We start from the raw sequence: 72,089 nt of genomic DNA, 5'->3' as shown, positions 1-72,089 counted from the left end.
AGAGACCCAGGGATCTTTCCCCTGACAGTCCTACAAGTGAAACACATCCTACTAACACTCTTTATAGTAAATGCAATATTTCTCTCATGAATGATAATATTGTTTGTGATGAATCACAAATTATTGTTGAGAATGAGGTGTTAGTAAGAAAGGTCAATGCTCTAACTCGAGATTTGGAGAAGGCAATAGGTGGCAAGGCTACATTGGATTTCATTTTGGGAAGCCAATGATGCTCATTTAACAGTGAGGGCCTTGGATATGTCCCTAAGAATGGTAAGAATGCTTTTGCAACGCAAAAGACCACATTTGTGAAGGAATGTGACATGGTGTGTCACAAGTGACGCAAGGGACATATCAAGAAGGATTGTCCTAAATACAAGAATGTATCCTCCACTAGTTTTGATAATTGCTATGTTCTTACTCATAATGCTAAGGGTGTCATTGGGTATTGGATAGTGGATGCACGCAACACATGACCGGGGATATGATGCTATTCACCCAAATGAGTGAGGAAGACTGCTCAAGCTATGATAGCATCACATTTGGAGACAATATCAAGGGAAAGGTTAAAGGTTTGGGTAGAATTTCTATTTCTAATGATCATTCTATCTCAAATGTGCTTTTGGTTGATTCTCTAAATTTCAATTTGCTATTTGTCGCTCAATTATGTGATTTAGGTTTTAGTTGCAATTTTACCTTTGATGATGTTCTTATTACTAGTATTGATGGTAGTAATCTCATGTTTAACGAATTTAGGCATGAGAACCTTTATTTAGTTAATTTTTCATCAAGTGAGGCAAAGCTTACAACTTTTCTATTCTCTAATGCTTCATTAGGTTGGCTATGACATAAAAGACTTGGTCATGTTGGAATGAAGCAACTTAATCAATTAACCAAGCATGACTTAATACGTGGCTTGAAATATGTGAAGTTTGAGAAGAACAAATTATGTAGCTCTTATTAATTCGGAAAGCAAGTGAGAAATACTCATCCAAATAAAAGTCAAATGTCAACTCTCATCGGTCCTTGGAATTACTTCATATGGATCTCTTTGGACCAACATCATTTATGAGTAATGGTGGTAATTCCTATTGCCTTACGATTGTGGATGATTATTCTAGTTTCACTTGGGTTTACTTTCTTCATGATAAATCAAATGTCTTTGAGACATTCAAGTCTTTTGCTATATTGGCTCGAAATCAATTCAAATTTGATATCAAGAAAGTTAGAAGTGGTAATGGGTCAGAATTTAAAAATGTTAGAATTGATGATTATTGCGATGACAAGGGTATCAAACATGAGTTTTCTTCCAAATATACACCGGAACAAAATGATATTGTTGAGAAGAAGAATAGGACCTTAATTGATATGGCTAGATCAATGCTTGCGGAATATAACGTGTCGGATTCATATTGGGCCCAAGGCATAAATATTGCTTCTCATGCTTCAAATAGATTATATTATCATAAGCTCATGAAGAAAACTCCATATGAATTGCTCATTGGTAGAAAGCCAAAAATTTCTTATTTTATAGTATTTGGTTGCAAATGCTATATATTGATAAAAGGAAGCCGACTCTCTAAGTTTGAAAAGAAATTTGATGAGGGTTTTCTACTTGGGTATTCCTCAAATAGCAAGGCTTATAGGGTTTTCAACAAGACTCATGGTATTATTGAGGAACCTATGATGTTGCGTTTGATGAAACAAATGTGTCTCAAGATAAAAATGATATTTTAATGATGACTATTGGTGAAATAAAGCCAAGAGAATAAGATGATGTTAGCATGGTTGTCATTCCATCCTATTCAACTCTGAATGAGGAAATTCACCAAAGTCAACAAAATAATGAAGTTGAGGACGCTCATGATCATGGTACATCAAGTCGCCCGGTCCCTCCTCAAGCTTCATCAAGTGTCTCTCATATTGTATCAAGGATCCATCATTCTATTGCAAAAGATCAGCCGGTCGATCAAATTGTGGGTGACATTAGTAAGGGTGTTCAAACTTGCTCTTGTATTGCTTCATTTTGTGAACATTTCCCTTTTGTATCTTGTATTGAACCTAACTGTGTAGATGAAGCCCCGCTTGATGTTGATTGGGTAAATGCAATTCATGAGGAATTGAATAACTTCACCCAGAATGAAGTTCGGGAGCTCATTGAAAGACCCAATAACCATAATGTTATTGGTATCAAATGGGTGTTTTGCAACAAGCATAATGAAGATGGATTGGTAGTGAGGAACAATTCAAGATTAGTGGGACAAAGATATACACAAATAGAAGGATTGGATTTTGGTGAGACATTTGCCCCCATGGCAAGATTGGAGGCAATCCGAATTCTTCTAGCTTATGCTTGTGCTCGCAACATTAAACTATTTCAAGTGGATGTAAAGAGCGCTTTCCTAAATGGTAAGATTAGTGAACTAGTGTATATGCATCAACCTCCCGGATTCGAGGACCCCAAGAAGCCTAACCACGTGTACAAGCTTTATAAAGCTCTCCATGGGCCTAAGCAAGCTCCATGCGCTTGGTATGAAAGGCTTAGAGATTTATTTGTTTCAAACTTATGTTGATGATATCATTTTTGGATCTACTAATGAGTTGTTTTGCGATGAATTTGGCAAAATGATGTCAAAAGAGTTTGAAATGTCAATGATAGGAGAATTGAGTTTCTTTCTTGACCTTCAAATCAAATAATTGAAAGATGGAATTTTTGTAAGCCAATCCAAGTATTTGAAGAATATGCTAAAGAAATTTGGACTAGAAGATGCAAAACCAATCAAGACTCCCATGGCTACAAATGGTCATCTTGACTTAGATGAGGGATGTACAATTGTTATTCAAAAGCTTTTTCGTTAAACTATTGGTAGTTTGCTTTATATTATCATAGCCCGATGTAATGTTTAGCGTTTGCATGTGTGCTCGGTTTCAAGCTTCACCTAGAGAAGCTCATTTAAAAGCCACAAAGAGAATTCTAAGATATTTGAAACATACCCCCAATGTTGGTTTATGGTATCCTAAGGGTGCTCAATTTGAATTAATTGGATATTCGGATTCCGACTATGCGGAATCCAAAGTTGATATGAAGAGCACCTCTGGTTGTTGTCAATTTATTGGGAGGTCTCTAGTCGCATGGTCATCTAAGAAGCAAAACTCAGTCACTCTCTCTACTACCGGGGCAGAATTTATATCGATCGGTAATCGTTGTGCTCAATTATTATGGATGAAGCAAATACTATTAGACGATGGGATTTCTTTCAAGAATGTATCTCTTATGTGCGACAATGAGAGTGCCATGAAATTGGCTACAAATATGGTTCAACGAGAAAAAACAAAGCATATTGATATAAGGCATTATTTCTTGAGCGACCATGTTTGTAAAGGGGACATCTCCATTTGTTCTATAGACATCGCTGATCAACCAGCGGACATATTCACAAAATCTATGCATGAATCAAGGTTTTGCAAATTGAGATGTGAAATTAATGCGATTGATTTCTCAAATGTGGCTTGAAGTCGAGAGTACATGTATAGTCACGTGCATTTGGGCTCTAGTGTGTTCTTTTGGTCATTTATTGCCTATTTTTCATGAATTTTTTTATTCTTGCATGATCTTAGTGATTTTATGTAAAAATCTTACATATTATAGTACAATATGTGTTTATGCATGCATACTAACCTTGGATCTTTCAATTGTTCCATATTTGAGCAAAGCACTCCATTTGAATTTCGCACTCAGAAAATGGCTAGAGATTGGAAAATTGAGTATCAGGTCTCGAGCTGTCCGGTCCCTAACCACGGACTGTCTCGACTACCAGGACAAAGACAACTTGGGTTAGTTTTGTAGACTGTCTGGGATATCAAGCCATGGACCGTTCAAGAGTCCCCCACGGACCGTCCACGACTGACAGTTATAGTCGACCACAGTCAGAACAGAGGTCACTTTTAGTTCATAGCCTATCTCTCTCACACCAAAAGCTCCAACAGTTCTCTTTTGGCAATTGAGCGTGGACGAAGACTTGGATTTTTGCGCAGACTGTTTGGGAACAAGTTTTGCACAAGTTTGGGAACACAACATGTCTTCTTCTCGGTATTTCAAGTCTCATTGAATTTTCTTCAATTTACACAAGTTTGGGAATGCTAGTTTTTTTTGTCTTTGATCTAAAATTGGGCCATGGATTCATCAAATCAGTTAGTGAAATTGGTTAAGATCCTCTTTATGAATATATGTTAACATTTGAGTCTTTTTTGTTGGGTAATTTGGTCAAATCAATGAATGAAAGGTTAGGGTGATTTGGAATTCAAAAATCTCCTCTTCAGGCGCGCAGACCGTCCGCTAGGGTGCACAAACCATCTGGCTGTAGTCGCGCGGACAGTCCACCCATGTCAGTACAAAACTTCTTCATACCATTCTTTTGTGGCTTGTTCACTATGATGATTATTGGATACATTCTCTATAAATTACAGTGGTATGGGAAAACTCAAGAAGCTGGCAGGGCGTTTCAAAGGTAGTTCCTCAAAGTGACGTGGAGTAGATGATGTAGATTATGATCTAGCTGCAAACACTGAGTCCCAATCATCAGTTGGGGGGAATGTCTTTGGATATGGAAGATGCACCACAGAGGCACCCAGACTTTCATGTTGATGTTACATGGTGAACCTTTCCAAAGAGAAAAGTTTTCTATGGCAGATTATTCTTCCAAAAGAATAGTAAATCGGTTTTCTCTGCCTAATGACACACATGTTTAGTACTTTCATACTCGGCTATAGTTTGATGTTTTCTGGTGTACTCTCATGTATGCAAACTTCCACAAGCACCAGGTGATTGCCTGAGAGTACATTCAGAATGAGACTATGATTAGGGACGAAAATAGGTACCTATTCAAATACCAGTTTTTTTGTTTTTTCTTTGATAGTGAATAAATATGATACATAATCTGCTATGCAAAATGATATTCTTGTTTTTAACATTGAGCTTTTAAAAAATTATGTAAAAATTATCAAATTTATCATATATCTTCTCAAATGATAGATATAAAATTCGGGTACCATTCAAATACAGATACATATACTTTTTCATCTTTTTTATTGTAGGGAGCAAATAATGTATAAAACATTTTATGCAAAATTTTATTCTTATATGTAATAATGTGCTTGATAAAACAAGAAAAGATTAGCATCAAATTTCTAACATATCAATTTTAAAATATTAGATTTGTCCTAAGAGTTTGGGTACCCATTTTCATCCCTAAATGTGGTGGAGGGGTTAATTCCCAAATTCAAGGCATGTGGGCTATATGAGTTTATGGGACAGAAGACTGAATATAATGAGATGGTAGTCAGATAGTTCCTGGCCATTGTAGAAATAGACATTGAGGAGCAACAAATTATTTGGATGACAAGGTTCTAGAGGTATGATGCAACCTTTGCTGCTGCAAATAGCTTGGATTATGACTTGATCTCAGCTGGGATTGATTTCTACAGTGAGGACATCTTTGAGGACTACGTGCAATACTATGAGCCTGTAAGGTTGGGAATTGTTAGGCTATTTGGATAAACACTAGGGCCCATGCATCATCTTGCAGTCATCAATAAAATTGCCAGGGTGACTATTCTCCCTAAGAGTGGACACAAGGGCAGAATCAGGGATAAGTTCTGGAATATTATCCACCATGTCATGAATGGTGAGGTAATGAATGTGGTCATGTTCATGATGAGGCAGCTCAATGACCTGAAGATGGACAAGAATCAGAACTTGGCCTATGCCCCTTAAATCATGGCATTAATAAAGGCCAAAACCAGGTTCGAGGGCATATGTGAAGTGGCCCACTCTCCCTTTAGGCTTTTCAAGAATGAGACAACATTTCTTCATAGGCCTCTGATTCCTTTACCAGATAATGAAGAAGCAGCAGGCGATGATCAACTAGATGCTCCCATCCCAAATGCAGCATAATAGATGCCTCCTACTCCTCCTGTCACACCCGGATTTAAGGGGCAAACTCGAGCGCGAATCAAATGTGTGCTAGGATCAAGTCTCACACATATGATGACTCATGGTACAGAAACAAATGTCACATCTTTAATATATAATGGAAAACTGTACAAAATAGATAAATAAATACATCATACGAAGACAACGATCCAGCAACCATAGTTGACTGGGAGACAACGACCTAGACCTCTCACGAACTCATCGCAACATCCTTCATGTTCCTCATCTTGTAGTACCTGTCCTTGACCTAGGGGGATGTGAGTACAACAAGAGTGAGCTCACATATGTTCATCGCTCAATAAGTTGTGGGGAATAATGTGCATGAGCTCACTTATAGTGGGACTCATGTGAAGTGTAAGGCTTACCAAAGGAGATGGTTAAAGCTGAGCATTGCTTTTAAAGTTGGTCAAAATTTTATTAGCAGTTGCTAAGTATAAGTAGATACCATCCTAAATAAAATAAGAGATCACAATTAATAATAACACCCACAATGCAATGCATATGACAAATTAAGTTTAGTTCCATAGATTACTCATGTGAGGGTCCAAGCCACCCATGACCGTGAGCACGACTGATATACTAGTTTTACACTATGCAGAGGTTGCGCCCTTTACCCACAAGTCGTGTTACCCATCTGCCAAGAGATCGCGACATCCCATTCATCTCTGTCGAGGAGACGAGGCAGGGTAGCACTATGAGGCCTTTACAAAGTTCCACTAGCTTTAGAAAACCCGCTACGGTTTATGAGAAGGGTAATATAGAAATCCCTCGTCCGAAAAGCCATCGCAACATGATCGACCCGAGAACCTCCCTATACGCAGCTCCTCTACGTCCCATTGCACCCTTGTGGTAGCATGATTTTCCCGGGTGGTCACTGATAGTCGCCTAGAGGGGGGGTGAATAGGGCGAAACTGAAATTTACAAAAATAATCACAACTACAAGCCGGGTTAGCGTTAGAAATATCAATGAGTCCGCGAGAGAGGGCGCAAAACAAATCGCAAGCAAATAAGGAGAGTGACACGCGGATTTGTTTTACCGAGGTTCGGTTCTCGCAAACCTACTCCCCGTTGAGGAGGCCACAAAGGCCGGGTCTCTTTCAACCCTTCCCTCTCTCAAACGGTCCCTCGGACCGAGTGAGCTTTCCTTCTTCTCAATTAACCGGGAACAAAACTTCCCCGCAAGGGCCACCACACAATTGGTGCCTCTTGCCTTGGTTACAATTGAGTGTTGATCACACGAGCAAAAGAGAAAGAAAGAATGCGATCCAAGCGCAAGAGCTCAAACGAACACGGCAAATCACTCTCTCTAGTCACTAGGGTTTTGTGTGGAATTGGAGAGGATTTGATCTCTTTGAATGTGTCTAGAATTGAATGCCTAGCTCTTGTAAGAGGTTGAGAAGTGGAAAACTTGGATAGCAATGAATGTGGGGTGGTTGGGGTATTTATAGCCCCAACCACCAAATGTGGCCGTTGGGGAGCCAGTCTGCTCGATGGCGCACCGGACAGTCCGGTGCACACCGGACATGTCCGGTGCCCCTGCCACGTCATCAGTGCCGTTGGAATCTGACCGTTGGAGTTCTGACTTGTGGGCCACCCTTGATGTCCGGTGGCGCACCGGACAGCTCCTGTTCATTGTCCGGTGCGCCCGTATGGGCAAACCTGACGTCTGCGCGCGCTGCGGCGCATTTAATGCCTCTGCAGGTAGCCGTTGGCGCGGGATAGCCGTTGCGCTGGAGTCACACCGGACAGTCCGGTGCACACCGGACATGTCCGGTGAATTATAGCGGACGAGCCGTTGGCTTTTCCCGAAGCTGAAGAGTTCTTGAGGCCGCTTCTCCATGGCGCACCGGACACTGTCCGGCGTACACCGGACAGTCCGGTGAATTATAGCGCGAGAGCCCCTGGAAATTCCCGAAGGTGGCGAGTTCGAGCTGGAGTCCCCTGGTGCACCGGACACTGTCCGGTGGTGCACCGGACACTGTCCGGTGGCACACCGGACAGTCCGGTGTGCCCAGACCAGAGGGCCTACGGTTGGCCCTTTGCCCTTTTGTTGAACCCAACACTTGGTCATTTTATTGGCTATGTTGTGAACCTTTGACACCTGTATAACTTATACACTAGAACAAACTAGTTAGTCCAAAGATTTGTGTTGGGCAATTCAACCACCAAAATTATTTAGGAACTAGGTGTAAGCCTAATTCCCTTTCAATCTCCCCCTTTTTGGTGATTGATGCCAACACAAACCAAAGCAAATATAGAAGTGCATAATTGAACTAGTTTACATAATGTAAGTGCAAAGGTTACTTGGAGTTGAGCCAATATAACTACTTACAAGATATGCAAGGAATGTTTCTTTCTTATATAACATTTTGGACCACGTTTGCACCACTTGTTTTGTTTTTGCAAAACCTTTTTGTAAATCCATTTCATAGATCTTTTGCAAATAGTCAAAGGTAAATAAATAAGAGTTTGCAAAAGCATTTTCAAGATTTGAAATTTCCTCCCCCTGTTTCAAATGCTTTTCCTTTGACTAAACAAAACTCCCCCTAAGAGAGATCCACCTCTTAGTGTTCAAGAGGGTTTTGATATACCATTTTTGAAATACTACTTTCTCCCCCTTTTGAACACAATAGGATACCAGATGATAAAGACTTTTGGAAAGCACTAAGTTTTTGAATTTGGTGGTGGTGGTGCGGTCCTTTTGCTTTGGGCTCATTTCTCCCCCTTTTTGGCATGAATCGCCAAAAACGGAATCATTAGAGCCCTTGAAGTGCAATCTTCCCTTTGGTCATAAATAAGTGAGTTAAGATTATACCAAAGACGAAGTCCTTTTGCGTTTGAGCTTTTACTTTCTCCCCCAAGGATGAAGTCCTTTTCCTTGATGCTCATTTCTCCCCCAAGGACGAGAGAGTTGCTCGGAGTGATGGCGAAGCATGAGTTACGGAGTGGAAGCCTTTGTCTTCGCCGACGACTCCAATTTCCTTTCAATATACCTATGACTTGGTTTGAAATCGACTTGAAAACACATTAGTCATAGCATATAAAGGAGATATGATCAAAGGTATTCAAAAGAGCTATGTGTGCAAGCTTTAGCAAAAGAAATTTCTAGAGTCAAGAATATTGAGCTCATGCCTAAGTCTGGTAAAAGATTGTTCATCAAGTGGCTTGGTAAAGATATCGGCTAATTGATCTTTAGTATTAATGTAAGAAATCTCGATATCCCCCTTTTGTTGGTGATCCCTAAGAAAATGATACCGAATGGCTATGTGCTTAGTGCGGCTATGCTCGACGGGATTGTCGGCCATTTTAATTGCACTCTCATTATCACATAGCAAAGGGACTTTGGTTAATTTGTAACCGTAGTCCCGCAGGGTTTGCCTCATCCTAAAGCAATTGCGCGCAACAATGTCCTGCGGCAATGTACTCGGCTTCGGCGGTGGAAAGAGCGACCGAATTTTGCTTCTTTGAAGCCCAAGACACCAAGGATCTTCCCAAGAACTGGCAAGTCCCCGATGTGCTCTTCCTATTGATTTTGCACCCTGCCCAATCGGCATCCGAATAACCAATCAAATCAAACGTGGATCCCCGAGGGTACCAAAGCCCAAACTTAGGTGTATAAGCCAAATATCTCAAGATTCGTTTTACGGCCGTAAGGTGGGATTCCTTAGGGTCGGATTGGAATCTTGCACACATGCAAACGGAAAGCATAATGTCCGGTCGAGATGCACATAAATAAAGCAATGAACCAATCATCGACCGGTATACCTTTTGATCCACGGACTTACCTCCCGTGTCGAGGTCGAGATGCCCATTAGTTCCCATGGGTGTCTTGATGGGTTTGGCATCCTTCATCCCAAATTTAGCAAGAATGTCTTGAGTGTACTTCGTTTGGCTAATGAAGGTGCCCTCTTGGAGTTGCTTGACTTGGAATCCTAGAAAATACTTCAACTCCCCCATCATTGACATCTCGAATTTCTGTGTCATGATCCTACTAAACTCTTCACATGTAGACTTGTTAGTAGACCCAAATATAATATCATCAACATAAATTTGGCATACAAACAAGTCATTTTCAAGAGTTTTAGTAAAGAGTGTAGGATCGGCCTTGCCGACTTTGAAGCCATTAGCAATAAGGAAATCTCTAAGGCATTCATACCATGCTCTTGGGGCTTGCTTGAGCCCATAAAGCGCCTTAGAGAGCCTATAGACATGATTAGGATACTCACTGTCTTCAAAGCCGGGAGGTTGCTCAACATAGACCTCTTCCTTGATTGGTCCGTTGAGGAAGGCACTTTTCACGTCCATTTGATAGAGCTTAAAGCCATGGTAAGTAGCATAGGCTAATAATATGCGAATTGACTCAAGCCTAGCTACGGGTGCATAGGTTTCACCGAAATCCAAACCTTCGACTTGTGAATACCCTTTGGCTACGAGTCGAGCTTTGTTCCTTGTCACCACACCATGCTCATCTTGCTTGTTGCGGAAGACCCATTTGGTTCCTACAACATTTTGGTTAGGACGTGGAACTAAATGCCAGACCTCATTCCTCGTGAAATTGTTGAGCTCCTCTTGCATCGCCACCACCCAATCCGAATCTTGGAGAGCTTCCTCTACCCTGTGTGGCTCAATAGAGGAAACAAACGAGTAATGTTCACAAAAATGTGCAACCCGAGATCGAGTAGTTACCCCCTTATGAATGTCGCCGAGGATGGTGTCGACGGGGTGATCTCGTTGGATTGCTTGGTGGACTCTTGGGTGTGGCGGTCTTGGTTCTTCCTCATCCTCCTTTTCTTGATCATTTGCATCTCCCCCTTGATCATTGCCGTCATCTTGAGGTGGCTCATCTTCTTGATTTTGCCCTTCATCAACTTGAGCCTCATCCTCATTTTGAGTTGGTGGAGATGCTTGCGTGGAGGAGGATGGTTGATCTTGTGTACTTGGAGGCTCTTCGGATTCCTTAGGACACACATCCCCGATGGACATGTTCCTTAGCGCGATGCATGGAGCCTGTTCTTCACCTATCTCATCAAGATCAACTTGCTCTACTTGAGAGCCGTTAGTTTCATCAAACACAACGTCACATGAGACTTCAACTAGTCCAGTGGACTTGTTAAAGACCCTATATGCCCTTGTGTTTGAGTCATAACCAAGTAAAAAGCCTTCTACAGTTTTAGGAGCAAATTTAGATTTTCTACCTCTTTTAACAAGAATGAAGCATTTGCTACCAAAAACTCTAAAATATGAAATGTTGGGCTTTTTACCGGTTAGGAGTTCATATGATGTCTTCTTGAGGATTCGGTGAAGATATAACCGGTTGATGGCGTAGCAGGCGGTGTTGACCGCTTCGGCCCAAAACCGGTCCGGTGTCTTGTACTCATCAAGCATGGTTCTTGCCATGTCCAGTAGAGTTCGATTCTTCCTCTCTACTACACCGTTTTGTTGTGGCGTGTAGGGAGAAGAGAACTCATGCTTGATGCCCTCCTCCTCAAGGAAGCTTTCAATTTGAGAGTTCTTGAACTCCGTCCCATTGTCGCTTCTTATTTTCTTGATCCTTAAGCCAAACTCATTTTGAGCCCGTCTCAAGAATCCTTTTAAAGTTTCTTGGGTTTGAGATTTTTCCTGTAAAAAGAATACCCAAGTGAAGTGAGAATAATCATCCACAATAACTAGGCAGTACTTACTCCCGCCGATGCTTATGTAAGCGATCGGGCCGAATAGATCCATGTGTAGGAGCTCCAGTGGCCTGTCAGTCGTCATTATGTTCTTGTGTGGATGATGAGTGCCAACTTGCTTCCCTGCTTGGCATGCGCTACAAATCCTGTCTTTCTCAAAATGAACATTGGTTAGTCCTAAAATGTGCTCTCCCTTTAGAAGCTTATGAAGATTCTTCATCCCAACATGGGCTAGTCGGCGGTGCCAGAGCCAACCCATGTTAGTCTTAGCAATTAAACATGTGTCGAGCTCAGCTCTATCAAAATCTACTAAGTATAGCTGACCCTCTAACACACCCTTAAATGCTATTGAATCATCACTTCTTCTAAAGACAGTGACACCTATATCAGTAAAAAGACAGTTGTAGCCCATTTGACATAATTGGGAAACAGAAAGCAAGTTGTAATCTAATGAATCAACAAGAAAAACATTGGAAATGGAATGGTCAGGTGAAATAGCAATTTTACCCAAACCTTTGACCAACCCTTGATTTCCATCCCCAAATGTGATAGCTCGTTGGGGGTCTTTGTTTTTCTCATATGAGGAGAACATCCTTTTCTCCCCGGTCATGTGGTTTGTGCACCCGCTGTCGAGTATCCAACTTGAGCCCCCGGATGCATAAACCTACAAAACAAATTTAGTTCTTGACTTTAGGTACCCAAACTGTTTTGGGTCCTTTGGCATTAGATACAAGAACTTTGGGTACCCAAACACAAGTTTTGGAGCCCTTGTGTTTGCCCCCAACAAATTTGGCAACTACTTTGCCGGATTTGCTAGTAAGCACATAAGATGCATCAAAAGTTTTAAATGAAATGGCATGATCATTTGATGCATTAGGAGTTTTCTTTCTAGGCAACTTGGCACGGGTTGGTTGCCTAGAGCTAGATGTCTCACCCTTATACATAAAAGCATGGTTAGGGCCAGAGTGAGACTTCCTAGAGTGAATTCTCCTAACTTTGCTCTCGGGATAACCGGCAGGGTACAAAATGTAACCCTCGTTATCCTGAGGCATGGGAGCCTTGCCCTTAACAAAGTTAGACAAATTTTTAGGTGGGGCATTAAGTTTGACATTGTCTCCCCTTTGGAAACCAATGCCATCCTTGATGCCAGGGTGTCTCCCATTATAGAGCATGCTCCTAGCCAATTTAAATTTTTCATCTTCTAAGTCATGCTCTCTAATCTTAGCATTTAGTTGAGCTATGTGATCATTTTGTTTTTTAATTAAGGCTAGGTGATCATGGATAGCATCAACATTAATATCTCTACATCTAGTGCAAATAGATACATGCTCAACATTAGATGTAGAAGGTTTGCAAGATTTTAATTCAATGACCTTAGCATGCAACAAATCATTTTTAGTTCTAAGGTCGGAAATGGTAGCATTGCAAACATCAAAATCCTTAGCCTTAGCAATTAATTTTTCATTCTCATTTCTAAGGCTAGCAAGAGAAATGTTCAATTTTTCAATCCTAGCAAGCAAATCATCATCATTATTTCTAGGAGTTGAAACATTGCAAATATGAGAATCAACCTTAGCTAACAAATTTGCATTCTCATTCCTAAGGTTGTCTATAGTCTCATGGCAAGTACTTAGCTCACTAGATAATTTTTCACATTTTTCCATTGCTAGAGCATAAGCATTTTTAACCTTAACATGCTTCTTATTTTCTTTAATAAGGAAGTCCTCTTGAGAGTCCAAGAGTTCATCCTTCTCATGTATAGCACTAACTAATTCATTCAACTTTTCTTTTTGTTGCATGTTGAGGTTAGCAAAAAGAATCCTTAAGTTATCCTCCTCATTTTTATCATCCTCATCACTAGATGTTTCATATTTAGTGGAGGACCTTGATTTTACCTTCTTTTTGCCGTCCTTGGCCATGAGACACTTGTGGCCGACGTTGGGGAAGAGAAGGCCTTTGGTGACGGCGATGTTGGCGGCGTCCTCGTCGTCGGAGGAGTCGCTTGAGCTTTCGTCGGAGTCCCACTCCCGACAAACATGGGCATCGCCGCCCTTCTTCTTGTAATACCTCTTCTTCTCCTTTCTTCTTCCCTTCTTGTCGTCGCCCCTGTCACTGTCACTAGACATAGGACATTTTGCAATGAAGTGACCGGGCTTACCACACTTGTAGCAAACCTTCTTGGAACGGGGTTTGTAGTCCTTCCCCTTCCGTTGCTTGAGAATTTGCCTAAAGCTTTTGATGATTAGGGCCATCTCCTCATTGTCGAGCTTGGAGGCGTCAATTGGTTGTCTACTTGGTGTAGACTCCTCCTTCTTCTCCTCCGTTGCCTTAAAGGCCACCGGTTGCGCCTCGGATGTGGAAGGCTCGTCAAGCTCGTTGATCTTCTTGGAGCCCTTAATCATGCATTCAAAACTAACAAAATTCCCGATGACTTCCTCGGGGGTCATTAGTGGATATCTTGGATTACCACGAATTAATTGAACTTGTGTGGGGTTAAGGAAAATAAGAGCTCTTAGAATAACCTTAACCACTTCGTGGTCATCCCATTTTGTGCTCCCGAGGTTGCGCACTTGGTTCACCAAGGTCTTGAGCCGGTTGTACATGTCTTGTGGCTCCTCCCCTTGGCGAAGACGGAAGCGACCGAGCTCCCCCTCGATCGTTTCCCGCTTGGTGATCTTGGTGAGTTCATCACCCTCGTGCGCCGTCTTGAGTAGGTCCCAAATCTCCTTGGCGTTCTTCAATCCTTGTACTTTGTTGTATTCCTCCTTGCTTAGGGAGGCAAGGAGGATGGTTGCGGCTTGGGAGTTGAAGTGCTCGATTTGGGCCACTTCGTCCGTGTCATAGTCCTCATCCCCTATTGATGGTACCTGTACACCATACTCAACAACATCCCATATTCTTTTGTGGAGAGAGGTTAGATGAAATCGCATCAAATTACTCCACATAGCATAATCTTCACCATTAAAAGTTGGTGGTTTGCCTAATGGGACGGAAAGTAAAGGTGTATGTTTAGGAATGCGAGGGTAGCGTAGGGGGATCTTACTATACTTCTTGCGCTCTTGGCGCTTAGAAGTGACGGAGGGCGCATCGGAGTCGGAGGTAGAAGTTGATGAAGTGTCGGTCTCGTAGTAGACCACCTTCCTCATCCTCTTATGCTTATCGCCTTTCCGATGCGGCTTGTGGGAAGAAGATTTTTCCTTCTTCTCTTTGTGGTGAGAAGAAGATTTCTTCTCCTTCCCTTTGTTGGAGGAGCTCTTCTTCTTCTCCCTCCTTTTGGTGCGGGACTCTTCCGATGAAGTGCTCCCGTAGCTTGTAGTGGGCTTTTCGCCGGTCTCCATCTCCTTCTTGGCGTGATCTCCCGACATCACTTCGAGCGGTTAGGCTCTAATGAAGCACCGGGCTCTGATACCAATTGATAGTCGCCTAGAGGGGGGGTGAATAGGGCGAAACTGAAATTTACAAAAATAATCACAACTACAAGCCAGGTTAGCGTTAGAAATATCAATGAGTCCGCGAGAGAGGGCGCAAAACAAATCGCAAGCAAATAAGGAGAGTGACACGCGGATTTGTTTTACCGAGGTTCGGTTCTCGCAAACCTACTCCCCGTTGAGGAGGCCACAAAGGCCGGGTCTCTTTCAACCCTTCCCTCTCTCAAACGGTCCCTCGGACCGAGTGAGCTTTCCTTCTTCTCAATTAACCGGGAACAAAACTTCCCCGCAAGGGCCACCACACAATTGGTGCCTCTTGCCTTGGTTACAATTGAGTGTTGATCACACGAGCAAAAGAGAAAGAAAGAATGCGATCCAAGCGCAAGAGCTCAAACGAACACGGCAAATCACTCTCTCTAGTCACTAGGGTTTTGTGTGGAATTGGAGAGGATTTGATCTCTTTGAATGTGTCTAGAATTGAATGCCTAGCTCTTGTAAGAGGTTGAGAAGTGGAAAACTTGGATAGCAATGAATGTGGGGTGGTTGGGGTATTTATAGCCCCAACCACCAAATGTGGCCGTTGGGGAGCCAGTCTGCTCGATGGCGCACCGGACAGTCCAGTGCACACCGGACATGTCCGGTGCCCCTGCCACGTCATCAGTGCCGTTGGAATCTGACCGTTGGAGTTCTGACTTGTGGGCCACCCTTGATGTCCGGTGGCGCACCGGACAGCTCCTGTTCATTGTCCGGTGCGCCCGTATGGGCAAACCTGACGTCTGCGCGCGCTGCGGCGCATTTAATGCCTCTGCAGGTAGCCGTTGGCGCGGGATAGCCGTTGCGCTGGAGTCACACCGGACAGTCCGGTGCACACCGGACATGTCCGGTGAATTATAGCGGACGAGCCGTTGGCTTTTCCCGAAGCTGAAGAGTTCCTGAGGCCGCTTCTCCATGGCGCACCGGACACTGTCCGGCGTACACCGGACAGTCCGGTGAATTATAGCGCGAGAGCCCCTGGAAATTCCCGAAGGTGGCGAGTTCGAGCTGGAGTCCCCTGGTGCACCGGACACTGTCCGGTGGTGCACCGGACACTGTCCGGTGGCACACCGGACAGTCCGGTGTGCCCAGACCAGAGGGCCTACGGTTGGCCCTTTGCCCTTTTGTTGAACCCAACACTTGGTCATTTTATTGGCTATGTTGTGAACCTTTGACACCTGTATAACTTATACACTAGAACAAACTAGTTAGTCCAAAGATTTGTGTTGGGCAATTCAACCACCAAAATTATTTAGGAACTAGGTGTAAGCCTAATTCCCTTTCAGTCACTCCATGTTCCAATTAATATAATGATCTCATCATGAACAATAATTAAAACAACAACAAAATTGGAACATGATCATAATATAACATTAATTTCCCAATTGGGTCCCATCAAATTAACCTGAGCATGTCACAATGATTAACAAGAACATTATTAGGTAGAAAAAAGTGATCAAGGGCACAACTTGCCTTAGACTTGAGATCTCAGGTACCAAGTCGGTCTTCAGACTCTCGTGACCTCACCGCTATTCGTAGCAATACATACAAATATACAAGGATCACATAAAAATAACAGTATACCAAACACGAGAACAAACAGAGTAATATATTCTATGCGATTGTCACACCCGGGTTTTAGGGGCCCGAGCGCGAACATAATCACCAGGTGTGCTGGGACCAAGTCTCACACATATAATGAATCATGGTACAAAAACGAATGTTACAACTTTACTATATAATAGGAGTTCTGTACAAAATAAATAAATAATTACATTGTAAGGAGACAACGATCCAGCAACCCAAAGTTAACTGGGAGACGACGACCTAGACCTCTCACGAACACATCGCAACATCCTCTAGGCGCCTCATCCTGTGGTACCTGTTCTTGACCTGTGGGGGGTGTGAGACAGCAAGGGTGAGCTCACATATGTTCATCGTTCAACAAGTTGTGGGGAATAATGTGCATGAACTCGCCAAAGGTGGGAGCTCATGTGAAGTGTAAGGCTTACCAAAGAGAATGGTTAAAGCTGAGCATTGCTTTTAAAGTTGGTCAAAATTTTATTAGCAGTTACTAAGTGTAAGTAGATACCAAACCATAATAATAATAGAACAAAATTAATAATAAATCTCATGCAATGCAAATGACAAATTGAATTTAGTTCCATAATTTAATCATGCGAGAGTCCTGAGCTGCTCATGACCGTGAGCACGGCTAGTATACCAGTTTTACACTCTGCAGAGGTTGTACCCTATACCCACAAGTCGTGTATCCCATGTCGCTAGGGTTTGCAAGGCCCTAAGACACTTTCAAGGTGAATGGCTAGGGATCCACTACGAGGCCTTTACAAAGTTCCACTAGCTTCCAAAAACCCGCTACAGTTTCTAGGAAGAGCAATGTAGGAATCCCTCGTCCGACCACCATCGCAGCAAAATCAACCCGAGAACCTCCCTACACGCCTACTCCCCTACCGCCCTTGTCCCTTTCGGGTAAGGTAGTCTTCCACTACTTTCCTAATTAGTCAGCCAATGGCATCCCATTCCACCCTTGTGGTGGCACGTGTTTCTCAAGTTAAGCTCCATGTTCCAATTAAAAATATTGATCCTGACATGAACATAAATAAAATAACAGTATAATTGGAACATGGACATAATGTAATATTAATCCCAAAACCATATAGAGCAATAGCAAAACTACCCAATGATTCAGGGGTGAACAAGGTAAAAGATAAGCAGACTAGGGTGACCTATTGGGTCCCATAAAAATTGAACCTATGCATGAATAAATGATTATAAAGAATATTATTGGGTAAGAAAACTAGTCAAGGGCACAACTTGACTAGGACTTGAGATTCCAGGTACCAGGATGATCTTCAGATTCTCATGACCTCACTGCTAGTCATAGCAATACGAACAAATATGGCATAAAAAAATTAACATCACATCAAACATAAGTACAAACTGAATAATAATGATGTACGCGAAGCTACGAGATCGTGAGCTCGAGAATCACTAAAATCAGAGTTACGGTTACCGAGTTACGATTTACGGAAGATCTATGTGGTTGAATATTAAATTATATTATAGATTGATTAGTATACATCATATGAGAGAATATTCTATGAATAATTAACTCAACTTTAATCTAAGTCATTACTTGATTAAAGATCATCTTTTAGTCAACCATAACCATAAGATCATAATACTATATTAATATTAGAAAAGCTAATCCAATAAATATAGATTAATCCAACTAGTTACTTAATTAAAGAAGTATGTGATATCATATAATTAATGTTGCTACTGTGTAGTAAATATTTCTACGAGGCTAGCGCTATTCGAATTGATCAAATCGGGGTTAAGGTGTAAAAGTTATGAATTTTTGAATAATTTAGGTGTTAAACATAAAACAAAATGAATGTTATTTTTATAACTAAGTTACATAGTGAAATAAGGTTACTAACCGATAGACAATATTATCATGAGTCTAATGCAATTGGAATGGATCAATTCCGAGCTAGAATGAGGTAGATATGAATTTTGCAAGTTCTTGAGTTTATTTTCCTATACATTAACCCATTTTGGATTTAATTCCTAATTTTATCGGACTGCTGGACTGCTGTCACAAAATTGTGAAAGCCTAGGGTTTATCTTATAAATATCAGGGCTCGACTGTAATTTGTTTTTACAGGAATAGGACTGCGGGTTTATTTTATAAAAACGCAGGGACTCTTTTGAAAAGTTGCTGCCGTGAAGGGGTATCTTCAGATGACAGCCGCCCGATCTGCATCCCACGGACCAGGTTAGATCCACACATCCAGAACCGGTATCCATTTATGACCGCATGATACGAGATCTACGACCCATATTTTCTTAAGCCCGATCCAATATCACCCATCCGATCACCATCCAATGGTCCCAAATACTCCAAGTCAAGATCTAATCTTATCCGTCCCTTTGAGATCCCGCGGCCACAACATCGTCTACTTCCCTACGCTGTGCACGCGGCAACAAAGGACTCTACCACGGCGGCTCCATTGCTGGCAAGCAGGTCAGTCGGCCTCCGTCGCCCCAACCCAAGTGCCAATCGGTGCAAACAGAGAATAAGAATATGCAGAACCTAATGGAGATAGTCTTACAAGAATTAGTGGTGATGGTGAGGCCGGCCCACGGCGCGGCGCGGTACGACGGTAGCAGAGAATTTCTGGTGAGCACATCCCGACGCTCCAATCGATCCCCGGGGTCGCAATCTGGGCACACGATCCAGGGGACGGTTCAGGTGAGTCACAGCGGCCACCCCACGATGACACCGCGCGGCCAGGGACGCGGATCGACGGTGGTGCCGTACAACGGTACTTCCCTGGCGATGGACATGCCAAAGCTCTGCCCGCTCCCCCTCTCGATCACGCCGTCGGTACGACAGAGATGCACGAGGGGAGGTCACGACCCCGGTTTTATAGGCACAAAGGGGAGAGATTTAGTTTGATTTGGTGAAGCTTATCCAACGCGAGGATTCCGGATGGCTCCGTCTTGTTGCAGCATGCGGACCGGAGGAAGCGGAAGACCCAACGGCAGGTGAAAGGGGCTCGCTGATCAATGGGACCCACGCAAGAGGGTGCATGTGAGAGTCTGGCAGGGTGGCCCCATGAAGCAGCAATTTGATCGTGGAGATGGGCGCATCGGTCAGACGGACCCGCAAGCACGAACTGGGAGACTGCCAAGGCGGGCCCACATGCCGATGCTAATAGATAGTTGGGCTGTCGCGCGCGGGGGAGATGGGCCGTGCTAGGCAGTGCAGGGTTGGGCCAGGAACCGGTTTCGGCCCAACACAGGCACGAGTTTTATATTTATTATTTTTTATACTTCTACACCCTTATTTCAAATTCCAAATTTGAATCCATGGTTCAAATTTAAATCTGAGTCACAAGTAAAGTACTAGCACGAAGAACTACAATTATATATATATATTTTTCTTTGTAATGTATTTTCCAATTTTTTTGTTCATTCTCTCTTCTTATTTCTCCTTCCCATTTATTTTCTATTTCCCTTTTTATTTTCAACTTCTGATTTTTAAACTCAAACTGGTTTCACAAATTTGAATCCAAATACAAGAATTTCATTATGAGGTGCACTTTTCTGTATTTATTTATTTGTTATTTTGACTACTTTAATATCATCATCTGATTATGAAAGGAGAGGGAACTAATAATTTCCAAAGGCTTTCAGAAATTCCTAAAACACTATCTTAAATATAATTATTTATTTATTTATTGTTTTTTCTACTAATTTTGGGCTTCACAGCGATGCTACGAGATCGTAGGTTCGAGAACCACTAAAATCTATCACACCCGGGTTTAAGGGACAAAACCGGGTGCATCTCATATGTGCGCCAAAGAAGACAACACATATAATAACAGAGTGTATATAGATAAATGTCACAATATAATCAGAGTATTTATTACATAGCGGAAGTCTTTACAAAATAAAAGATAAATATAGATCAAACTAAAGTCCATCCTTGGCGCCACAAAGTCAACTGGGAGACGCCACCTAGATCGAATCGAACTCCTTGTTGCGTGGCTCCTCTTGAACCACCTGTTCTTCTTCTGTGGGGGTGTGAGACTGCAAGGGTGAGATCACACATGTTCATCGCTCAACAAGTTGTGGGGAATAATGTGGCAAGAACTCACCAAATGTGGGAGTTCATGTGATGTGTAAAGCCGATCAACAATAGGGGTTAAAGCTGAGCATTGCTTTTAATAAGTTGGACAAAGTTTTATTAGCAGTTACTAAATGTAAGTAAATACCAAACCATTATAAATAATAATAGAATAAAATTAATAAATAATCCCATGCAGTGCAAATGACAAATTGAATTTAAGTTCCATAAATTAATCATGCGAGAGTCCTGGGCTGCTCATGACCGTGAGCTCGGCTAGTATACCAGTTTTACACTCTGCAGAGGTTGTACCCTGTACCCACAAGTCGTGTATCCCATGTCGCCAAGGTTAGCTAGACCCTTAGACACTACCAAGGTGAATGGCTAGGGATCCACTACGAGGCCTATACAAAGTTCCACTAGCTTCTGAAAACCCGCTATAGTTTATGGGAAGAGCACTTGCAAGAATCCCTTGTCTGACCGCCATCGCAGCAAAATAAACCCGAGAACCTCCCTTCATGCAACTCCCCTACTGCCCTTGCCCTTTTCGGGTAAGGTAGTCTTCCACTAGCTTTCCTAATTTGTTAGCCAAGGGCGTCCCATTCCACCCTTGTGGTGGCACGTGTTTCTCAAGTTATGCTTCATGTTCCAATTAAAAATAATGATCTTGACATGAACATAAATAACATAATAAAATAATTGGAACATGGATATAATGAAATATTAACCCAAAACCATGGATTTTCTATCTCCTGGACTGGGCGCATAATATATATAGAGTGCAGGGGCTCTGGTGTAAAAATTCCCAAGACACAGAGCGCCCCAGTCAAGGACGGCGAGTTGATTCAAGTGTTTGTCAGGGTCTCTTTATCAAATAAGGAAAACAAAGGGGTATCGGTGAATCCAGGCCGTCCGATCTCTGCCCATCGGCCCGGATTAGGTCTGCGCAGCAAATAACGTATAACTCTTTTCGACCGCGAGATCTAACATCCACGGATGAGGGGCGATCTCACCCCGATCAATCCACCACCGTCCGATACCGCGTCAACGTTTCAGATTCCCCCCAGTGAACCGGTACGTTGACCAGATCCTGACAGTTAACTCCTAATCTGACATCTATCCAATCATCGTCTCCGCCCGACACCTGAGCTGCCGCGGCCGCGGCGGATGGTAGCGGACTTCCCCCCTCCAGTGAGAAATTGCCCAACGACACTGACCCCAAATTTCATCCCGGCAAGACCTACACGACGATTACGGTCTAGTGAATTGGGGAAGTCAAAAATTACCTGCTAATATTCGATGTTGAACCCTGGTCACAATAAGGAGCGGACATGCGGTCGGACGCAACACCGACGATGAATTCCTGGGCCCCCAGCGACCAATCCTTGGTGGCGGGTCTTTGGAAACCTTTATCCCGGCACTGTGAAGCTTGCGGGCGAGTGATTGGCACCCAAGCGGAGGCGGTGATGGGAATCCCATGACGGCGGCGTGATTTTCCCCCTCTCGACTCACGACAATGGCAGGACGTCAATGGAAATACTGCAGTGATGAGGGCAGTAGTAGAGGGCGGAGGTACCCAGAGGGAGGAGTCTTATCCCGGACGAGGTGGGGTCCGAGCTGGATCCCGCCATGCGCGGTTCTGTTGTAACCGCCCGCCGCGAGGAAGGGGGAGCCCGACGTGTGGGTCCCACACACCCAGGATCGTGCTTGCACGGTTTAAGGTGCCGCCACCTGGGCCCCTTCAGTCAACAGCAACCGAAGTGAGACGCGCAGCGCGCGACAGCGGCTCGCTGGGAAGTGGGACCACCTGATCAGTGAAAGGAAGGTTTAGGCCACAGGGGGGGGGGTAGGTAAATGGGCCGCGCGGTGAAGGGATAGGGGACTGGGTCGAAAAACGCAGATCTGTGCCCAATGCGCAGGTGGTGCATTTTTCTTTTTATTTACTTTTCTACTTCTAATTTGAAGTATTCAACCCAAATTTAAATTCCTGGTTTTAAATTTTAAATTCCCCAACTCAAATAGAACTTGCTGTGAATATAGATTTTACTGTTTATAATATTATTTTCCTTATTATTTATGCAAGGACTTAAATGACTTTATTAAAATTTCCTTTATGGAAGAAATAAATGGTTGCATTTGAACCCCTTTTCTAATTTTCTAATTTAATGTCTTCATTTAAAATTAGAGGTATAATTTATGTTGTCAATAATATGCATTACTACAAAGTCATTGGCAAGAGGTCTACTTCTCATTACCTATTTATTGGTCACTTAATTTAACTTAATATTATTGTTTAAACATGAGGAGGGAGATTTCTAATAGATTTTCAAGGGTCTTCGAAAATTCTCACAAAACTAGTATATATTCTTATTTCTTTATATATTTATTTTATTATTTTTTTTATACCAATTTTGGGTCTTACAAATCCTACCCCCTTAACAGAAATCTCGTCCTCGAGATTTGTAAGGAAAGGGTATATAACTAAGTTATCTCAAAACATATGCACAAACAAAATCTCAGCATGATGCATACTTTATTAGCAACACATGGGGTCAAACAGACCTTATTATTCCTCTTAAAATAGTATCATATCAACTACTAACTAAACTAACATTTATGTCTTATAAATAGTAATAATATATATATATATATATATATATATATATATATATATATATATATATATATATGTAGCTTGGTGGAGTTGGTGGTGGTGGTGGAGGTAGTGGGCGTTGCTGTTGTTGTCTCTCCAACCGTGTTTGCCTTATTTCTTGACGTATTTCCAGCCGGTCTTGTCTTATCTGATTTTGTATTTCGGTAACTATGTTCACCATTTGTTGTATTACCATCATTTGGGCAGCAACCACTTGATCAATTCCAACGGGTGGAGGATCTGAAGGATTCATTCTGTTTGTTGTTGCCTGATAATCTTCCCTTCCCGGTATAGACCATGAGAGTTATAAGCATATGGTAGGATATTTTTGCAATGAAAAGTATTTGGTTAGCAGAATGAATAGGCTAGTATCTGGTTATGAACTGAAGATTCTTCGGCAGGGCTTAATCTGTTGTTTTATACCAAGCTTGGGATAACTAGTCGTATAAGGTGAATGTCCAAAGGTATGATAGAATCTGCCAAGATGAGATATACCTGGGTGAGGTAGACTACATGATGTAGGTCAAAAGTTTGTTTGATGATAGGTGGGGATAAACAATTGTGCAATCCATCATGACTCTAAGGTTGGGTTAGCTCATGGTTGAGTTGATCTAATGTGCTAAGTTAAGTTAACACCTGGCTAGTAGGGTTCAAGTACCACTAATCTGTTTAAGCAGACCGCATTGGATTAGATCACACTAGATTCCATAATCCTATTTAAGAATACCATTGAGCATATCCAGCTGACCTTATTTTTATGAAATTCTAGTATTTTTTATACACCTGAAATTCTTTTTATGTCATTAACAGGTGTGGTATAGAAACAAGGGTACATCATGTTTTAGCTATTTGGCGAGTGTTGACATAGAATGAGTGTACTATGGCATAATTGAGCTTCCTTTGGGGGTCTGAATTAGGGACCATCGGTCGTGGTGTTAGATGCCAGTATCCGAGTTGGGATAATAATTGCGGGTATATGGGGTAGGTAGATTGAACAGAGTTTTACTTCGCTTGTAAGATAAATGGGTTGGGCAACCTATAACATAGGCTAGGTCGTGGTTTCACGGACGAGTTGGTTTAAAACACCAATTTAGGTTTAAAACCCATTTATATGAATATGGTCTAATCTATGTTACCAGTATTAAATAACTTGTTTAAGTAACTCCCTTTAGATTGGATCATGTTATATTAGGTAGGGTCTAGATTGGATTGGATATAACTAGATTAGACTAGTTTAAGTTAGATAGATCTACCAGGGTAGAATATATATTATTATGATATATTAGAATCTTTTAAGATAGGATGGATTATATGGTGCAGGTAAGTCCGACTCTCTGTTAGGTTAAAATAGAGGGGTTATGCAACTATCGGGTGGTTAAGGTAGTTGCATATGGTCAGGTTTGACTAAGACTCCAATTTAGGTTAAAACACATTTACAAGAGTAGGATCCGATCTTATTTTACCAGTATTATCTAACATGTTTGTTCATTAGATTAGATCTGATCAAATTAGATGGGATCAGAATTAAATTGGTGTAATCATATTAGACTAGATAAGATCTTCTTAATTTATTTTGGAATAGATCATGTTTGTTACACTATTATGAGATAAGCAAGGTGGGGATAAGTATGCTTATTAGGACAAGATGAGTCTCTAAGAATAAGATATAATCTTTTGAGATGAGCTAGATCTATTAGGATAGGATAGAATCTTTTCGAGATAAGATAGATCTATTAAAATAAGGGAGAACCTTCCAAGATAAGATGGATCTATTTGATATATTCTAGTGGGGGTACTTTCAGTTGGTCTGGTTTATCTTATAAACAATTTAAGAGGTAAGATTTTTTAACACAAGATGAACCTATTAGGATAATATAGATTCCTTTAAGTTAAGAGGGATCCATTAAGGTGTATCTGTTGGGGGCCTTCGTCTTCCGAAGGTCCTCAAAAAACATGATTTAACAATGTTTCTCGAGTGTAATATATGAACAGGTGCCTTCGGACTCGGATCAGAACCACACAGTGTGAATTGCACGAACAACACGAAGGTTGACGCAGCGCCGAAGTTACGTGCAAGGGAGCTTCGGCATATCGGCAGAAGAGGGAACTGACTTAAAAGGGAAAAGGCTATTCAGACCTCGGTGGATTATCTATAAGTCAATAATAAATGTAAAGGGCATGATTGTAATTTCTCACAGGCTGCGTCCTGTGCCTATAAATAGATGAACAGTACCCCCGTACTGTTCACGCTGACTTGTACTTGCTTTTGCGTCACGCTTGTACTTTTTGCCTTTTGTCAAGCCGCAGGTACTTTTGTAATTCAATATTGTTTTTGTCTTTCTATGATAATATACTAAAAATGAATTAACAATGTTATATGATTGTTTATGTTGTCTCTTATATTTCATATGCTTCTTCTTTTATTAACATATACTGCAATGAAGAAGGTATGTCCTTCGTGACCTTCGTTTGAAGATCATTATATCTTAAAAGAAATAATGCTTCGAAAGACGAAGGGCATTAACGTTTAACATCTTGTGTTGCCTTGTTCTTAATTCATAGTATTTGAGAACAAGTCCCCAACATTGGCGCCCACCTCCGGTGAACCCTTTTTCGACCACCTTCGGCAAGCACTGACCTTCGTCATGCCACCAAAGAAAGCTTCAGCGCCAGGGGCTGCCGCACTGCAGCCACTGGACCCGAACCAGGAGACCCTTTCTCTTCGAGAGGCCCGAAACCAGAAGAGGAAGGCCACTAGTCCAACACTCTAGGAGGAGGAGTTGGACCAAGAAATCAGAAACATGGAGATAATCCATCAGCAAGTATAAAGGAAGAAAGAGAAGATGGCCCGACTGTCTGATCTTCAAAGGCAGATCGACGAAGCCACTGAAGAAGTACGCCATCTTGCTCAAGACGAACAAGATCGAAGGCCCCAACACAGGGAGCTTCATCAAGAAGGCTTGTTCAACGATGATGGATGGTATGATGATTTTAATCATGATACCTTTACTTTTGATGATGCTTCTCCCTTGGCAGCAGAACTACAGGCTATCCCATGGCCCCCATCATACAAGCCACCTCAGCTTCCCATGTATGATGGGCATTCAGACCCGAAGCAGTTTTTGATGAGTTATGAAGCAACTATATCTTCATATGGAGGCAATGCAGCTGTCATGGCCAAGTCCTTCGTCATGGCAGTTCGGAATGTGGCCTAAACATGGTATTCTTCTCTTCGGCCAGGGACAATTACTTCGTGGCAGAAGCTCAAGGATATGCTGGTGATAAGTTTCCAAGGCTTCCAGACGAAGCCAGTCATAGCTCAGGCCTTGTTTCAATGCACGCAAGATCATGAGGAGTACCTCCAGGCGTATGTCCGAAGGTTCTTGCGTCTTAGAGCACAAGTGTCTACAGTGCCCAATGAAATTGTCATTGAGGCCATGATTAAGGGGCTTCGTCCAGGACCTACCGCCCAGTATTTCGCTAGAAAGCCCCCATAGACTCTGGAGAAGCTGCTTTAGAAGATGGATGAGTACATCCGGGTTGACAATGACTTCCGCCAAAGAAGGGAGGAAGCATACAGGTTCTCTGAAATGACCAGGGGCTTCGGAGGAAGAATCCACCCAAGGCACGTCAGGTCAATTCACAACTCCACCTAGAGTGATGACAGAGGAAAACAACAGCAGAGGCCGCAATATTCTTTGCAAGCTTTGGGGCAGCAACAAAGCTCTTTCGGGCCGCCAGCTCCAAGAGGCAGAGGCGCCAGGGGCTTCGGAGGAAGATATGGGGACCAACCCAGGAAGATCTACTGCCTATTTTGTGGTGAAGACAAGGGTTACAATACAAGAACATGCCAAATCACCATCCAAAAGCAAAAAGAGATTGCAGAAGCCGAAGCCCAGCAAAGTCAATCGAAGCAGGTCCTGCGCACTGCTTCGTGTCATTCACCCTACATACTAGAATATGTGGGTAATCATCCCGCAACTTCTGTTGCTTCGGCTAGTCAGCCGCAAGTTTCTTGGCCACAACTTCCACCTCCGCCGCCACTACAACCTGCCTACTCACGAGGTCAGCAGCCAGAAGGGAGCCAACAGACCCATCAGCAGCGAGATTTCAGGGAGGGGTCCGAAGCTCGCACAGTTAATAGTATTTTGCCAGTATCAAAACACATATATTGAGAGATATCCTACCTCTGGCACAGTTTTACATTCACTATCATTTTCTTTTTAATAAATAACAATCAATGTAAACCTAGTTTTCTTGTCAGTTTTAATTTCCTGTAATAGCTTCGTTTATGTCAAGATGAAATATACCTTCGTCACAGACTTACGAGAATGCCGAAGCTTCAAAGAGATATTCCTTCAGGAATGCAAAGCTAAAAATCGCAGTGAAAGTTTCACTGAAGCCACAAAAAGTCGTTCTTAAAGAGCGCAAAGTAAGTTTGCCGAAGCTTCAAAAAGCCGTTCCCAAGGGAGCGCAGTGTAAGTTTTCTGCTCAAAAGTCGTTCCAAAGGGAATGCAGAGCCAAATACCGTCGAAATATAAGGCGAAGTGCGAAAAGTCAACGTGAATACCACTGAAATAGAAGGCGAAGAAGTTCAAAAGACGTTCCTTAGGGGATGCAGAACTTACACCGAAAAATAAGCGGTGAAGCCGAAAGATAAACGATAAAGAGATTTTTGATGGTTCCTAAGGGGACACATATATTGTGTTTCAGCGTGGGTATGTGTCTTCGGCATTAGCATCATTCTTTGCATCATATCATCGCATCATATCGCATAACATCACATCATACATCATATCACATCAATTGAAAACGAAGCTGATCTTTGGGCAATGCTTTACAAAAAAATGAAAAGATGCCAAGGCACAAAGTAAGCTGAGAATTACAGCTTCATCAGTTCTGATGAAGAAAGAGGAATCTATTGTTTACGAAGCATTGATGATTTTACAAAATGTGGATACGAGGCATAAAAACTCTTCTTTACGAAGCATGAAAAGAAGGGAAGGTGTTTTTTTCGCCGAAGGCTAAAAAACGGTATGTACATAAAGTTTCATGCATCGCAAAGAACTGAATTACAAACAATTCATATATTACATTCAAATCTATAAGTACCAAATATTACAAACATAGTTCAGCAAATGTTACATTAATAATCTATAAATGTTTTTACAATATCTACTCTTCTTCCTTCAGAACTTTTACTGCAGCTTTGGTTAGTAGTTTGGTAACAACTTCGTCTACAATACTTCGGCCATATTAATAATTTCTATTGCTTTCTTTGTCTCTGGGTCGGCCAGTGGGTCGAATGGCTCTAGGGGAGGAGATAGTTCAGCTGCGGTAGAAGACATAAATTAGTTCGAAGTCACAAAAATAAACAACAAAGCTAAAAACTATTAAGTAATATGTATCCGTCTTTCAAGTTCTGCAGCTTTTTCAGCTTCTTTCGTTGCTTCTCGAGCGTCATGAATATCTTTTTCGCTCTTCTTCATTATTTCATGAGCCATCCCTCGGCCGCCATTTTCCCAGATATCAGTGAAAAAGTTTTCCACCTATTGAACTTGCTTCGGCCAAGGGGTCCTTCGTATCGTCGACGGAGAAGGCAGCTTCGGCCTGGGCCAAGGTTTTAACATGTTCACAACCTGCCTTCTCTAAAATGGCTGCAACCCCCCTCGCACCAGAGAATGCACAGACGTCCCCGTGGTCACTCAAAATCTCCTCAAAAGCTTTGGCTTCATTACTGATCCACTCGATGACGCCCTCAGGGCCGCCTCGTATGAAGTTGTCTTCGTTTGAGTAGGCGCTCACGTTGGTGAAGCTAGTCTTTATCTTTTTTACGCATTCCACAGATTTTTCAAAACATCTTTCTTTTGATGCACGAAGCTCTGCAACTGTTTTTTCAAAATAATTTTTCCAGTACTCACTGGCATCTCGATCAGCTTCGGCAACAACACATTTTAATTTAGCCTTAGCTAATTGTTTCCGAAGATCTTCAATTTCACTCTTTTGGGCCTCAGCTTGAACTTTGGAACTAGCTTCGTCTTCTTTTATCTTGTTTACCAATGAAATTAATATTTTATCCTTTTCAAGGCCTTCGTTCCTTAGTTCAATAACCTCTGAACGAAGGTTGTCCAGAGCCATTGTGCATCCTTCATCTTCGATATTTTTCTGTGTCCTGAGGGCATTGCTAAGGATCAAGCCCTGCAAGAGGAGTATAGTATTAAGTATAAGCAAATGATATAATTTGTTCTTAAATACAAAAATTGATTTTCACACCTTTATACTATTATATGCCAAACTGTCAGCCAATTCATCCTTTGACAGTACTGAGAGCCCATCTTCCAATGTTGGGAATCCGAAGCTTCTACCCATCTCCCGGCAAATAGATATCTCTTTACTATCCGAGAGACAGTACAAAAAATCTTCTTCTCCGCTACCGTTAAACACTAATGCCCCCTTCGGATATTTCAGCTTCTGGGCATAGTGTTGAGCTTCTCGTTCTTCTTCTTTAGAGTGTCTTTTTCCCAAAGCATGACAAATGATATATTCAATACTTTCTTTTAAAGCTTCGGGAGCAGGAGCGGCAGCTTTTTTAGGCAAAGTCTATTCTATAGCCTCTTCCTCCGCTGCCTTCTCTTCAATTTCCGAGGGTTTTTTCTTAGCAGGCTCTGAAGGCCCAGCTTCGACACTAGCCTGGCTCATTGCAGCTTCGACTTTGGTCAGTTTTGTTTTAGCTTCGATTTGCATTTTCGAAGCCTTGGCAATTTTCCCTGGAGTAGGGCTTGAAGCCTTTACTGTTTCTAGCACATCTAGTACACTTGCCATCCTTCTTCTTTTGGGAGTGGCCGCAAGACCTTTTTGTATCTTTGGCACTGTTACTTCCACCGAAGGGCTTAAAACTTCTAACATTTTTGTTCCTTCAGTCTTTGGCTCTTCGGCCTTATCTTTACCAGTCTTCGCCTCAGCTTACTCGGCTGAGGGTGCCTTCGGCATGGTAGCCGGTTCTTCAGCCTTCTGCGTAGGAGGAATTGGCTCCTTTGGATCAACAACTGAAGAAGTCTTCCTGCCAAACTCGGGCACCACGACCGGCTCAATATAACGGGGCCGGTGGGTGAGGACTTTCAACTTTTTACTCTTCGGCGCAGGCTCACTTGGAGTAGCCGAAGCAACAACTTTTCCAGAGGTTGCACCCTTTCTTTTCTGCCTCCGTGGCGGGTAGCGATAGTCAGGGTACACAAATCCAATAGCATCAAAAACCCTATTTAATCTTTTCTTTTTTTGGCTCCCAAAGGCCGCAGATAGTGCATTATCTTCGGACTTGGAATATGCTCCAAGTAACTCATCGCTAGTATTTTCAACACACTTCAGCAGTCATCATTTGGTTCGACAAACTGGTCCCCAAACCTGAAGGTGTATTTCAATTGAACCAGGCCGCCTTCGCTAGGGTTAGTGATGGTTTCTTTCGGCATTTCCCAGCTGTCTATCAGTGGCCATATCCTGTAGGCTACATGTTCTTGAAGTAAGTCCCCTATCCCAATAAAAGAGCAAACTGTGCTGAAAGCCCTTCGGCATGCTTCGGCTGTCTCATCAATTTCTACCTTCGGCTTTCGGAGGCCGAAGCAGGACCAGATGGGGCGCATGATGATCTCTTTAATGTCTTCTCTCGCCTTCAAATCATTTTTCACATAAAACCACTCTTCCATCCAGGCCCCGGGCCATCTCTTCCGAAACGTTGGCACTGGGTAGCTTGCGCCAGAGCGAGCAACGAAGCTATAGCAACCGAAATTGTTATGATATTGTTCTTTACCCCAGGGCTTCGTCTCATACGAAAGTTCATGCATACTACAAAAACATCTTGCACTTGGCTCTAGACCTTGACTTCTCACAGCCCAGACAAAGATCCCCATTCTAATAATTGCTTTGGGAGTGATCTGGTGAAGGAAAATCTGGTATGTCTTTAAAACTTCAACTACAAATCTGCTCAACGGGAACCGAAGTCCAGCTTTGAAGAAGCTTCGGAAGATCACAACTTCGTTTTCTTCGGGAGCAGGAACGACCCTGTCCACGTCAGCCCTCACAATAGATATATCTCGAAAATACCTTCCTCTCATATTATCAAGATGACTCTGTTTGATAGTTGATTTCCCGAAGACTGCATGACTTGGTCGCCAGGGCCGATCTTCAGAGTCTTCGCCTCCACTCTCCACATCATAGCTGTCGTTATCATCAGTATCTTCAGACAAGCCTTCCAGTATCTCTTTAGTAATCTTCTCTGTATTTGTTTTTGCTATTGACTCAACAAATCCAGCAGTCTTCTCCTCAAGGAGCTTCTCCTCTTCGGTTAGCTTCGTCTCGGCAACTGTCTTCTTGTCTTGAGACATCTTCTCTTCGGAAATGACGGGAACATGTCCTTCAAACCGAGGCTCAAAAGCCTGAGAGCTACCAAGCGCTAGTAAGCACAAGTTATAAAATTGAGAAAATAAGGCAAATGGCACAAGCGGTGTATCAAGTGCAGTCGGTGTGAGTTCCTATTTATACGCCCAGTGCGCTACAAGTTGGAGGGCCCCGTCTGTCATTGAATGTTGCTATTATAGCAAAGGGAAGGTGTTTTTTCGGACCTTCAGCTTAGGGCCTTCGTCCATGTCGCAATTTGAATTCGTCAATCTAACAAATTAATATTGCGAGGGGATACTGTTGGGGCCTTTGTCTTCCGAAGGTCCTCAAAAACATGATTTAACAATGTTTCCCGAGTGTAATATATGAACAGGTGCCTTCAGACTTGGATCAGAACCACACAGTGTGAAAAGCACGAACAACACGAAGGTTGACGCAGCGCCGAAGTTACGTGCAAGGGAGCTTCGACATATCGGCAGAAGAGGGAACCGACTTAAAAGGGAAAAGGCTATTCAGACCTCGGTGGATTATCTATAAGTCAATAATAAATATAAAGGACATGATTGTAATTTCTCACAGGCTGCGTCCTGTGCCTATAAATAGATGAACAGTACCCCCATACTGTTCACGCTGACTTGTACTTGCTTTTGCGTCACACTTGTACTTTTTGTCTTCTGTCAAGCCGAAGGTACTTTTTGTAATTCAATATTGTTTTTGTCTTTCCATGATAATATACTAAAAATGAATTAACAATGTTATATGATTGTTTATGTTGTCTCTTATATTTCATATGCTTCTTCTTTTATTAACATATACTACAATGATGAAGGTATGTCCTTCGTGACCTTCGTCTGAAGATCATTATATCTTAAAAGAAATAATGCTTCGAAAGACGAAGGGCATTAACGTTTAACATCTTGTGTTGCCTTGTTCTTAATTCATAGTATTTGAGAACAAGTCCCCAACAGTATCTATTTTAAATAGATCCCTCTTTAATGGAGGATAATCTAGGTTGTTTAGTTTACTTATGGATTCTATTTATGTCTATATGTATATGCAGATGTAATTGTGGACATTACTCCACAACTCATCACACTCAATCAAAGATCCAAATCAAACAAGTATCATAAGAACAAACACTCAAGCGTATAGATACCTATAAAAATAGTTTTGGTTTTGTTCCTAAGAGTAGGTATCCTATTCCTAAAGATCACTTTAGGCACAGGATTTCAAAGTTTAAAATCCACATTTGTCTTTAGAAAGAAGAGGTAAGAATAATCAGAGTAAAGTGGAAATAGAGGAGAAATGATTAAGAAAAGTTTAGAAAAGAATCAGAGTAGCAAAGGTAAGTAGACAATGGTTGTCTAGTTCTATCTAGGTTTCGTCCTACAGTCAACATTCCTCTGATACCACTTTTGTCACACCCGGGTTTAAGGGACAAAGCCGGGTGCATCTCATATATGCACCAAAGAAGACAACACATATAATAACAGAGTGTATAGAGATAAATGTCACAATATAATCAGAGTACTTATTACATAGCGGAAGTCTTTACAAAATAAAAGATAAATATAGATCGAACTAAAGTCCATCCTTGGTGCCACAGTCAACTGGGAGACGCCACCTAGATCGAATCGAACTCCTCGTTGCGTGGCTCCTCTTGAACCACCTGTTCTTCTCATGTGGGGGTGTGAGACAGCAAGGGTGAGCTCACACATGTTCATCGCTCAATAAGTTATGGGGAATAATATGGCATGAACTCACCAAAGGTGAGAGTTCATGTGATGTGTAAAGCCGATCAACAATAGGAGTTAAAGCTGAGCATTGCTTTTAATAAGTTGGACAAAGTTTTATTAGCAGTTACTAAATGTAATTAAATACCAAACCATATTAAATAATAATAGAACAAAATTAATAAATAATCCCATGCAATACAAATGACAAATTGAATTTAAGTTCCATAAATTAATCATGCGAGAGTCCTGAGCTGCTCATGACCGTGAGCTCGGCTAGTATACCAGTTTTACACTCTACAGAGGTTGTACACTGTACCCACAAGTTGTGTATCCCATGTCGCCATGGTTAGCTAGACCCTTAGACACTACCGAGGTGAATGGCTAGGGATTCACTAGCTTCCGAAAACCCGCTACAGTTTATGGGAAGAGCACTTGCAAGAATCCCTCGTCTGACCGTCATCGCAGCAAAATCAACCCGAGAACCTCCCTGCATGCAACTCCCCTACTACCCTTGCCCCTTTCGGGTAAGGTAGTCTTCCACTAGCTTTCCTAATTAGTCAGCCAAGGGCGTCCCATTCCACCCTTGTGGTGGCACGTGTTTCTCAAGTTAAGCTCCATGTTCCAATTAAAAATAATGATCTTGACATGAACATAAATAACATAACAAAATAATTGGAACATGGATATAATGAAATATTAACCCAAAACCATGTAAAGCAATAGCATAACTACCTAGATGATTTAGGGGTAAACAAGGGGAAAAGGATAAACATACTAGGGTGACCTATTGGGTCCCATCAAAATTAAACCTATGCATGAATAAGTGATATTAAAGAACATTATTGGGTAAAAGTGGTCAAGGGCACAACTTGCCTAGCACTTGAGATTCCAGGTACTAGGATGATCCTCAGATAACTCATGACCTTGCGCTAGTCGTAGCAATACAAACAAACATGGTATCGATAAAATTAACATCACACCAAACATAAGATCAAACTGCATAATAATAATCTACGCGTTGCTTCGAGATCGTGGGTTCGAGAACTAATAAGATCGGAGTTAAGGTCATCAAGTTATGATGTGATTACATGATTAAAATTAAGTTCTATGTTTATTTTATAATTCCAGAGAAAAGATAACCTAAATTAGTAATTACTTCAACTTTAATCTAAACTATAAATTGTCCATAGATCATATTTTAGTAGATCATAATGATAAGCAGATTAACAAGACTAACCAACATAAGTTAAATAAAGATCTAATCATAAAATAATGAGACATGGTATAATAAATGTTGTTATTGCATAGTAAATATTTGTACGAGACTAACGCAACTTGAATGGATCAAATCAGAGTTAAAATGGGGAAGTTATGAATTTCCTAAGGTTTTATGTATTTGATATAAGATTAATTAGGAAATAATTTTAAAGTGGCTTTCATGTCAAATCAGTGGCATTATTTGATAAACAATAATATTATAAAATTATAGGAACTGGACAGATTAAATTGGATATCATATGAATTTTCTATGGATTTAACAAATTCTAGCAATTATTTTTATTTAAAAAATGAATTTCTATCTCATTTTCCATGGATTTTCTATCTCCTGGACTCGGCGCATAATATATATAGAGTGCAGGGTTCTGGTGTAAAAATTCCCAAGACACAGAGCGCCCCAGTCAAGGACGGCGGGTTGATTCAAGTGTTTGTCAGGGTCTTTAGCAAATAAGCGAAACGAAGGGGTATCGGTGAATCCAGGCCGTCCGATCTCTGCCCATCGGCTCGGATTAGGTCTGCGCAGCAAATAACGTATAACTCTTTTCGACCGCCAGATCTAACATCCACGGATGAGGGGCGATCTCACCCCGATCAATCCACCACCGTCCGATACCGCGCCAACGTTTCAGATTCCCCCCCAGCGAACCGGTACGTTGACCAGATCCTGACCGTTAACTCCTAATCTGATGGCTATCCAATCATCGTCTCCACCCGACACCCAAGCTGCCGTGGCCGCGGTGGATGGTAGCGTACTTCCTCCTCCGACGAGCAATTGCCCAACGACACTGACCCCAAATTTCATCCCGGCAAGACCTACACGATGATTACGGTCTAATGAATTTGTAGCATCCCAAAAATTCAAATCTTGAAATTTTCTCAAACTTGCTCTAAATTCAAAATGAATTTTAAATTTTGTTTTAAAATGTTTGTTGTGAGTTGATATCAACAAATAAAATATAGTGGTCTATATCTCCCTAAAATCCTCCTCAAAATATCTTACAAATATTTCCCAGTGATCCCCTTCAAGTTCTTCCCAGAAATATTGCCCAAATATTCCACCGATATATCTCCAAATATTTTTCTCTTGAGAAATACCTTCAGAATCATTTTTAAAGTCCCTACAAATAATTTCTCCATAATTTTTCTCATGCTCATACGTATACGTACGCCTTCGGTGTCATACAGTGAGCTCTACAAGCTAATTACACTTATACAAGACAAATACATGCTAATCTCCCACTAATCCTAAACCCCCACCGAGCCTATAAATAGAGGGGCAAGGGCCTCCTCTCAAGCCACCCCAAGCCATTTCATGGCAACTCTCTCCCTCCCCCCACACGCCCACTCCACTTCCCACACAAGCACACACTAGCACAAGGATCGTTCGGTCGTTCTTCGATCGTTCGTCCACCTGTTCTTAGTTTGTTTGTTCGTTCGTCCGATCGTTCGATCGTTCGTCCGATCGTTCATGGTTCGTTCGTCCATTCGTCCGATCGTTCGATCGTTCGTCCGTTCGTTCGTCCAAATAATCTTTGTTCAGCCGTTATGCTGCCGAAATTCCGATCGTTCGTTCGTTCGATCATTTGATCGTTCATCGTTCGTTCATAGTCACTATTCATCTTTCATCGTTCGTTCATACGACAATTCACCATTACTATTCAACGTTACTATTCATCAGCGTTACTATTCACCGTTACTATTCATCACGTTACTATTCAAAGACACTATTTATCATTGTTACTATTTACCGTTACTATTCATCATCGTTACTATTCGTCGATGATATCTATGATACATATAATTACTTTTTCGTCGTCACTATTCATTGGTACTATTCATCATTACTATTCATCGATCATCCGATCACCCCAAATTTCAACTACTCATCCATCATGCTGTCCAGTCCACCTAAGACCGGCCAGACCAATATTCCAGTCATACGAACTCCGGTGACTGTGATTTTCCTTCCAGTGGGAACTTCCTATCTGGTCACCCATCACAGGTTTCTCCAAGTTGAGCACGCTTAACTTTGAGATTCCTTCGAACCAGGCTTCCAAACTCAGATTCCAATAATTCTTGTTTCTAAATTCTTATCAAACTATTCCCTATCCAACCATGCCATCCCTTAAGCATGGTTCATATTCCAGAAAACTCCCAATATACTCTTGTCCCATATTCTGCCTATAACTCTCCTATTCATACTAAGTCAGACGATTCATTCGTCACTATTCTCACCAACAGTGAACTTCACTGTGCTACACCGCATACACCCAGCTATAAATACACCCAGCTACCATCTCCCTTCCCACACACACTCAACACCCTCAGCCAAGGCAAACACCCCACCCACTGAGTTACTCCGCTCTGCCGGCTACACACATAGTGTCGCTTCGCCTCCAGTCCACCCTCCTGGTAAGCACCTCCGCTCCACCACTAGTAGTATCTCAACACCACATGACACATATTCTACTCAAGACTCTACCCATCCATATATCGCTATTCTAACCACTATACTAAATATTTGTTGATATACTTGCTGGTTTGTATGTTTGCTTATTCATGTTGCATAGTTATCGAGGCGTTCGTGCCGTCTCGTGGAGGCTAGATCTGCAAGTCTACACCAGGCAGTGGAGCCAAAAGCTAGTTCCGCGAGCTCTCCCCCCCTTCGCCAGATAAGCACGACAAGCTCACTGGATCCCTTTGATGCATAAATTACCTATGATTTTTCAACCACAACCCTCAGCCTGTTATTTTATGCATGATATGATTTTGAGACAAGTTATTATGGCCACCCAGCCGCTTGCCGCAATCAATCTTTATACTCCTTGACATATTTGTTACAAATAATTTGAGAAAATGTGTGAGTTTTCAAAAGAAAATGTTTTCCAAAATGGGTATGATGAAGGGTTGTCACCCTTATCACCTTTTAAGCGGGATGATCAGGGACTCCCTGGTTTAGGGGAGGGCCTCAGGTGTTGGCTCAGCCGGGTTAGGTGTGAGCAGAAGGATTGTCCCCTCATATAAGGACCGGTTTGTCATCCTTCACTACCTGTACTCATGACAAGTACAACCACTCGAGACTGTATGGGCATTCACTCAATCTGAACTTGTATGGTCCAAACCCCAGGGTTATGATGGCTGGGGAGCACCGGGAGGATAAGGAGGGGGAATGTTTTGTCCGGTCTGGGAATGGTGGTGGCCTGACTCCTTCCGGTATAATCGTTAAGGTAAGGACGTGCAAGGAAAGAGAGAGATTCGACATTCAGATCTTACGACGGTGAGATTACAGAAACCGGACTAGTGGGTAAAGTGTACACCTCTGCGCAGAGTTCAAACCTATTCGAATAGTCCGTGTCCACTGGAATGGACGAGTCTGGTGTGGTATGACAATTAGTGTTTTGTTTTCCAAAAATGCTTTTTGAAAAGTGGTTTTAAAAGGTCCGGCGGTTGAGCCGTGAGCTATGGTGGACAGGAAGTCCAGTAGCTGTTTTTGAAAATGAAAACCAGATACCTGGATGGTTTAATCCAGGGGATTTTGTTCTATGTTGAAAAACTTCCTGCTCCTTTGAGAGAGGATGCGCTTTGAAAAATACAAAATGTTTTGCAAAATAACCCTGCATCAAATATTGCTATTTCTGCAAAGTATCCTGAGCTCCACATACTCCATGCATTATATCTGATTTCCCCATTCTGTGGGTGAAGGTGGGCTGCTGAGTACGTAAGTACTCACCCTTGCTTATTTGTTGTTTTTTAGAGAAGGAGATCGCTGATCGGGTAAGAGTTACGCCTATTCCCAACCTTGCCTGTGGCTGTTGGACCGCTGATTTGCTTCGCTGCGTATATCGGGCTGCTTCAGCCCCACTCTGATGATATGTCTCGAGTTGTAGACCAACTCTTAAAGTTGATCGCCACCTTTATAGGTTTGTCTTGTTTAAGCAGATCTAGAACTATATGATGTATAAATGTGTTTACTAGCCTCCTGGGACTAGTAATTGTATCACATTTGAGTCCTAGAGGATTGTGGCGCTTTAGAATTAGGGAAGACGAAAATTACCTACTAATATTCGACGTTGAGCCCTGGTCACGATAAGGAGCGGACATGCGGTCGGACGCAACACCGATGACGATTTCCCGGGGCCCCAGTGACCAATCCTTGGTGGCGGGTCTTTGGAAACCTTCCCCCCGACACTGTGAAGCTTGCGGGTGAGTGATTGGCACCCAAGCGGAGGCGGTGATGGGAATCCCACGGCGGCGGCGTGATTTTCCCCTCTCGGCTCACGGCGATGGCACGACGACAATGGAAATATTGTGGTGATGAGGGCAGTAGTAGAGGGCGCAGGTACCCAGAGGGAGGGGTCTTATCCCCGGACGAGGTGGGGTCCGAGCTGGATCCCGCCATGCGCGGTTCTGTTGCAACCGCCCTCCGCGAGGAAGGGGGAGCCCGATGTGTGGGCCCCACGCACCCCGGTATCGTGCTCGCACGGTTTAAGGCACCGCCACCCGGGCCCTTTAGTCAGCAGCAGCCGAACTGAGACGCGCAGTGCGTGACAGCGGCTCGCTGGGAAGTGGGACCGCCTGGTCAGTGAAAGGAAGGTTTAGGCCACGCGGGGGCGTTAGGTAAATGGGCCACGCGGTGAAGGGATAGGGGACTGGGTCGAAAAACGTAGATATGGGCCCAATGCGCAGGTGGTACATTTTTCTTTTTATTTACTTTTCTATTTCTAATCTAAAGTATTGAACCCAAATTTAAATTCCTGGTTTTAAATTTTAAATTCCTCAACTCAAATAGAACTTACTGTGAATATAGATTCTACTTTTATAATATTATTTTCCTTATTATTTATGCAAGGACTTAAATGACTTCATTAAAATTTCCTTTATGGAAGAAATAAATGGTTGCATTTGAATCCATTTTCTAATTTTCTAATTTAATGTCTTCATTTAAAATTAGAGGTATAATTTATGTTGTCAATAATATGCATTACTACAAAGTCATTGGCAAGATGTCTACTTCTCATTACCTATTTATTGGTCACTTAATTTAACTTAATATTATTGTTTAAACATGAGGAGGGAGATTTCTAATAGATTTTCAAGGGTCTTCAAAAATTCTCACAAAACTAGTATATATTCTTATTTCTTTATTCTTTTTTTCTTATACCAATTTTGGCCTTACAAAATCGGAGTTATTGTTATAAAGTTATGATTTTCCGAAGGTTTAAGCGTCTACTATAAAACAAATGAGGTACAAGATACCAACCATAGGTCTCATGGTAATACAAGGTTACTAGATGATAAACAATATTAATATGAGATTAATGCATATGGAATGGATAAAAAGGAGCTAGAATGAATTAATTATGAATTAAACAAGATTCTAGAATTATTTTTATACTAGAAATCATTTACTAAATTGATTCATAAATTCATGAGACCCTAAGGGCTAGATTGTGAATTCCATGGACCTATTCTAAATTCCCCACACTATCACTAGGATGACGGGTTAAATACGAAAAAGAGTAGGGGCTCTTTATGAAGATTCACGGCCGAAGAGGTATTGACCAATCCTAGCCGTTGGATCATCGATACACGGTTCAGATTAGATCTCCAGTTATCCCAACAGGTTATGCATTAGCAACCATTGATCCAAAGATCTGTGGTGCAAATTGAATTTTAAGCGAACTTTTAATCTTAATCGTCCAGACACGATCAGATGACCGATATTTTATGGGCCGAAGGGGTACGCTGAGCCTAATTGTAGTCGTCCACACAGATCCAATGGACCGCCCCATTCTCCTTCCTCGCGACAACCAAGGCGGCGACTAGGGATGGCAATGAGTACGAGTATGGGTAAATAACCGCAGATAATTATCCAATGAATATGGGTATGGTGGAATTTGGTATCCGCGGATAAATTTTTTGTGGGTATGTATATCTACTATCCATACCTGTTACCCAATGGATATCTGACATCTGGGACATCCGGATTTAATATATTATCCTAAATTCTAATTTTCAATATTTATCTATGACATGTTGACTGGTGCTGAAATTATCATTTGATGATGATGGAATGAGAATTGTTTTTGAAATATGATAAAATTGTTGTTTGAGGTTGAATGCTAAAATTGTAGTGGGCGGGCGGGTAACGGGTATCCGCCGGATAGCGGATACCTAATGGGTACGAGTAGATATCCATACCCATAAACTTTTATGGGTACTGGTATGGGTTAAGTTTTGTCTCGAGGGTATGGATTCGCGGACTATATATCCGCCTACTACCCACCCGATTGCCATCCCTAGCGGCGACGCCTCAATGCCGAGCGGCGGAGCCTGCACCGGCGATGCCCTGCCTGATGGACCAAGGCTCCCAACCTACGATAGATAAAGCTACACGAAGCAGAGGGCGAGGCACACACGACGGATAGGGACTCGCCTGAGTCAATGCGGTCAATAGCCCTGCCCACGGCACTCCGAGGTCCCGCGGAGGCGCATCAACTCTGGCGAGAAATCACCGTCGATCCAGCCGATCTCGAGCCCACGATCTCCACTGACCACCATCCCAGTACTCAGGGCATCATCATGGATGGGTCACCGAAGCCTGACCAGCAGTGTATGCAACAAGCACTGACAGCGGCTTGACCACACGGTGGCGACATTGCCAAAGCACCCAAACCTCGAGTTCCCGTGAACCAAATCGGGCGCTAAAAGTCATTACACACCACAGAGCGGTTCGTGAAGTGGTTGAGAAGGTTCTTACCAGCAAACGAGTAGCCTAGGCCCCAAATCCACTTCACCGCGCGGATTTTCCCCCACGGCGGCCGCACTCCTTCTCCTCTCCCTCACGCTTCCCTTCAGCACGGTCACGACGGCTTGGCACGGGTTCACGGTGACTTTTATATGTATTGGAGGGGGTGGTTGGCGAAGAGTCTGGGAGAGCCCCACGCCAAACTCGCCATGGCGCTCGATTGGTTAGAGTCTGACCCGGTCAGAGCTGGGAGGAGGACCTGTCGGTGGGTCCCACGCGTCAGTGACAAAGACGAAGCAGCCCACGTGCATATTTTGACTAACAAGCAGAGCCCCCATGTTGGCGCCAGCGCCCGAGGTGAGTTGGACCAGAGGCGCGCCTGGGAAACAGGGAGTGGGCCGAATTCGGTCCTAGTGGCCCAATACTAGTGCTTTCCTTTTCTTTTTTTTCTATTACCTTCTTTTTCTATTTCAAATTCGAATTTGGTTCAAGTTTACCTCAAATTTCGAAAATGCATCATACCAGGGTTTCAAATTGTTTTTGCAGAAACATTTCATTTATTTTTACTGTATTTTATCTATTCATTAATATTTTAAACTTCATAGTTAATGAAAGGAATATCCTAATTGTTTTAACACCCATGAGAAATCTTCTTTGTTATTATATATCTAAATCATATGTTTTAAGGACACAACTATTATTACGTAGTTTTATACTAAAGGATCAACCTATCTAGAGCATATCTTAATTATTTTATCCAAAAGAAGAGTTTAATTCATAGTTCTTCTTTATAATTCAATCCATGTCTAATTTAATTTCTAAGTATATTTTATTTTAGTCTTTTATTTAGACATTATATTCATTTTGGGACATTTTTAATTATTAATGTTATAAATTCTAAAGTAAAAATTTGGGTGTTACACCTCCTCAACAGTTGGTAAGCATTGGCAGCCTGCTCCTGGTTATTTTGGTCCATATTTCCAGTAGATGCAGGATGTGCTCCAGACCCACATGGATGGCAAGTATGAGGGGATGATGACTCACATAGATGAGAGGTTTGATTCTCTGTAGACTCATGTGAATGTGCAGTTCAGGGAGCTCTCTTAGACTATTGATGATCGCTTTGATGGCGTGAACACAAAGTTCTCTGAGCTTTGTGGTCACCTCTAGGAGTGTGTTTATGACCCCATCATGACTAGGATGAACAATATGCAATAGAGCTTCCAAGAAAATATGGGTGCTCTCTCAAAGGAAGCAGCAACTACAAAATGATTTCAGCCGGTTCACCTTGATCTTTGACAGCTTCAGCTCAAACTTCTATAACATGTATCCTCGATGTTGGTCACTTGATTTCAATCCCCTAAAGGCACTCAAGTTAAATATATGAACCTTCGTCCTTGATTTAACACTTCTATGAAGTGTTAGTACTAAGGACGAAGGTCTTTAAAAGGAGATGCGAATGAAACAATAAGAAATGAGATGACAATGTACAATGGAGTGTGAAACTCATCTCATCCGCCTTAGCATTTTTATTCCATCTTCCTTTGTATCAAACAAGTTTACAAACATACCTTTGGCTCCTTAACACAAGGTGGCATGAAGGTCTTTGAAGGCTAAGCAACATGAAGCTATGACCCTCGAAAGGTTATTTTTTGTAGGGTACTGTTCACCTATTTATAGGGAAGGTGAACAACTTCGTGAAAAATTACAAACATGCCCATGAAGTATACACACATGTATTACAAAATGACGCAGCGATATTGACGACTTTTCCCTTTCTTTCTTGCTCCATAAGTCTTGAACTTCATATCCTTGGCATCTTCATGTCCGAAGTCTCATCCGTATCGAAGCTGGTGGGTTCGATTCACACCTTCGACGTTCGCATGCTTTAGTTGAAACTTCTCTTTACAATTCTTCAGCTTTTTCTTGGCAATACCCTGGCCGAAGGCCAGCTTCGTCCGTCGTTAGCTATGTACCTGAAAATTGTTTGTACTGGAGTGAAGGTATAATGAGGACCTTTGGAAGAGTAGGCCCCCAACACTAGCCCCTTGCAAAATGAGTTCGTTTCTTCATAACGAGCTTAGATCGCAAAAAAGAAAATTAGGAGGCCTTGTGCTGAAGGTCCAAAAAACACCTTCCCGAAGCTCATTAGGGAGAATGTAGAATGATTCAGTAAAAGGGGTTGAACTAGAAGTAAAGCAAACATGGAAAAGTTGAAGGTGGTGCGCAGGAACTCTTTTTCGCAACCCACGCCGCTTCATGCCCATTTGTCAGTATAAAAATAGTCAAGCAGGTGAGGGCGGAACCCATTTGCTGCCCTCAACCACCTGCTGACAAAAATTCCTATGCCTCTAAAGCTTCCCATCCATTGTTGCTTCGGAAGCCTGCTTCGATGAAATCATCTTCGTAGACAATTTCCCTAAATGGCTAGAATTTGTTCCACCGCAAATCTGATCATGCCTACCTCTTCAGAGGCACATCAAGAGACCATGTCGATCTCTGAAGCTATGAAGGCTTCGTCATCATCAAAGCATGTCCAAGAGCTACCTAGGGACATGCCTTCACAACCAAGTTATATTTAGATCGGTCGTTCCACTTTGAGAGAGACATGCAATCTATGAAGAAGCTCGATTATTTTTAGCAGCAAGGTCAATGTGCGCCTCCCTGGAAATGAAACAACCCCGAACCCAGGAAAAGCCGATGTTGTTGTGTATAAAAGCTTTTTCAAGGTAAGACTTCGGCTTCCAATGTACAAGATGATTGCGAAGGTGCTGCAACATTATGAGGTATATATGCATCAGCTGACTCTGAATGCCATAGTTCACCTTAATGTTTTTATTTGGGCTATACGAAACTAGGGGGTCGCACCGATGTTGATGCTTTCTGCAGAGTGCATGATTTGCACTATCAGACAAAGGCCAAGTGTTAGATATGCCTCCATAATAACTTCGGGTGCTACAACATCGGGTAGCGTAAGGATACAACCGACCCGATTCTCTCATATCGAACCAAGTGGTATGGGGGATGTACGAAAGAGTGGTTCTATGCCAAAGTTGAATCTGAACAACGTGAGACTTCAAAGGTATGTCGATGAGCCCGTTGAAGATTAGCTTTGGTTTGAAACAACTAAAGTGTGAACTAAACGAAGCTGCTGAAAAGTGTTACAAGGCCTTTGATATATTTGTTAAAGGATTGGATCTCGAGATTTAAATCAAGAGGCACTTGTGTACAACATCTATCCAACTCGGAATGGGTGGAAACTGCCGAAGGAAGTGAAGTCAAAGGATGGGAACTTATTACACTGGCTTTTGATTTTAAAGAACAATCTTCATAGAAAGCTCCTTCGGCTGGATGGCGTAGGTTAATAGAGGAAAAATGCAATGAGGTTTGTGGAAATTACCCAACCAAAGAGCACGAAGATACATCGTCTATCTTTGGAAGCCGAGGGAAGCTTTGGGTCAATAGAGTTATGAATGCCATCGGGTTCAAGTACCCGAATTAGAAGATCCTGCAGTTAACACTGAAGATGGAAAGAAAAGGAAAAGAGTTGCCAAGGGTTCTGGCAAAGCACCAAAGAAAACTGTTGATGCTGATATAGAGAATGAAGGTGATTCCAAGGGCGATGAAGAACCATCTTCGGGCCCGAAAAGAATAGACTAGGATTTTTTCGAAGAAGCCTGCCGCTGCGCAGGAGCAAGGGAAAGGAAGTGCGACAACTACCTCTTCTATGGGATGTACAAGGATTCTTAAGGTAATGACACAACCATTACCATTTTCCCCTCTAAGTCCCTTGGGACCGATACTGACTCGATTTATGCCAACTACGAAGGGAATTGATGAAGGCGACCAATGTTCGAGAGGTAAAGAAATTTCATCTGAAGAAGAGGTAGAGAGCCCACGAATCTGGGCCTTGGAGGCGTTGCCTTCGGAGGTTCATCATCCTCTGAAAAAGATAATGAGAAGACCACCGAAGGTGGCAGGTCTTCGAGGCATGAGAAGGTAGAAGGAGAGCTGAAAGAGGCAGACCTTACACTTGAGATTGACGCAGCTGAGCCAACTCAAACTACCGGGGACGAAATAGATGAACTCGGTTTCTTCGTGAGGCATCTTGGTGGTGGTGAACTCAATGACAAGGATGCTTCAGAGTTAGAAAATAAAGGCGAAGCTATGGGGTACCATCCTAGAGCCATGCTCTTCAGAGGGGGAGACAAAATGCTTATGTGTATACCTGATCCTGACGAGTCAAAAATTGTAAGGAATATCACCCGTAGTATTGGTTTCCTAGAGGTCGAAGGTCAACTTAGCCATGTTAAGAAGAGGAAACTTTCCCACAGCTTGGCTTATACTAGTATCAAGGTAAGAACTTTCTAGTTCTTAATTTAGCTTCAAAAAAGTTATATTCAACTAAACTATTGCATCTTCGTAATGCAAGGCTTCAATAATTCAATCGGAGGAGGAAAAGGAACTATCAACACTTTAGGACGAAGTTGAATAACTTCAGAAATCTCTAGAGGAGAAAGAGACCAAAATAATATCCTTAAAAAGAAAAGGTAGCCAAAGTCGAGAAGGAAAATAAAGAAGCAGTAAAGGTGCATAATGCTGATATGATGAAGTTGAAAAAACACGACAAATCGATTAGTGAGCTTCGAACTAGTCTCAAAGATACAAAAGAAAACATTAATGGCAAGGACAAAGAAAATTAGAGGTTATTAGAAACTTTGGAGCAACTTCGTGATAATTCCTTTGCTATTGAATCCCGGTGCTGTGAAAAATGAAGAAGAAGTAAAGGTGCATAATGCTGATATGACGAAGATGAAAAACATGACGAATAGATCAGTGAGATTCAAACCAGTCTCGAAGCTGCAAAAGAAAACATTACCAACAAGGTCAAAGAAAATCATAGGCTATTGGAAACTTTGGAGAAACTTTAGGATAACTCCTTTGCTATTGCTTCCCGGTGCTGTGATACTTTGAAGAAAATTTTCTCTTCAACTGGTGCAACTTCAAGGGTAGCTTCACATACTAGTGGGGACACCACGGGGCACTTAACTAGATAGAAAAGGAGTTGGGAGAAGTTGAAACAATAATCAATGCTCGAAGCAATTATTCTGTGATGATCGGGTCGCGTGGAATGTCTTCGTTACTCGAGAAAACCGGCTGCGACCATGTTAAAGCCATTAGAGAAGCTACATTCAACATGGAAGTTGATGATATCAAAGCTCCTTCAAAAAATGTACTGAACGTCGCAAAGAGATTTTTCTTTGAGCTATTGAACAAAGGTGGTCAGTAGCTGGCTGCCTGGAAGTCGAAGAGTATACCAGAAAGGTTCGTCCTTAAACTTGTATTACGGAAGATTTATTTATGAACCCTCTTAGATGCTTACCCTCTTTCTATCCCGGTAGAGCAAAGAGTCGAAGAAGATGAAGAAAGCAAAGCAGTGAGAGAGGGACGAAATGTAATTGAATCATTAGGATGAAGGAACTTATGTACTTTAAAACTGTCGGGGACCATAATTAGGGGTACCCTCAAGACTCCTAATTCTCAGCTGGTAACCCCATCAGCACAAAGCTGCAAAGGCCTGATGGGTGCGACTAAGTCAGGGATCGGTCCATTCGAGGGACTCGATCACGCCTCGCCCGAGCCTAGCCTCGGGCAAGGGCAGCCGACCCCGGAGGATCTCTGTCTCGCCCGAGGCCCCCCTCCAGCGACGAACATACTTCCGGCTCGCCCGAGGCCCAGTCTTCACCAAGGAGCAACCCTGGCCAAATCGCCACTCCAACCGACCAAATCGCAGGGGCATTTAATGCAAAGGTGGCCTGACACCTTTATCCTGACGCGCGTCCTCCAGTCGACAGAGCCGAAGTGACCGCAGTCACTTCGCCGCTCCACTGACCAGCCTGACAGAAGGACAGCGCCGCCTGCGCCGCTCCGATTGCTGTGCCACTCGACAGAGTGAGGCTGACAGGCAGTCAGGCCCGGCCTCAGGCGCCATAGGAAACTCCGCTCCGCCCGACCCAGGGCTCGAACTCGGGCTCAGCCCCGGAAGATGGCGAACTCCGCTCTGCCCGACCAAGGGCTCGGACTCGGGCTCAGCCCTGGAAGACGGCTCCTCCAAGAATCCGGCTCGAGCAGGTGGCTCGGCTGGTCACCCCGAGGCCTCGGCCAGCTGTCCCCCGAAGACATCAGCCCGGCCCGAGGCCTCGGCAGATCAACTCCGGCGTCGGTCCCGCTAACGGACGACCCGGCCAGGCTCCGGCCGACAAGTCTTCTTTTCGAGCCAACTCTGCCTCTGTCCGTGCTGACACCGCTACCCCTGGCTTCGGCTCATCGAAGAGCGGCCGAGGGGTTCCTTTAACTAAGCAAGAGAAGCCTCGGACAGCAAGGCCGACCGAGCCGAGGGACTCCTACGCCTCCGGGATACGGATACCTCACTCGTCACCTTTGTACGGGGCGACTCACGCTTGGTGAAGCGGTTCAGACAACCAACAGGCGAGTCTTAGTGCTCGAAAATGAGGAAAAAACATGGCTCCGCGCCAAAAATACATACACGTTCAGGCCCCGACAGCCACAATGAACAGAACACCGGCAGGTCCTCGCTCCCGTCCTCGCCACGAAAACGAGGAAGAGGGCGGAATGTTGCATCCTAGCTGGGCAGCAACAGTTCGCCTTCCCCGGCATGGCTGGAGGACGCCTCCTCCGCAGAGCTAGGGGATGGTTTCCACCACCAGAAGCTAGAAGAGGAGGTGGCCAGCCGACCCGTGCGGGAGGTAGAGCCCCGGCTCGCCACGCTCTCCGCCCCAACAAGGATGGTAAGCATCCTTGAAGCTGGGGGAGAGGCGGGGGCCACAGCCCGGCTTGCTTCTCCCCATCCAGGAGCTGGTGGTCACCGTCTTGGGTGACCGCCGGCGGAGGGGTGCAGCCGGGCTGCATGATGAAAATCCTTGAAGCCGAACGATGGCTGAAAGGTACCAACTCCCACGGAGTTGCGTTCCTCCAACGACGAGGCGGAAGGATTGCGGGTGTCCCCCATCCGGGGGCTCGGAAGGTGGAAAGACACGATGCATAAGGGAGCGCGAAGACATGGTCGCCTTCCAAGGGGTCACCCTCCTTTTAAAGGCGACTCTCCCTACTTGCGTCCCCAGCCGTCGTGGGCTGAGTCTTCTCCAACACGCTCCAAGGTCCTCCCCCTACGGCGCGGGGGCTGGGTCCCACGCGTCATGCAAGCTGGCCCAGAGCAGAAGAAGCCAAACCGCCGCGCGCGGTGCATGCAACCGCCCAGCGGTTACGAGCATCCCTCCGCTTTCGCCCAGACCAGCGGGCGAAAGGGCGGGCAGCCATGCAGGCGGCATGCAACCGCGCCAAGTGGGCGCGCCCCTCCGACTTCCAACGCACCCGGCATGGGGGCCCACGCCCACGCGTCACGCAACCGGCGCGCCGGTCGCTACGTGCAAGCAACTGCACCACCACTCGCACCACTGCCACGCCTCCTCGACTGCGGAACCAGTACCGTGACTCGAGGCAACCCTGCGTATGACCCAGCAGTGCCAGCCAGGCGCGATGGTCAATACGACCAAAAATGGGCCGGCAGTAATGGCGGTGGCAGGCGGGCAGGAGCAGCGGTCACGTCGTCAGCCAAGCTTACGTCCCATCCTGGGGCAGTGAGAGAACCCTCTCTCACGGCGAGTAGATGGCGCGCCCGTGTTCCGTTCCTCGAACGGCTCGCGCACGCGCAACGGCCACCCCGCGAACCGCTCGCTCCGTCGCATTAACTCCACGGCGGGACAGGCGACGCCTCAGGAAAGAGAAGCAAGCGACGCTTCGCCTTCGCTATAACGACCGCGTCCAAAAAGGTACGCCGCGTCATTCGATTTCGTATCCTTTTCCTTTTCCTCTTTCTCTCTCTTACAACAGGGACCGGGAAAGGGGGATACCCCGAAAAGGATCCTTCTCCGTGAAGGAAACCGGCTCCGAGCCTCCCTACTGATCAGAGGTTCGAAGGCTGGCCCCTCGGAGGGGTTCAACAGCCACCTCAGAGCGCATGGGCTCCACACCCACTACTGGTCAGAGGTTCGAAGGCCGGCCCCTCGGAAGGGTTCAATGGCTGCCTCAGGCCACTCGGGCTCCGTGCCCACTACTGATCAGGGGTTCAAAGGCTGGCCCTCGAAGGGTTCACAGCCGCCTCAGACACAGAGCGAGGGATGACCCTGGGTACGTTCGATACATAACCGAGGCTCGGGCTACGCTCCCGAGGTACCCTAGGACATTTCCGAGATCAGCGGGAACGATCTTGTAACGGAATCCCATCAGAGGGAGGCATCGAGCCCTCGGACCCCGTCGACAGGGGACCGGGTCCGGCAGATCACCCGCAGGTACTTTTGGGCGCGCCTCTGGGCCTCTAGCCGACCCCTAACAAATGGGGCACGGACGTCCGCTCGGATTACCCGCCAGCAGCTCACCGGAGACACCATGTTCGGCACCCTCCGAGGGCAACATGGCGCTTTCCCCCCTCCTCCTTGCGGAAAGGCGACGCAGGGGCGTATGTAAAAAAGTCGAGTATGTCCCTGACCGTCCTCTCGCCCTGTGCAGAGGCTCGGGGGCTGCTCTCGCAAACCCAGCTCCGGCCAAACCGTTGACAGCATCAACATACCAGCCCGAGAACTTGAGACCCGACCGTGCACCCGGGCTACGGCCAACTCGCATGAGGGAACGACCAGACCAGCCGAAGCATTGCGCGAGGCATTAAGACCTCGGAGGAGTCAAACCACTCCTCCGAGGCCTCGGGGGCTACACCCGGCGGGTGCGCTCGCGTGCACCCACCGGAACAAAACGCAACCGAGAAAGGCTGGTCCCCTTGCAAAAAAGTGCGACAAAAGCCTCCAAGCGAGTGTTAACACTCCCTTCGAGGCTCGGGGGCTACTGTCGGGGACCATAATTAGGGGTACCCTCAAGACTCCTAATTCTCAGCTGGTAACCCCCATCAGCACAAAGCTGCAAAGGCCTGATGGGTGCGACTAAGTCAGGGATCGGTCCATTCGAGGGACTCGATCACGCCTCGCCCGAGCCTAGCCTCGGGCAAGGGCAGCCGACCCCGGAGGATCTCCGTCTCGCTCGAGGCCCCCCTCCAGCGACGAACATACTTCCGGCTCGCCCGAGGCCCAGTCTTCGCCAAGGAGCAACCCTGGCCAAATCGCCACGCCAACCGACCAAATCACAGGGGCATTTAATGCAAAGGTGGCCTGACACCTTTATCCTGACGCGCGTCCTCCAGTCGACAGAGCCGAAGTGACCGCAGTCACTTCGCCGCTCCACTGACCGGCCTGACAGAAGGATAGCGCCGCCTGCGCCTCTCCGACTGCTGTGCCACTCGACAGAGTGAGGCTGACAGGCAGTCAGACCCGGCCTCAGGCGCCATAGGAAACTCCGCTCCGCCCGACCCAGGGCTCGGACTCGGGCTCAGCCCCGGAAGACGGTGAACTCCGCTCCGCCCGACCAAGGGCTCGGACTCGGGCTCAGCCCTGGAAGACGGCGAACTCCGCTCCGCCCGACCCAGGGCTCGGACTCGGGCTCGGCCCCAGAAGACGGCGAACTCCGCTCCGCCCGACCAAGGGCTCGGACTCGGGCTCGGCCCCTGAAGACGACGAACTCCGCTTCACCCGACCCCAGGGCTCGGACTCAGCCCTGGCCTCCGCCGACGGTCTCCGCCTCGCCCGACCCAGGGGCTCGGACTCGACCTCGGCCTCGGAAGACAGACTCGACCTCGACCTCGGAGGAGCCTCCACATCGCCCAACCTAGGGCACGGACCGACTACGTCAACAGGAGGCGCCATCATTACCCTACCCCAAGCTGACTCAGGCTACGGGGAACAAGACCGGCGTCCCATCTGGCTCGCTCCGCCAGACAAGTAATGATGGCGCCCCGCACGCTCTATGACGACGGCGGCTCTCAGCCCCCTTATGGAAGCAAGAGGACGTCAGCAGGGACTCGACAGCCCCGACAGCTATCCTTCCGCCAGGCTCCAGCGCTCCTCCGACGGCCACGACACCACACGAACCGGGTGCCAAAACCTCTCCGGCTGCCACGATGGCATGTACTTAGGGCACTAGCTCTCCTCCGCTAGACACGTTAGCACTCTGCTACACCCCCATTGTACACCTGGATCCTCTCCTTGCACCTATAAAAGGAAAGGACCAGGGCCCTCTTACAGAGGGTTGGTCGCGCGGGGAAGAGGACGGGGCAGGCGCTCGCGTGAGGCCGCTCGCTCCCTCTCCCGCGCGGACGCTTGTAACCCCCTACTGCAAGCGCACCTGACCCGGGCGCGGGACGAACACGAAGGCCGCGGGATTTCCACCTCCACCTCTCTCTCTCGCTTCGGCTGCCTGTTTTCCCCCCTTCGCGCTCCGTCTCGCGCCGACCCATCTGGGCTGGGGCACGCGGCGACATTTCACTCATCGGCCCAGGGACCCCCCGGTCTCGAAACGCCGACAAAAACAAACAATTATGCAATTGAAATCATGCTTATTTTAATATAATGTTTTACTTTCTGTTACTTCTCTCATTTTACTCTAAATGCTTTGTTGCGAGTGAAACCAAATCCTATTGGTATTTTGAGCCAAAGGTGAAAAACATCTTCCCTTCTTTTCACTTGGAACAAAGCATTCGAAGCTTACCTTTGTTGAACTATTTTTCTAATACTTTTCACTTAGCACCTTTGTACCTGTTGATAGAAAACAGTTATGATTAAATTTGGCATCCCCATAGGAACGACTACAAAGCTTTTGCACCTTTTACTTGGTGATAAGACTTTAGCTCTGCATTCCCTTGGGAATGACTCCGAAGCTTTTTCACCTTTACTTGGTGATAAGACTTTTAGCTCTACATTCCCTTAGGAACGACTTTAGAGCTTTTTCACCTTTACTTGATGATAAGACTTTGAGCTCTGCATTCCCTTAGGAACAACTTTGGAGCTTTTTCACCATTACTTGGTGATAAGACTTACCTTTGCATTGGAGGCTTGGGAATTGATCTCTTTGGTGACTTTTGGACAAATATTACATCAATGTAGTTGCTTTTTCAGGGGAATGTACCTTTATTGACTTCAGGTACTCTATACAAATATTACATCTTCAGCCCCATTAAAAAACCTTAATCCCCTTATAAGGAAAAAGGGTGCCAAAGCTTAGGCATTAGATGTAATATCTTCGAAGCTCATCAACATTCCATGATCTTGGGATGTTGTTTCCTTCCATGTCTTTCAATCTACACGAGCGTGGTCTATTTGAAGCTAAGACTAAGAAAGGACCTCGCACGTCACTTGTAACTTTCCTGTTGTGTCTGGGTTAGCTACCCTTCGGAGCACAAGATGACATGGTGCTATGTTCTAGAGTTTCACTTTTCTGTCTCTCCATCTCATTGTTTCTTCTTTATACTTTCTTATGTGCTCGATTGCTTCGTGTTATGACTCTGCTATTGTATCTTTCACAACTTTTTATTGTCTTGATCTTGAGTCGAAGCTGTGACTCTTGCTGAACCCAACTTGACTTCTTTGGGGGTAACAACTTTGTCCCCGAAGAGAAGCTTGAACGGTGTAAAGCCAGTAGAACTTGGTATGGATGTTTTGTGATTCCACATAACTTTTATAAGCTCTTCTGTCCACTTCCTTTTGGGAAATCCAACCAGAGACTTTGTGATTCCCAGTAGGATTATACCATTTGCCCTTTCAACCAGCCCATTGGACTTTGGGTGCCTGACCAAAGCAAAATGTATATTTGTACCCACTTGATTACAGAATGCCCTAAATGCTTCAAAGTCACACTGAGTACTGTTATCAATAGTGATGGACTTCGAGACTCTAAAGCGGCAAATGATGTTTTGCCTAAAAAACTTTTGGATGGTCACCGAAGTTATCGTTGCCAAAGCCTTTGCTTCGATCCATTTAGAGAAATATTCCAGTGCCACCACTTCATATTTTAGGTATCCTTGTACTGCTAGCATCGGGCCTATTATGTCCATTCCCCATCTTTGTAAAGGCCATGTAGGTTGTATGAGTTGTGTTAGAGATGAAGGTTGCTTTTGGTCTCTTGCACATCTTTGATAATTGTTACACTTCTGTACAAACTCCTCTGTGTCTAAAGCTGCTTTCGTCCAGTAGAAACCTTGTCAAAATATTTTTCCCAATAGAGCTCTCGGGCCAATATGTGATCCACATAGACCATGATGAATCTCATTTATCAACTTTTTACCTTCGTCTCTAGATACACACTTCACCAGAGGTGAACAAACACCTTCCTTGTACAACTCCCCTTCTATAATCTTATATGGCATTCTTACCTGCATCCTCTTGATGTATGCTTTGTCATCAACTGGATGATTTCCCCAAAGGAAAGTTATAATCTTCATCCTCCAGTCTTCACTATGCGCAGGGGACACAATTAAGTAGCTCTTTCCATCAAATCCACCGAAGGTGCCCTTAGTACTTCAAAAAAACACTTCGGGGGTGCAAGGGGAGCCCTTTAGCGGTAGATTTGGCCAACATATTAGCATGCTCATTGTCCAGTCTTGGGATGTTTTTTACTGAAATCCCTCGAAGGAAGATTCCATCCTTTGGACCATGTTAAGGTACTTCTCTAGGCCTGGGTTTTTTTACTTTGCTTGACTTGTCTACCTGGCCTATGATGACTTGAGAGTCTGATTTCAGTACTGCCCTTCTTACGCCCATTGCTTTTGGCTTCCTTAGCCCCAGGAATAGAGTTTCGTATTCTGCTATATTATTTGTGCATTGAAATTGTAGCTTGGCAGCATATGAGATTCTCACTTTAGATGGTGAAACAATAATTGCTGCAACACCGGCTCCGAAGGATCTCCATGATCCATCACAGAAAACTGTCCCGATAACATCGTATAACGAGGTAGCTTCATCCCGTGGGCCAAGAATCCAATTGGCAATGAAATCCACTAATGCTTGGGATTGGATGGATGATCTATGAACAAAGTCGATGACAAACTCATTGAGCTCTGCTGCCCATTTTCAATTTGGCCCGAAGCCTCTCTGTTTGTTATGATATCCTTGAGTGGTTGAGATGAATCGATGGCACAATAACGTTGTGATATTGAAAATAGTGTTGAAGCTTTCTCAAAGCCATCAAGATGACACACAAAACTTTTTCCATCTCTGTATAATTTCTTTTAGATGGACCGAGAACTTTGGACATAAAATAGACATGCATTTGCCTTTTTACACCTTTGTCTACCGCCTCTTAGACCGAAGCAGCACTCATGGTTGATTGTGAAGCTGACACATAGAGAAATAGACGAGCCCCTCGTGAAGGTGGGGAGAGTGTTGTTAGCTTTATGAGGTAATCCTTTAACTATTCAAAGGCTTGCTATTGAGAAGGTCCCCACTGAAAGACCTCTACTGACTATAGGACTTCGAAGAACGACAAACTTTGTTCTGCTGGCCTCGAGATAAACCTATTTAGAGAAGCAAGTCTTCCTGCTAGCCTCTGAGCATTTTTCCTTGACTTTGGTGGCTCCATCCGAAGTATTGCTTTGATCTTGTGCGGGTTTGCTTCTATTCTCTTCGTTGACATGAGGCAGCCGAGAAATTTGCCCCTTTTAACTCTGAAGACACATTTCTTAGGGTTCAACTTTAAGCCTACCCTTCGAAAATTGGGAAAGGTTTCTTGAAGATCTGAAATATGGTCTTGTTGTCTCATGCTTCTTACAATGATATCATCGACATAGGTCAAGACATTCCTACCTAGCTATGAACTCAGCACCTTGGTTGTCATCCTACTGAAGCTTCCACCAGTATTCTTGAGCCCCTCAAGCATCCGAAGGTAGCAGTAAGTACCACCGGGGGTTATGAAGCTGGTCTTCGGCTCGTCTTCCTTTTTCATCCATATTTGATGATACCCTGAGTAGCAATTCAGTAAACTCATGAGCTCCAAAGTAGCAGCTGCATCCACCAAAGAATCAATTCTAGGTAGTGGGAATTGATCCTTCGGGCAGGCTTTTGTTGAGGTCTGTGAAGTCAATACATATCTTCCATTTGCCATTAAATTTATTGACCATGACTGTGTTAGCCAACCATTCTGGAAGCAACTTCTCTTATGACTCCGACACTAAGCAATCTCTTGACTTTGGCCTTTGCACCTTCGGCCTTGTCCTCAGACATCTTACGAAGCTTTTGCTTGCGTGGTCCAATGCTTGGGTCTACATTTAGTGCATGATCTATTATGATTCTATCCACTCCGCACAAGTCATTTGCTGACCAAGCAAACACATCCTTGTTATGAAACAAAAACCTTCAAAGATTGGATTCTTGCTCCGAAGATAGTCGATTGCCGAAGAAAACTCTTTGATCCGCAATATCTTCATAGAGAAGCACTAGCTTTGGCTAATCCACTGAAGATGCCTTTTCTTTTACTCGCTTTTCAGATTTCTGGGTCTGAGTCTAAGCTTCAGCTTTGTCTATATTGTAGACAATCTTAGGTTCTTGAAGGGTCCCTTCTACCCTTATTGTTGCCTCTTAACTGCCATAAACTGATATGACCCCTTGATTGCTGGGTATCTTCATGCAAAGATAAGCTGAATGTAGAACTGCTTCAAATATGTTGAGTGTCCCTCTTCCAATGATTGCATTATATGGGAACTCCATATCATCAATCCCGAACATGATTTCCTCTGTTCTTGTGTTGTTGACGTAGCTAAAGGTAATGGTCGTAGCCAGGTTTCCTAGTGCCATCACATGTTGCCATCCAAAGCCACAAAAAGGAAATGCTAAATCCTGAATCTTGTCTTTGGACTCTTGCATTTGCTTGAAAGCCTTGGCAAATATGATATCTAATGCGCTGCTTGTGTTGACTAGGACATTGTGGACCACGAAGCCTTTGATAACACAAGAGACAACCATGACATCTCTATGTGGATAATCTTTGAGATGAAGATCATCCTGAGAGAAGGTAATAGGGATATGGGACCACTTGGTCCTAATGTAGGGTCCTTGGACACCTACATGTTGCACCCTTCTTTGGGCCTCTTTATTTTGTTCCGTGTTGCTAGGTTCGAAGCTCGAGCCCCTAGTAATGGGGAGCGCAAGCTTCTTCAATGCTGATGTCGAAGCTTGATGGCTTGCCATCCTTTTAATTGTGTTTGAGTTGTTGTGGTCGTGGAATCACTGGAGGTGGGTGCCAATGTTGGTCACTTGATTTCAATCCCTTGAAGGCATTAAGAATCAAGGCAACACAAGTTAAATATATGAACCTTCGTCCTTGATTTAACACTTCTTTGAAGTGTTAGTACTAAGGACAAAGGTATTTAAAAGGAGATGTGAATGAAACAATAAGAAATGAGATGACAATGTACAATGGAGTATGAAACTCATCTCATATGCCATAGCATTTTTATTCCATCTTCCTTTCTATCAAACAAGTTTACAAACATACCTTTGGCTCCTTTACACAAGGTTGCATGAAGGTTCTTCGAAGGCTAAGCAACGGGAAGCTATGGCCCTCGAAAGGTGAATTTATGTAGGGCACTGTTCACCTATTTATACGGAAGGTGAACAACTTTATGAAAAATTACAAACATGTCCATGAAGTTTACACACATGTATTACAAAATGACGCAGGGATATTGATGACTTTTCCCTTTCTTTCTTGCCGCACAAGTCTTGAACTTCATATCCTTGGCATCTTTGTGTCTAATGTCTCATCCATGCCGAAGCTAGTGGCTTCGGTTCACACCTTTGTCGTTCGCACGCTTTAGTTGAAACTTCTATTTACACTGCGTCGACTTTTTCTTGGCAATGTCCCGGCCGAAGGCCAGCTTTGTCCGTCGTTAGCTATGTACCTGAAACAGGTTTGTTTATATCGAAGTGAAGGTATAGTGAGGACCTTTGGCAGAGTAGGCCCCCAACACTCGTCCTCCTCCTGGTGGTCAGTGAAGCCCTTTTTTGTGGAAATTGATGTCAAAGGGGAGAGATGTGATGCAGAGGATGCAACAGGGAGATTTTATGTAGGGGGGCTCTCATGTGCTCACATGTGGACATTTAAGACATTTTACATATGCATGTTTATTATTATGTATGTGTTTTGTTATGCATGAACTATGTCTTATCCTGTGAACTGTTTATGTCACATTTGTGTATGTTGAACCATGTGTGCTGATTTTTATATATTTGTTGATTGGTTCGAAGTACTATGTGAATGGTTAATCGAGGGGTGTTAAATGTGCAATGCTCATGTTATAGATCATATTACTTGTGTATGCCTCGATAACCAACATTGTAGGGAAAACTCCGCCAAAACTCCAATATTATATGTGTGTGCAATTTCAAATTGGATATATCATGCACACATGTAGGGGGAGCTTCTCCTACGCCCCGAGTTTTGAATTGACTTATCTATCTCTCTGTTGGTCACTCGTTCTCTGTGAATCAAGAACAAGGCAACACCATAGTTAAAGGTTAAAGACCTTCGTCCTTCAAAGTATTATCTCCTATCGGATATAATAATCTTCAGACAAAGGTCATGAAGGACATACCTTCACGATTCATAAGAATAAGAATACATAAAGACAATGAATGTAATCTATTGGCTCTTACACATATGTATTTCATAATACACATATGAACATTAATAAAATTTATATTACACTGATACCTTTGGATTGTTGGAAGGTGTAGATGCGAGAGTGATTACAATTCAACGTGAACAGTACGGGGGTACTGTTCACCTATTTATAGGCATGGGACGCAGCTTGGGTAAAAGTACATTTATGACCTTAACACTTATTCATAATCGTAACATAAATCATTAGGGACTAGCTAGTCTTTTCTTCTTCGGCTTGGCTCCATTTTTGATCTTCAGCATCGTTTTAAGCCGAAGCTGTTGTCCTTCGGTGGTAGCTTCGCTATTCGCCATCATTGCTTCCAGACAGTATCTTTGTCTTGAGGATCTTCGGCAGAGAGAGAGAGAAAGAGTCCTCAAAATCATATTGCTGATGATGCCTTTGTCTTGAGGACCTTCTATGCAGAAGAAGACCGCCAACACTCTCAAATGGGACTAGAAAGCAAGATAAGTCACTCGAAACTCACCCTCAAATCCTTCTTATACCTAGTTATGAGGAAGATTTGAAAAACCGAAACGACCTCTAGAAGGATTGTCTAGTGTTGTCATCATTTACCAAAAAGGGGGAGATTGTGAATCATCTAGGCCCCTAAGTGATGTTTTGGTAATTAATGACAACTATATGTGGACTAACGAATTCTTAGAGAAATAAGAATGCAGGTTGGACCACGGGGAGAAGAGCTTTATTGAAAGTCTTAGAGATTTAAACATTGGTTGTGGATCAGATGAAGGCAAAGGTATTATGTAAGATTTTACTTTAGCCGGTCACAAGGTGTTTAGAGAAGAAAATTGACTGGATTAGTAGACTAGATAGTCATACATTAAGAGGGATCAATGACAATTCTCTGTGTGAAATTTAGTGCCTCATAGAGCATTTAGACGTTCCATTTGCATGAGGACTAACATCACTTCCGAATTCGAGGGCTAAAATCTTTTCAAACGCAAGTTTTGGAAAGTGACTAAGTCTTAGTGGTGCGGACCGTTCGGGCCAGGAGGCCAGACCGTCTGTGATCCACTTAAAGAGATAGCAGAAATAGTCTATTTTAGTGTGGTTGGAAACCTTTGTACTACAAACCATCTAGGCCTTGGGGTCGGACCGTCCACGGTCCTGACCAGAGAGTTTGTCGAACTGCACAAGTCCCTGAGTGATTGTGCGGGCCGTCTGGCCGGTGTTGGTGGATCGTCCATAGGTGCCAAATTCGATTTGGGCAGGGACTGTGTGTTTTTGGTGGGTTGTATTACAGACTGTATGAGGTTTGAGCTCGGACAATACTAACTCCCAGGTCATGGACTGTTCGACCTTGATAGGCAGACCGTCTGCCTTTGTAAATGCACAGTGGGCAGAGCTCGGTTCTTTAAATTGCCAGGTCTCGGACCGTCCAACCAGGACAGACCACCAGACCTGTATTTTCTGATATCTCTAACTGATTTCAAACGGGAAATATAATCGTTACTTGTATGACGGATCGTCCGGCCATAGGGCGTGGACCGTCCGCATGTGCATAGAAAGGGGGCAACTTGCTCGTAACTGCTAGTATTGAATTGAGGAGTATAAATAGAAGGTATGCTCATGTACGACAGCTCTCTTGTCCATTCCTAACATACATTGAGCACATTTGTGATCTTGCAACACTCTCACTCACCCACATTGCTTGAGATTAAGTTCTAGTGAGTGTTTGAGTGCATCTAGTGTGTTGCGTCATTTGAGTGATCTTGAGGCACTAGGTGGTACACCGAGAAAGCATCATCGACTTGTTACTCTTGGAGGTTGCCGCCTCCTAGACGGCTTGGTGGTGACTCTGTTGAGCTCTTTGTGAAGATTGTGAAGGAGACGCAAAGAAGATTGTCAGGGGTTCGTGCCTACCTCGCTAGAGCGACAAAGGCAATGCTAGTGAAACCGAGGTATTGAGTGTTTCCTTGTTCGCTTGGCTCGAGATCAAGTCATGTAATGATAGAGGAGCAAGTGAGAGCTTAGAATGCACCTCAACATGGATTAGAGATGATCGGCAAGTCACCAAAAAACACGGTAAAAAAATCCGGTGTGTCTCTTATTGTTCACTAATTGCTTACTTGAAATAGCTTATGATTAGTGAATTGTTCCTCATTGCTAGTATTGATATAGTTGTTTCTTCTATGTTTCTTATCTTAGCTAGAGAATTTATATCCCTTGTAGTATTGATTAAATTTCTCTAATGTTTGTGTTTTTAGTCAAAACCGTCTATTCACCCCCTCTAGCCGGTGTTCTAGATCTTACACCATTTGAGAGAGAACTCCCCCTATAGCTTCCCCTACATCTGATCTAGGGATGCTTTGTAACACCTTGAATTTTGGGGTATTAAAAATTTCTTTGCTCCGTACTCAAAATTCAGGTGTTACTCTTTCCTTTCTTCGCTTTTCTTTTACCTTTATTAAAACAATAGAGAGTTATTTTGTTCTATGTTGGCGTGAGCCCTATAAGTGTCTTGGTTGTTGCATTCATGTTGTTGCATAGTGCTTCTAAGTGCAAGAAGTGTTTGAAACATGTTAATATGCCTTGTAGAAGTTTCCTGTCAATTTTCATAATTTTCTGAATATTTTTATATTTTTGGAAATTGAAAATCTATTTATTTACGGTACTTAAAAACATTTTCAAAAGTTCTAAATATGTTTTTTGAGTTCATTGGGTGCCAAATTACGTCTAGGATTTTTCCTAGAAGTTTTGGAGCCATCGAGATATTTTTCGAACATTAAAAAACGATTTCAGTCTTTTTCTGGAATTATTTTTAATTTTAAAAATGGGATAATTACGAAAAATAAAATATCTTCAAACCCTAGCAATATATATAGCTGGAACCCTCTCGTCGAGCCCTTTCCAAATTTTGAATCTGTTTCCCTAGTTTAGATCTACAATTCCCGGAATTGCTCACCGAATTTCAGAATGATTGCAACTCCGGCGACAACTCCGACGAGCAATTACTTTCGATCTGTGTGTCGTTGGCGGAATCTGAGGGTACCGCTGCAATCATCTCGTTGAGAGCTTCGTCCCGGTGCTTTCAATTTGTTGATCCAACCGACGGTTCATCCTGAAAGTCGCCTAGAGGGGGGGTGAATAGGCGAAATCTGAAATTTATAAACTTTAAACACACTAAAGGCCGGGGTTAGCATTAGAATTAAATTCAAGTCCGAAAGATTGTTTCTCTTGCTAAGAGTTGCTCAAAGGATACGAATGACGTAGGGAAGCAAACTCAAATCAATACTAGCAAGGAAACATTAGAGAGAGAGAGGAAAGAGGGCAAACAAATCAAGCGATAATTAAAGCGAGTAGACACGGTGATTTGTTTTACCGAGGTTTGGTTCCAAAGAATCTAATCCCCGTCGAGGAGGCCACAAAGGCCGGGTCTATTTCAACCCTTTCCCTCTCTCTCAAACGGTCACTTAGACCGAGTGAGCCTTTTCCTTAATCACACGGGTCACTAATACCCCGCAAGGACCACTACACACTTGGTGTCTCTTGCTTCGCTTGTAAAGCACTTGAGAAGTAGAATGAGAAAGGAAGAAGGCAATCCAAGCGACAAGAGCAACAAAAGAACACAAAACACCCTCTCTCAAGTCCCTAATGGAATTGAGTTGATTTGGAGGCTTGGAGAGGATTTGATCTATTGAATGTGTCTAGGAGTGAAGTCTTTTGCTCTTGCAATGAATGGAATGTTCAGAATACTTGGATGCCAATGAATGAGGTGGTTGGGGGGTATTTATAGCCCCCAACCACTTCCTAGCCATTGGCAAAGACTGCTGGTGATGGGCGCACCGGACAGTCCGTGCGCCATCGGACAGTCACTGTGCACTGTCTGGTGCGCGCCACGTCAGCGCGTCCGTTAGGGTTCGGAGCAGTTGACCGTTGGAGTCGCTTGTCGTCTTGCTGCACCGGACAGTCTGGTGCCCTCTGACTTCTGCCACGGCACTGTTCACCACTGTAGCTCTACACAGTCGACCGTTGGCGCGCAGGGAGCCATTGCTCCACTGGCTCGCCGGACAGTTCAGTGAATTATAGTGGAGCGCGCCTGGCAGAAACCCGAGAGTGGCTGGTTTGCTGGCTGCCTCGGCTGGCGCACCGGACACTGTCTGGTGTGCCAAATTCCAGCACACTCAAGTCTGGCTCCAATTCTTGATTGAGTCCCTAACTGAATTTCTTTCTTGGTTTGTGTTGAACCTTATGCACCTGAGATAAATGATATCTAGACAAACTAATTAGTTCACATGGTTTGTGTTATGGGTCAACCACCAAAATCGATTATAGGAAATGGTTAACCTAATTTCCCTTTCAATCTCCCCCTTTTTGGTGATTGATGCCAACACAAACCAAAGCAAATATGAAGTATAGAAATGTAACTAATTTGCAATTGAGATAGATGTGCATAGGTTGCTTGGAATTAAACCAACTGAAAGACTTAAACATATGACTAAGAATGAATGGATTGCTTTTCTTTTGTTTAACATTTTGAACCACATTTGCACCACTTGTTTATTTTTGCAATTCCTTTTGGAAAAATCTTTTCAAAATTTTGTAAATAGTCAAAGGTATAAAAAATGTGATTGCAAGAAGCATTTCAAGATTTGAAATTTCTCTCCCTGTTTCAAATGCTTTTCCTTTGACAAAATAAAAGCTCCCCCTGAAGAAATTCTCCCCTTAGCTTTCAAGAGGGTTTTGAAATAGATACTAAGTGAAATTGTACCAATTGAAATTTTTTCATATTAATGTGAAGTTTTTGAAGATACCAATTTGAAAAACAATTTTGAAACACCAAATGATATATCAATTGAAATTTCACTTTCACATACCAATTGGAAATTAGATATCTGTTGGGGACTTGTTCTTAAATGCTTTGAATTAAGAACAAGGCAACATAAAAAATGTTAAATGTTAATGCCCTTCACCCAACATCACATTAATCCCTTAAGGATTAATGAACTTTGGACGAAGGTTAAAGACAATGCGATTACGAAGGTTAACTCTTCGTAATCGAATTATAATAGATTATATGAAGTAAAATACGAAGCGTCAAAGGTAAACAAATTATAAATGAATAATATTACTTTCATATTATATTGATTTAATGTATTTAAACATAGAATACAATTATACCTTTGCCTTGACAAAGATTGATTCTCGAATGATGCGATTGCAATTACAGGAATGCGTGAACAGTAAAGGAATACTGTTCACTATTTATAGGCACGGGACACAGCCTGTGAGGAATTACAATTATGTCCCTTATAAGGAATTACAACAGCGACTCAAACATTTATGGACTATAAGGTCATTCTACTCTTAAGTCGGTTTGTAATTCCGAAGCTTCATACTGAGGAACCTTCGGTCATCACATGCGGACAGCTTCAGCCGAAACTGTTTCTCCCTACAAGACCTTCGGCAACGAAGCATAGTCCTAACGGTAGCCCCTTCGCGGTGCTAGATCGTTTTTCGTAACGAGCTTGATCCGTGAAAAAAGTATCTTAGGCTTCAGGAAGCCGAAGGTCCAAAAAACACCTTCCCTGAGCTCGTTGTCGAGAAACGATTCAGTTTCCGAGCGCGTAGCGGTCCCACCTTGCAGAGTTACTATTTGGTCTCTGCGGTCCACCGCGCAGCGAGTGCAAGCAGCTGTTCGCCTGGTGTAAAAATCCTGGCGACTCACCTTTTTACCGGCATCACTATATAAACAGACGGGTAGGTGTGAAGTTACCACAGCATTCATTGCTATTTGCACTGTTTTGCTGCCAAAATTTTTAACCATAGCCGAAGCTTGACTCCCGAAATCAAACGAAGCTCCAGCTCGAAGCCTACTTCGTCAGAAGAAAAACGCTTCGGAAAAAAAGTATTTAGTTCTAAAAAATCCAGAATTAAATGGCTAGAGTGTGTTCTACCGCTAGGGTTGAGCGTGAGGGAGGCGAAGCTGAAGGATCAGAGACTGTTCCCATCTCCGAAGCGATGCAACGATCCGGACTGGTAATCTCGGAAGAAATCCCCACTGTTGAAACAGAACAGGTAACTGCCGAAGCGGAAGAAGGAGACATTGAGGAAGCTGATTCCGAAGATGATTATCATATTGCCATGCCAAGTAAGCCCAGCCACTTGGACTTCGGAAAGTCAACTGTCTCTAAGGCTGATCTCTCCAAGATGGTGAAGTCGGGTTATTTCAATGAGAGTCAGAAGAAGCTACTTCGCTTCGGGGGGGAAGAAACTACCCCGAAGCCGGAGAAGGATGAAATAGTCATTTTCAAGAGCTTTCTAAAGGCTGGGTTGAGATTCCCCCTCCATGGGATTATTGCAGATGTATTGAAGAAGTTTAGGATCTACTTTCATCAGCTGACTCCTAACGCTATCGTTAGGCTTAGTGTTTATATCTGGGCCCTCCGAAGCCAAGCGGTGGAGCCGTTTGCCGACAGCTTTTGTCGAGTTCATGAGCTGCACTACCAGACGAAGTCTAGAAAAGATGGATTGCATGATAACTTTGGTTGCTATAATTTTGCTTATCAGAAAACTACAAAGTTTCCTGTAATCAGCTACCGAAGCAAATGGCCGGCAGGCTGGAAGTCAGAATGGTTTTATGTGAAGGTTGACGAAGACAAAGAGAAGCTGGTACAAAGCCCTCTTGAATTGATCTTCGGAGAAACAAGACCGTGATGCCAAATGTCATTAGAAGGTCCCACTTGGGCTGCACTAGCTGAGTTCAAAATTATTTCAGAGCATATCGGCACAAGAGACCTGGTTCAAGAGTTCTTGGCCTTCAGGGTTTTTCCTACTTTAAAGGAATGGGAAATGCCGAAGCTAGAGGGGGAGAAGAAAGAAGGGGAACTTGTGCGGTTACCTTACTATTACAAGTTTAAGAAATACTTTAAAACACTTTGCCAAGAGTGGCTGGGCACAATTGAAATAATGTGCAATGAAATACTCGGTAATTACTCCAAAAAAGAAGATCAGTTGATGACCGCGGCCTTCGGTACCCGTCCAAAGCGAAGACTGAATCGAGTGCTGGACGCCTTGGGTTTTGAATACCCTGACTACGAACAACTGAATAAAGGTGTCGAAGGCCGGAAAAGGAAAAGGGTAGCCGAAGCTTTAAATGAAGATGAGAAAGAACTACCAAAAGAGAAGAATATTCCGAAGAAGAGAAAAGTATCATCTCCAAAGCGAAAAGTATCCAACGAAGAAGAGACTCCCGCATCACACTCTGCCACTGACGTGGAAGAGATTTTGAAGGTAATGACTGAATCCCTGCCTGTGAAGCTAAGTCCATTAGGGCCTCAACTGACAAAGCTTTTTCAGAAGGAAAAGGAGCCCGGAAAAACGAAGAAAACAACTAAAACAAAGAGACAAAGAATCATCGCAGTGACCGAAGTCATTGACAAGACACCACCGAGAGCTTCAGCTCAGAAGACACCAGCGGCTGAGGAAATATCAAATGTTGAGGTTGCACCTTCGGCAATCGCGGCTACCGAAGCTACCTCACCCGAAGATTTGAACTTGGAAACCACAATCGAACATATCGACAAAATACTGCTAGACATGGCCGCAGAAGAAGCTACTACTGCCGCCGAAGAAACCATGGCCGCAGTGTCTGGGAAAGGAAAGGAAATAGCTGACGATACTTCGGAGGACGAAACCTTCATGTTTCAAAATTTAGTTGGACAAGAATTGTCAAAAACCGAAATAGAAGAGCTTAAAGAATATGCCAAATCTTGCGGATATAAACCAGGAGCACTCCTCTTCGGGGGTATTGACGATGAAAAATTAGGCTGTATCCGGGATCAAACTGGAGCTAAGATTATCGGTACTCTATCAAAGAGTATCGGTTTTCCAAAGCTGGAAACGGATATTAGTCGCTACCGACGACAACATATCGTTGGTAGTTTATTTTATTCGAATTTCAAGGTGAACTACTTTTCCCTTGACTTTTATTGTTTTTAATAATGAAGACATTTCTAACGAAGGTTGTTTATGTGCAGAGTATGCTGTTGAGTAAGGCTTTGAAAATGCAGCAGGATCTGGAAGACAAAAAACACGAGGTTATAATTGAAAATTTAGAGAGCAAAATAAAAGAGCAATCAACTACTATTGAAAAGAAGAACTTCGAGCTTCAGGCAACTGAAGGCTTATTGGCAGAAGCCGAAGCTAAAATAACAGAATTGAATACGAAGCTTCTCTGCCAATCTGAACAGTTTGATCAAGAAAAGCAAGAACTTAATGCGAAACTTGAAGCCGAAGTCCAACAAATTTCAGATTTGAAAAAATTATTGGCAAGCCTTCAAGACAAATGTTTGGAGTTTAGCAATAAATGTATTCAACGACTGAGAAAGATATTCCACTCAGTTGGGGCTAGCAGTGAGAAATTCACCCCGTCAACTGAAGATTTACAAAAGACCTTCGAACATATTGAGGGTGAAATTGATGAGCTTGATGAAGTTATAGTCGGGCACGGTGACTTCTGTGCCTGGGTAGCTTCTCGGGGCACTGCTGCAGCTTTTCTGAAGGCTGGCTGCGACCATGGAAAAATTGTTAATAGGCCCAATTTCACTCTATCACCATCAATTTTAGATGATATTCCTGACCTCGCCCGAAGCATTTCTAATAGATTTGTGAAGATGATATGGACAAAAGGCGGGCGAGAAAAGGCTGGAGACGAAGCTCGGAGTCATCTTGAACCAGTAAGAAATCATACCTTGTGCTTACCTTTTTCTTCAAACTTGGTTTTGACTCACAACAACTTAATTCATGTAGGATGACGAAGCCGATACCGATGCTTAAAGAGTATGACGCCAAAGCTGAGGCCCCATGAAGATTAGTAGGAGTAGACTGTAGAAAAACTCAAGAAACTTTTGAAATAACTTTTGTAAATATGGCTACACAGTTCTTAATGAATTTTGTTCATACCTTGTAATATGCTCTTACCCTTCCATTAATGTATGAGGTGCTTTGATGTGGACGAAATTGTCTTTTTGAGCTGAAGGCGAAAAAAACACCTTCCCTTCTTTTTGTACACAGCGAAGCATAAAAAACAACTTTTCCTTTTTGCCGAAGCTCTTCTTTTCGTACACGACGAAGTACAAAAGACAGTTTTTTCCTTTTTTTGCTGAAGCAACCACTTATGCTATGATGATGGTTATCCTACATATGCCTGGATGAATGTTTATGAATGCAAATGTTATGATGTAATGTAGTGTGCAAATGAATGTCCAAACACATATCCGAAGCCATAATCACAACCGCCGTTTCCTTAGAAACAATCACATGTCAGCGCTGACTTTTCGCTGTAAGCCTCCCTTAGGAGCTTCTTCGCCTTTTACTTCAGCGGAATCAGCGTTGACTTTTCGCTGTAAGCCTCCCTTAGGAGCTTCTTCGCCTTTTACTTTCGGCGGTATCAGCGTTGACTTTTCGCTGTAAGCCTCCCTTAGGAGCTTCTTCGCCTTTTACTTTCGGCGGTATCAGCGTTGACTTTTCGCTGTAAGCTCTGCATTCCCTTTGGAACGACTTTTGAGCAGAAAACTTACACTGCGCCCCCTTTGGAGCGACTTTTTTAGTAGCTTCGTCGTGCTCCGCATCCCCTTAGGGACGACTTTCGAGCTTCTTCCCTGTTTCTTTTCGGCACTCGATGGTGCGTTCTCAGTTTTTACATTTACATCTTTGGGGGATTTTGCTCTTATAGAACTAGAAAAGGAAATTACATGTGATGGCCCCATTAAAAACCTTTCTCCCCCTTTAGAAAGGAAAAGGGTGCCATGAAAGAAAAAATAAAAAATATAAAAAATTACATCAAGTTATACATAATATCGCCGAAGCTCATCCGCATTCCAAGATCTAGGAATGTCGTTGCCGTCCATATCCTTCAATCTGTATGAACCGGGTCTTGACGAAGATACTACCAAAAAAGGTCCCTCCCATTTCAACTGCAACTTGCCCACTGTATCTGGGTTAGCCACTCTCCGAAGCACCAAATGTCCTGGCTCAATATTCTTTACCCGAACCTTTCTATCACGCCATTTGATTGTTTCGGCTTGATATTTATTGATGTTCTCCATAGCTTGAAGCCTGATCCCTTCTATAGCATCTTTTTCCATAGAATGATCAGCTTCAGAATCTGATTCTGCCGAAGCTACTACTCTTATTGATCCAGTTTTAGCTTCCTCCGGAGTTATTGCTTCGTCACCAAACAATAATTTGAATGGAGTAAAGCCTGTTGACCTTGATGTTGTTGTGTTATGGCTCCATACCACTTTGATTAATTGATCTGGCCACTTTCCCCTGGGTTGATTGAAGATTAACTTCATTATTCCTGTCATTATGATGCCATTGGCTCTTTCAACAAGTCCATTTGACTCCGGATGCCTGACTGATGCAAAATGGATCTTCGTGCCAATTTGATCACAGAATTCTCTGAAAGCTTCGGAGTCGAACTGTGTTCCATTATCTACAGTGATGTCCTTTGGTACTCCGAAACGACAAACAATATTCTGCCAGAAAAACTTTTGAATGGTGGCCGAAGTTATTGTGGCTAAAGGCTTTGCCTCAATCCATTTAGAAAAATATTCCACAGCCACTACAACATATCTTAAGTTTCCTTGGGCCGGTGGTAACGGACCTAACAAGTCAAGGCCCCACCTTTGCAGTGGCCAGATGGGTTGTATCAGCTGAGTTAGAGACGAAGGTTGTTTTTGATCTCTTGCACATTTCTGACAACCTTCGCACTTTTGAACTAATTCCGCTGCATCCGAAGCTGCCTTCGGCCAATAAAACCCTTGACGGAAAACTTTTCCAAGTAACTACCTAGATCCAATGTGAGATCCACACAGGCCTGCATGTATTTCTTTCATTAATTCTATGCCTTCGGCTCTAGATAAACACTTGAGTAATGGAGCACAAACTCCATGCTTGTACAACTCCCCTTCTATCATGACATATGGACGAGCTCTTGCCTCTATCCTTCTGTTATAAGTTTCGTCATCTGAAAGGAAGTTACCCTGAAGGTAAGAGATGATCTCCGTTCTCCAGTCTTCACTATAAACAGGAGATATATTGAGGACTGCTCTTTCAAGAAGTTCCACTGAAGGTGCTTTTATCGTTTCGAAGAACACATCCGAAGGTAAGGGCAGCCCCTGTGCTGCTGACTTAGCTAGCAAATCAGCATGCTCATTTTGTCCTCGAGGGATATTTTTGACAGAAAATCCTTCGAAGGAAGCTTCAATCCTTCGGACCGTGTCTAGATATTTTTCAAGCTTCGGATCTTTAGCCTTACAACTCTTGTCGATATGACCCGAAACAACCTGGGAATCAGTTTTAAGAATGGCCCTTCTGATTCCGCATAACAAGTTTTAACTTTGGATGGTGAGACCAACACAACGGCTGCTCCTGCTCCGAAGGTTCCCCAAGACCCATCGCAAAACACTGTCCATACTTCGGCATCTTTATTCGTTTCTTCATCCTGAGCCCCTGGCGTCCAGTCAGCAATGAAATCTGCCAACGCTTGAGACTGGATCGAAGATCTATGCACATAATCAATGCAAAATTCATTGAGCTCTGCAGCCCATTTTCCAATTCGTCCAGTAGCTTCTCTATTTCTCATAATATCCTTCAACGGTTGCGAAGAAGGAACAACAATATTGTATGCTTGAAAGTAATGCCGAAGCTTCCTGGATGCCATCAAAACAGCATATAACACCTTCTCCAATTCTGTATAGTTTTTCTTCGATAAACTAAGAACCTCAGATACAAAATATACTGGGACCTGCTTCTTGACTTGGCCATCAAGCTTCTCCTGGACAAGTGCTGCACTTACCGCTGAGTGCGAAGCTGCCACATATAATAACAAAGGAGCCCCTGGTGTTGGTGGAGTTAATATTGTTAAATCTATCAAATATTGCTTCAGTTCCTCGAAGGCTTTTTGTTGGCTTGGTCCCCATTGAAAGACTTCGGCTGATTTCAACACTTCGAAGAATGGTAAATTTCTCTCTGCTGATCTGGATATGAATCTATTGAGAGATGCCAGTCTCCCTGTCAGTCTTTGGGCCCCCTTTTTTGTGTTTGGTGGCTCCATTCGAAGTATAGCTTCGATTTTACTTGGATTAGCTTCAATTCCCTTTGTTGAAACCAAGCATCCAAGAAACTTCCCCTTCTTTACTCCAAAGACACATTTTTCTGGATTCAGCTTTAGACCAGCTTGTCTAAAACTGGCGAAGGTCTCCTGCAAATCAGCAATGTGATTTTCTTGTTTCGTGCTTTTTACAATGATATCATCAACATAAGTTAGCACATTTCTGCCTATCTGAGACTGAAGAACCTTCGCAGTCATTCTGCTGAAACTTCCTCCAGCGTTCTTGAGCCCGTCAGGCATCCGAAGGTAACAATATGTTCCACTAGGGGTTATGAAACTGGTCTTCGGCTCATCCTCCTTCTTCATCCAAATTTGATGATAGCCTGAATAACAATCTAGAAGACTCATAAGCTCTGACGAAGCTGCTGCATCAACTAAGGAGTCTATCCTTGGCAATGGGAATTCATCCTTCGGACAGGCCTTGTTAAGATCCGTAAAATCGATACACATTCGCCATTTGCCATTGGCCTTTTTTACCATAACAGTGTTAGCTAGCCATTCTGGGTACTTTACTTCTCTGATAACTCCTGCACTGAGGAGTCTTTTGACTTCATTCCGAGCTCCTTCGGCCTTGTCTTCAGACATTTTCCGAAGCCTCTGTTTTCTGGGTCTGAAGGATGGGTCAACATTGAGCGAGTGTTCAATAACATCCCTGTTAACTCCGCAAAGATCATTGGCTGACCATGCAAAAACATCTTTATTGTTGAACAAAAACCTTATCAAGGTTTTCTCCTGTTCTTCAAATAATTGGGAGCCCAACAGCACCTTCTGCTCTGCTATGTCCTCACATAAGAGCATGGGCTTCGGCTGATCTGCCGAAGCTACTTTCTCCCTTCTGAATTTGTACTGTTCACAAGCTTCAGCTCCATCTATATTATGGATTGCTTTTGAGTCAGTCCAGTTTCCCTCGGCCCTTCTGGCAGCTTCCTGACTTCCATGAATAGCAATGGGTCCTTGATCCGAAGGTATCTTCATGCAAAGGTAAGCAGGATGAAGAATTGCTTCGAAAGCATTGAGGGTGCCACGACCAATAATTGCATTGTAAGGGTATTCCATGTCAACAATGTCAAACACAACTTGCTCAGTTCTGGTGTTGTTGATGAATCCGAAGGTCACTGGCATGGTGATCTTGCCCAGTGCTACAATCTGTCTTCCTCCGAAGCCACAGAGAGGGTGTGTAGCATCATGAATCTTATCTTCTGGCTCTTGCATTTGTCTGAAGGCCTTAGCAAATATAATATCAGCTGCACTGCCTGTATCAACCAAGACATTGTGGACCAGAAACCCTTTGATAACGCAAGAAATAACCATAGCATCGTTATGAGGAAAATCCTTGAGCTGAAGATCCTCTTGGGAGAAAGTGATTGGAATGTGGGACCATCTTGACTTGATGAAGGGTCCCTGCATTCCAACATGTTGTACTCTTCTCTGTGCCTCCTTCTTCTGTTTCTTGTTAGCCGGCTCTGAGCATGAACCACCTGTTATCGGGAGAATCAGCTTCGTAGCCGAAGCAGCTCCAGCTTGGTTCTTGAACGAAGCCATTGTCTCAGGAAAGTGGAAATGAGTTCACCGGAGGTGGGCGCCAATGTTGGGGACTTGTTCTTAAATGCTTTGAATTAAGAACAAGGCAACATAAAAAATGTTAAATGTTAATGCCCTTCGCCCAACATCACATTAATCCCTTAAGGATTAATGAACTTTGGACGAAGGTTAAAGACAATGCGATTACGAAGGTTAACTCTTCGTAATCG

At 43.6% G+C, this 72,089-nt stretch overlaps 1 long non-coding RNA gene across 1 annotated transcript; it reads right to left on the bottom strand.

Moving 5' to 3' along the window:
• Window positions 1–33,312: 33,312 nt before the first annotated feature.
• LOC103626495 (uncharacterized) lies at window positions 33,313–41,714 on the bottom strand. The gene is made up of 2 exons (XR_552974.2): window positions 41,603–41,714; window positions 33,313–33,497 (listed from the first exon to the last, which is right to left on the bottom strand). It is a non-coding gene; the product is annotated as an uncharacterized lncRNA (long non-coding RNA).
• Between the last annotated feature and the right edge of the window lie 30,375 nt (window positions 41,715–72,089).

This window comes from Zea mays, chromosome 5, assembly GCF_902167145.1.
Source record: "Zea mays cultivar B73 chromosome 5, Zm-B73-REFERENCE-NAM-5.0, whole genome shotgun sequence".
Taxonomy (NCBI): domain Eukaryota; kingdom Viridiplantae; phylum Streptophyta; class Magnoliopsida; order Poales; family Poaceae; genus Zea; species Zea mays.
The sequence above is the reverse complement of the archived record's forward strand: the minus strand, read 5'-3'. Positions and strand labels throughout refer to the sequence as shown.